Here is a 62,042-nt window from a genome sequence, read left to right as displayed (position 1 = left end):
GTCACAAACTACAGAGAGAGAAAAAATGCATGCAAGGTTTTTCCGGGCCAACGTTTTGACAAAATTCAAGAAAATAAAAACACAAAACATCGCGAAAAAATGCACTAATCATTGTCTTTCAGACCCCCCCCCCCATATTTTTTAAATGTTTGACCCCTAAACAGTGAATACTCGATTTCCCGTAATGTTTATAATAAACGGCCAATGTGCTTTAAATTTTTTTATGAATTTGTATTATATTTTTATTATTTTGTAATGTTTGTCTTGTCTGCATTTACACTTCTCACAGTCTCTTCATGGGAGTATATAACTAGTGAGGGCTGGAATATCGCAAAATTCCGGTTACGACGGTAACCCGGCCTTCGCCATTTATACACACTCCCATATTTTATTTTATTGAAAAAAAAACTCAAAAAAAATAAATAAATAAACAAGAGATTGTATGCAAGTCTAGTCTAATTATTAAGAGGTTGACGGCAATATTTACATACAATTTTCTCAGAAAGATATACTATATTGAGCATATCTTTAAATTCAAACAGAAATCACCTCTCCCTTTTAAATTTTCTGGTACTTTTTACGAAATTGTATATTATGTGGTGTAAATGGAAACAGGTTCAGCCAAGTATACAGGCATGGAAAAATACTCAGTAGTCGAAAATTATGGAAAGAAACGATCACTGTAAAAAATGCACGATTTTGGGAACTCGATGTAAACATAAAACCAATTTACGCGTGATTCAATCGAAAGGTCACGTATTTGACCGATTTTATTTTTAGAGTTTTATTTATGTGAATATGATCTAACCGCAAGGAACTCTGGGAATGAGAGTGGTATTTGACCTCAGTAAAATACATGGTGCTGATTGGACGCGCCTTTAGAGCGGCATGTCAAACTGCCAGAGAGGGCGCTTTAAAAACACCATTATAAACAAAATCCGGCCATTAACTTGGTTTCATGTGAGGGGATGACCGAATAAACTGACTTTGGATGGCGAAGATATAAATAATATAACAGAATTATACTTTGTCAATAAAAATAACTAACAGAGTTAGAAAAATCAATAGAATAATTGAACCTTATTTCGCGCGAATTATAATGTACGCTAATTTATTCATAGTAAAATAAATTTACATATTTTTCTAAATATGCAATAAAATGTTTCTGTTACTGTATAGATGTGCTAAGTGAAAATATACGGAGCCTTGAAGAGAAAACTGTCTCTCTAGTGTCTGTCAGGTTAACGGGTGAAAAAGAATCAATATCATTATGAATATAATAAACTGTATTTCATAGGCCGGTATGTATTATGTTCACGTGAGTGATTAATGTGCCGTGAAGAGATCGACCACTTTACATCGTGGTGACTGGAATATTTGTTTTCAAAAAATACAAGCAGACAGAGAGAGAGAAAAAAAATCAATCACGGTGTTGCGGGGAATCAGATTGAATTGTATTCATTGTAATACCGGAACTATCGATAATGAAATACTAGTACATGCATTACTAGAAATTAACATCAAGTAATATCAGATACACGTTCTCAGTTCTAAGATATAATCTCACTATATGATGAGAGCATTCTGAGATTACAAAAAACAAGACAAATTTGAAAAAAAATTATTAGGTTCAAATGATATCTACATTATGAATATTTTGTGAATTACATTTTTATGTTTTGTAAAACTTACGTTTTATCTGGCAATGTCCATTTTATGTTGTTTATGTATATTTTTATTTTATGTCAAATAAAATATTCTTTTCTGGTCTATTCTATTCTACGCTCACCCATTATTGCTCACCCTATGTCGTGTCTTACGCCCACTCGCGGATATTGAAATAAACGCCCTCAAGTGGTGATGTGCAAATGTTTTTATTATTCAAAATGGCGGCGCACATCGAGCGAGCATGTTCATTTTGATATTTTCACATTTTCGAAGTTTTTACCACTTTAAGACAGTAACCACTGAACTATTTTTTAACACATCGTGTTTAATGTAGTATGATCATGTCTACTGACGATGTTGACGATTGTCAGCAAATTTCCATTGAAATACGACGATGTAAACAACAAACGGATGCTGTTTCTCGAGTGACAGCGACATTTACAAGACTGCAAGTGATCACGTGTGTCATCTCGGAAATCAGTTCAGAAACATGCACGGAGAAGTTGGTAAGCTATTCTTTTATTAAACAGCGTTCTTCGATTGTTTTAGTTTCGACTTTTTAGGCTGAAGTTTAGTTGTAAAACGGTATTTATTAAATGTTCATGGGTCAAAGGTTACACAGCCAGGATCTCAAGGATTAATAAATCTCCCCGTTTTAGTTTAAGTAAATAAAGATCACCGATACCGAGGAAGGGTGTTCTTGCTTAGAATCGCCAGCAACTTTAAGGGTGAAGTGTTCTGTATCATAAAACACAATATTACTTGAATTATTCTCACAGTTTTCAACAACTGCACTAATGTATAAAAACAGCACAAAACATTGAACATGAACAAGAATTATGGACGATGAGTTATTATTTCATGTGTGAATTGAACAGAATTCAAGATGTAGTGACGTTAAAACGTTGCGTGGGATTCAACAAATGCAAAATTATTTTTGAGTTTTTTCCACGTTTTAAAAATAATATGCTAAACTCATTTGATGATGTTCATTTTGATTAAGTAATAATATCTCATCATGGTATTTCCACCTGATCGACATTGAACTGTTGGAAAAAGAAATTCAAGTTGAAAATCAAATCATTTGATTTTTGAAACAGAGGTTCTGTCCACGGATTACGCGAGATCTCACATTGAATGGAAAATCACCTGATGTTTGCATCATTTTAATTTTATGCGTGAGTTGAGTGAGATTCAAAATTGTGTCATGTATGACTTAAATTAATATTGGATTGCGGCATTAAATGAATCAGCTAATTCAATTTTTGATATTTTCAAATTATCATCACAAATTCTAGAAAGCAATTAACTTTTCTATTTACTATTGACACAGTCCTTCAATTATATAAATATTTATAAATTTGAAATTGAAGTTGATGTGGACTGACATTGGAATATTTACATATGAAATCATTCACACTCCACTCATTCACTAGAAATATTACTCAATTCATGGCCTGAATTGCACAGATTCGTGTTTGCTACAAAAACGCCATTTTCCTCAGATACAGCACTAAGCGCTTTCCTTTGATGATAAGTAAGCTCGTTCAGAGAAAAAGCTAGCAACACGTTTATTTGATTCCGCCATTTTAATTTTACCAACTAATGTGTAGTTTCTGTTGTGAGTTCTGATTGGGTGATGCAAAAGACCCGAAGTGAATCTTTATAACCGTTTAAGGGCATGCGACATACAGTAAATCGTGGTGAAATCTGCCAAGGGTTAATGTTGAGGCTTCAACCGAATAAATGCTCCTTTGCTGGCAAAGATGTACTCCATTATGCTCATTATATTTTCATATTCATCTGGAATGGACGTGAGAAACATTCAAACTGTTGTAACTTCTCTACATATTGGCAAGTTTTAGACTTAACATTTTTCTATTTTTTAGGTGGCTTTAAATCTAGCTTACCTTGCTTTCAAAATTACAATATATGTAAATTTTGCAGACCAATCTGTCTAAACATTACTCATATTAAAACATACATAAATAGTAAAAATATAAATTGAAATTATTTATAAAATTTGATACTCACTTTAAAAATTGAAAGTTTTCATAAAAAGTTAAAGCAAGGTGAGTTGAGTTAAGCTCCGATTGTATTGTATATGACAACTAGTAACATTTAAATTCACAATAACAATATGTGTAACGCTCATATTAATAAATAATGCTTTTTATGACATGGAAACTTGAAAAATTACAAAACCTAAAATGTTTTATAAATGCTTTCATTTAGAAAAAAATATGTGCTTCAATTTTCAGAAATCTGCTCCTAAACTCTTTTTTTTACTACAGGAATCTACTTTGGAAGGTTTTTGTTCTATTCTGGCAACCAGCCAACAATGTTGGTTACAGTGTACGGAGGAATCTGACAGGTTGCTGGAGGCCTACAATGACCTGGTGATCACACTCATTAATTATGCTAATTTACCAACTGAAAAGACCAATGAAGATGAAGGTATGTAATAATTACCTTATATGGTTGTAGTTTATGCTAATTTACCAACTGAAAAGACCAATGAAGATGAAGGTATGTAATAATTACCTTATATGGTAGTAGTGTATGCTAATTTACCAACAGAAAAGACCAATGAAGATGAAGGTATGTAATAATTACCTTATATGGCAGTAGTGTATGCTAATTTACCAACAGAAAAGACCAATGAAGATGAAGGTATGTAATAATTACCTTATATGGCAATAGTGTATAGATACACAAATGATTACTTTGTATGATAATGATGTGTAAATATTCAAATGATCACCTCATATCGTAGTGCTGTATAGATATGCAAATTATTACCTTATATGGTATTGCAGTGAAATGGTTAACACATGTATTATTCTTGATTTACGCAAACTATGACCTCATATGGCAGTGGTGCATATATATAAGCAAATGATTACCTTATAAGGTAGTGGTATGTAGATATGCAAATGATTACCTTATATGGTAGTGGTATGTAGATATGCAAATGATTACCTTATAAGGTATTGGCATGTAGATATGCAAATGATTACCTTATAAGGTAGTGGTATGTAAATATGCAAATGATTACCTGATAAGGTAGTGGTGTGTAGATGTGCAAATGATCACCTTATACGGTAGTGGTATGTAAATATGCAAATGATTACCTTATAAGGTATTGGCATGTATATATGCAAATGATTACCTTATAAGGTATTGGCATGTATATATGCAAATGATTACCTTATAAGGTAGTGGTATGTAAATATGCAAATGATTACCTTATAAGGTAGTGGTATGTAGATATGCAAATGATTACCTGATAAGGTAGTAGTATGTAGATATGCAAATGATTACCTTATAAGGTAGTGGTATGTAAATATGCAGATGATTACCTTATAAAGTAGTGGTATGTAGATATGCAAATGATTACCTTATACAGTAGTGGTATGTAGATATGCAAATGATTACCTTATAAGGTAGTGGTATGTAAATATGCAAATGATTACCTTATAAGGTAGTGGTGTGTAAATATGTTACTCTTAATTTATGTTAATATTTTTTTCCTTCCCAGTTGATACAGAGAATCTCATTAAATACATTCCAAATAAAGCATCCTTTGTTTTCAAGACGTTTACTGCCGTACTGAATCACCTTTGTGCGCTTTCTGATGATGATGAACAGTTACATTTTAATAAGAGTTTTATTCGTACAAATGCTGCTGACTTTATGATACTGAGTGCCAGACATGCTGAAATCCATCACTGGAGTAATGAAACCACAAGACAACAATCATTAGGTAAAGACTGCACCAAAAGAATGAGAATAAAATGAGCCTCTCTTTCAAACTTTGATTTGAGTTTATTTTAGACTTAGATGGAATTATATATTCATCACTGGAGTAATGAAGTCACAAGACAACAATCATTAGGTAAAGACTGCACCAAAAGAATGAGAATAAAATGAGCCTCTCTTTCAAACTTTGATTTGGGTTTATTTTAGACTTAGGTGGGATTATATATTCATCACTGGAGTAATGAAACCACAAGACAACAATCATTAGGTAAAGACTACACCAAAAGAATGAGAATAAAATGATCCTCTCTTTCAAATTTTGATTTAGGTTTATTTTAGACTTAGATGGGATTATATATTCATTACTGGAGTAATGAAACCACAAGACAACAATCATTAGGTAAAGACTGCACCAAAAGAATGAGAATAAAATGAGCCTCTCTTTCAAACTTTGATTTGAGTTTATTTTAGACTCAGATGGGATTATATATTCATCACTGGAGTAATGAAATCACAAGACAACAATCATTAGGTAAAGACTACACCAAAAGAATGAGAATAAAATGAGCCTCTCTTTCAAACTTTGATTTGGGTTTAATTTAAACTTAGGTGGGATTATATATTCATCACTAGAGTAATGAAACCACAAGACAACAATCATTAGGTAAAGACTACACCAAAAGAATGAGAATAAAATGAGCCTCTTTAAAATTTTGATTTAGGTTTATTTTAGACTTAGATGGGATTATATATTCATTACTGGAGTAATGAAATCACAAGACAATGATCATTAGGTAAAAACTGCACCAAAAGAATGAGGATAAAATGAGCCTCTCTTTCAAACTTTGATTTGGGTTTATTTTAGACTTAGATGGGATTATATGTTCATTAAATGTTTATTTTCAAAGTCAGAAAATGTTAAAAAGTTGAGTGTTGAATGTAGAATTATTGCTGCTGTACAGAATGCAATAGTTTGTACAATTCAAAACATTTTTTGTTGACATTTTGAAATGACAACTATTACTTCAAACAGGACATAGATAAATCATAATAAGATTGTAACAAGACGACTGCCTTCATACGTACTTTGTGATATTCTCGTCATATTTTTTGGGGGCAGGGGGAATTTTTTCAGATTTGAATTATATTTTCATACTGGTATATTTTTTTAGATTTAAATTCAAATTATTTTTATTAGAATTACATTATTATTTTAGATTTAATTTTTTTATAGATTCAAATTATTTTATTAAAATTCAACTATCATTTTAGATTTTTTTTATTAATTTTTCTTCTAGATAATCTTTCTTTATACTATTCATATAGGCTCTACAGGTAGACCTTTTTCAGATTTGCTTATTTTGTGATGATATCTTCAATTTTCGAGTTTTGATGAATAATTTTAGTTATTTTTGGTAAAAAGGGATATTTTTGTCTTGTTGAAAACCGCAAGTCTGATTGCTTTGATATTGTACATTTGGATATTGTACATTCTTTAATTGAAATGTGCATTGCTAACAGCAGAGCTATCTCAGCTGAGACGCTGCTTGTTCGATATTTAATCTCTTTTTTTAGATTTAATTTTTTTTTATAGATTCGATTTAATTTTTATTAGATCTAAATTATTATTTTAAATCTAACTTTTTTGTAGATTAAATTATTTCTTTTTAAATTAAATAATATTTCTAGATTTTTTTTTTTACATTTTTAGATTTAGCTTATTTTTTCTTGTAGATTTTCAGGATCTGCTATGTCAATACTGCCATAGTTCTTCTATACAGCAACTGTTACGAGGAACCCCAGAAGATGAAGATTCCAAGGCTATTTTTAGAAAAGGCATTTTTGGTAGAATTCTTATCAAATTACGACAACATCTAACAAGAGACACCTGGAAAGCAGAACCGTCAAGTCGTCACATCTTTAAATGGTGTCTTTTCCATGTTAAGGTAATTTCCAACTTTATCACATATCACCACCGGAGGGGGCTTTTTTCTACAACTGTTTTGTGATCACTTAATCTTGTCAGTCAGTTAGTAATTATGTCCATTTTAACTAAAATTAACAAAAATTGTAGAAAAATGCAAAAAGTTGTAAAATTTTGTGCCACAAATATTGGGAGGATGATCCCCAAAAGGTCGCACATCCTGGTATGTCTGGGGGTATAGATTCACTATCAAAGTGAGTTTCTCAACTATTTCTTTCTATAATGCAAGTAGCTGTGATTGTTTGAAAATTCAAAAACAGTTGAAAATATTGGACAACAATACCCCAGAAAATGCCAGGATGTGTAACATTTAGGGGTCATGCATAAGTTTTTAGACCTATTTAGTTTGACCATCTTGTCAATCATCCAAAATTTCAACCACATTGAAGTGTTTTAGAATACAAAATAACATTAAATTTTTGAATTTTCAGTGTAGAAATTCATTATTATAAAAATGCTTTGTCAGAAAATCAACATTTCCATAGAAACACAATTACTTGTGATGTTTCTTGGCCGAACTCACTGACAATTCTTCTTCCTATTGAGCATCCCTATCTTAGTGACTTTCAGATCGAATATTTCCAACAGAATTGTTGTTCCCAGATGACCCTCTATCTTACTGACAATTCTTGATGTCTTTTTAGCATCCCTATCTTGGTGATCATTTAGATGGAATATTTCCACCAGCATTGCTGTTTCTTGATGGCTATCAGGTAAATTGTAGAAACCATTTCTGTCCAAAATAATTTTGGGCTTTGCCCTCATTTGGGGTGCATTGCTAATAGAGCAAATATGGTACTTTTGCCTCTCATGTTTTTTTATTCACCAGGGGGCTTTTTGTACACACATCAGGCAGCATGAGGGGTGGGATCTCAAGGTACAGGTGACATAGTTGAAAAATGACAAGCTTAATTTATTGATTGTTTAAATAATTTCATTTTCTTTATTTCATTACATGTGTTAATTAATGATTTTCTGATTTTGCATTTTTTTAGATTGAAAATAAAATTCTTGGGATACAGTGTTTACATCATATCATTAATAATGTGGTAAGTATAATTAAACAGCACCTGATTAATTCATATACACTGTATTAATCTAACAGGTCCTAATTCATGGTCTATACAATTTTATGCATTTCCCTTGGCAACCAACGATGTGGTTTCATTAGCCCTATATTGATTGGTTCCTTACTGCTTCTGCTAATGACTGGTGTGAAATGTGACAAACTATTACATCATATGAATTCATGTGGTGTTTCAAATACAGAGAAACACTCCTTACTGCGTATTACTTCATATTACAAGATTTTTCAGAATGTTATCCACCCTTACTTTTATCTGCCCTTGACATGTTAGTACATCTAGTGTGAAGCTTATTTGTTGGCAGTGGATTCCAATTTACTCCAACTTTAAAAATTAGCTTCACTCTACAAACACTTTGATGCATTTATTGTTGTAATCCACTACAGCTATTCTACCATCATTACACACTGCTACACCATGGGGCCAACTCAGTCCATCCTTGTCACTATCAATCCTGCAAATAAACTGACCATTGCTGTCATGCTTAGTGACTTTATGATTACTGCTTACATATACATAATCATTCTTATCTACAGCCACTCCCCTGGGAAAACTCATTGTACTGTCACCAGTGGAAGAGAATTCAAACATAAACTGGTCATCAGAATTGAATACCTGAATACGGTGGTTTAAATAATCTGGCACATATACCATCCCTTTACTGTTAATAGCTAACAAGTAAGGTGAATTGAACTCTCCTTGCATATTTCCACTTTTCCCAAATGACTTAATATACACACGACTCTGGGTATACTTTCTAATACAATCCTTACTCCACTCACTCACATACACATTCTTAGTAACAGGATTAATTGCAATTCCACTTGGTTCATCAATTTGAGAGCTTCTAAACTTTCTAATCAACTTTCCGTATTCATCACTCACAACTACTTGTTTGTTATTTACATCTGTCATAAAGTATTCATTATCATCTGATATTGCTACATCCAGTGGTCTGAATGTCTTTGCAAACTGACCAGTGAATGTAAATGATTGTTTGTAATTTCCGTCTCTGTCATGCATAGTCACTCTGTTGTTATCAGCTGTGACAAAGTCACCATGTTTATTTATGGTTATTCCCACAGGATCGCTGAGCTGTCCTGCACTTCCTGCTTTTCCCACTGTCTGTACTAATCCTCTGATAAGAGGAATATGGAATGGTGATCCTGGTATATGTTCGTTACCAATCGTCATGGCAACTTGCTGTTTTCGTTCCGTTTTTCCTGTTATCATCACATGATATGTCCCATTGTTATTGTCTGTAATGTCAATGTTTTCCCATGATGCACCAGGGGTCTTTGTTTTCACTTGGATATTTTGACGGGGAATGATTTGTTTTCCTCTGGAATCTCTGGTTGTGATGAGCAGTTTGACAGGTACACCTTTCACAAGTTGTTTTGGAATGTTTTCAACTGTACTTTTGGATGGACAGACATCACATTTGATCACTCCTATCAATGCATGTGCAGCAAAGTCACTACTGGGCTGGAACTCAATGATATCATGACTGATTGGTGGTATTGTTTCCATAGCAACCATCTCTTTTATGCGCTTTGTAGTTTCCGGCTTGGTCGATAGTAAGTGTACAGCATTCCCATGATGCACCAGTGTTTGTAGATAATGATGTGTGCTGACTATGTTGCCATGGTGAAATTCCCAATCATTGATATTCATTGCTGCATCTTTCAGTCCCATCCTAGCACTTTCATCCAAGGCATCTATCAGCATCTTTTCTTCTCTCTTTACTCTCTCCATCACTTCCTTTGTCCTTCTCTTAACTTTCTCTTTCTCTGCCTCACACTGCTTTCTGATTTCTTCTCTTGTAGATTCAGCTGCTACTTTTTCTTCTTTCACTTGCTTCTCTTTCACTTTTAACTGTCCTAACATTTCCTTCAGTTGTGTTTTATACTCATCTGCTACCTCCTGTAAATCTCTATGTACGTGTTCAGGAACTCTATGTTTAACTATGGTACAGTCACTGCATACAGGTATTTGACAAGTGTCACAGTAAAATTTCAGCTGGCTGTCTTTATGGACACTGCAGAAAACTTTGGACTGTACCTTTAGATGACCCCTAGATTGTATCTCTCTGTACTTGTCAATTGTAAGCACTTCATGAGAACGGAGTGCTGGAATGCGTTCATGGACAGTAACACATACATCACAGCAAAACTGAGGACAATCTACACACCTGTGAGTTGCTGTCTTCACTTGACATGTTTCGCACACTGGTGGATGGTCAGTACTCAGCTGCCTCTGTTTCTGGAATGTGTCAAGTAGGCTTGTTAAAAAGAAATTGGACTTCAGTTCCTGGATGGGTGTGTCACACTGAATTCTACATGTTGCACACTTCAAAACACCCCCAGATTTATCCTTAAAAGTTACCAAACATTGCTGACAGAATGTATGAAGACATGGTAGAACTTTAGGATTCTTGTAGATCTCCAAACAGATGGAACAGCTGAGGAAATCCTCAGTAACTTCGTCTAGGAGAGACTTGTTGGATGCAGCCATAGCCATTGTGGTAACATTAGTTGTATTGATTTTACTCCCTAGCATAGTGAAAATTCACAATATGTATTTTCTTCATTATTGGTATTCACAATACAATGGCTGCATGGGTTCAATGCTTTTCAAATCACTGTCAACTTAAGGGGTCTTCTGTATACTCTTGGATTTATATCAAACCCTCGGTGTCATGTGACTTTGTTTACACTGACTTTTAATTCTTGTAGATCTCCAAATAGAACAGCCAAGGAAATCGTCATTAATTTCATCTGGGAGGGAAATGTTGAATGCAGCCATATTAAATGGCTGGAGTAATTGTAGTACTCTCTAGGGAAGCGAAAATCAACAATATAATATATGCATTTCCTTATTGCTGTTTACAATGGCTGCATGACAAGCTGGTTTTACTGCTTTTCAAATCATTGTCAGCCTAAGGGATCTTTTGTATACATACAAGTGTATTCAACCCTTGGATTTATGCCAAACAAAAGATACCGTATCACATAACTTTGTTAAACCTGACCTTTGACCCTGTTTGACCCACATTTAAGTCGTTTACAGGTATTTCAACTTATTGGATATGATGGACATTTTATCACAATATTTTGTTTTAAAAGTGCTGTTTAATTATAGATTTGGATGTATGTCATTTTGGTTTTTACCCGGTATTAATCATGGTTTTTGAGAGAATAGTGTAAAAACATTCTTCTATGAAAAATAAATAGTATTCCCCAGAATATCCTAAAAACTCATTACAATCATAATTATTATTTTGATAACAACATATATTTTTCACTATATGTCTCCAAATGATATTTTCTGATAGTTGACAAGATATTTTCCCCCATAGTAACCAATGTTAAATGGCTCAAATATATGTTTTTAGCATTTTTTTTATACACAAAGTAGTTCCATGTTCATATGTTTTAATGTGACTTTTGAAAAAAAAACATAAAATTTTTTATAGTGTAAAAATCATGGAAATCAGAGTATCCGTTAAATATCCACAAATGACCTTGAAAGTGGACATGGTTAACACACTTTTGAATTTTCTAAGTGTTGCTAAGTTACCTCTGATTGGTAGTCCAATTGAATCAGAAATCTCAGTTGTATGCATTTGAAAAGAAATTCAATTCAAAATGGCTGCCAGAGTAAATTGGGTTGAACACTGCTGCCAAACAACAGTCATTGTTTCCATGGAAACAAATTTCAGGTGCCTAAATTTGTTGTTTGTTTTTTGTTGTTTATTTGATGGAACCTTCCACTTAACAAAATATAAAATATTTGTTGTTCTTTTAAAGTTTCTGCATTGTTAGCTCAATGGATCCATACATGTAGGTCTATATACAAATACTGTAAATGTATTAATTATTCACTGGATTTTAATTTATAAATGTCATGGGGTTTTCTTTGATCACTTCATTCTTCAATGCCCTTTGCTTGGACTAAGGATTTCATTCTGCCTTTCATTCCAGGGCACGACAGCCATTATCCATGACCACCCCCTTTCATTTTTACTCTTCCAGGAAGTCCTTGACCTTGTGTGACCTTAGTTTTGTGGTACCCGCTTATGGAGAGGCAGTACCCAGCCTTTTTATAGTTATTGTATTTTTTTTTATTGTATTTTAAATTGAGATTATATGGTATTTTAGTTTAGCTATTAAATATGTAAGATGTAGCTAATTTAAAATAAATTATATTCCCACACTGAGAGTGTTGGCATTTTAGCTAAATTGAGATTATATGGTATTTTAGTTAATTTAGCTAATGTGTAATTTTGCTAATTCAAAATGTCGCTAATTTAAAATAAATTATATTCCCACACTGAGAGTGTTGGCACTTTAGCTAAATTGAGATTATATGGTATTTTAGCTAATTTAGCTAATCTGTAATTTCACTAATTCAAGATGTCGCTAATTTAAAATAAATTATATTCCCACACTGAGAGTGTTGGCACTTTAGCTAAATTGAGATTATATGGTATTTTAGTTAATTTAGCTAATCTGTAATTTCGCTAATTCAAGATGTTGCTAATTTAAAATGAATTATAAATAAAGTTTGAATTTTATTTTATTAATATTTATTCCTGACAGAATGCTACAGAACTGAAATGGTATGGCAGAGCTATGGTGATATATGAAGCACTGTACAAACAACTTTATTCACAGGAAGTAGTGATGTTGGAAGTACTACTGCCATGTCTAGTAGACTTGCTGGGTGTAATAGAGAGGTCACCACGAAAGACTGATGAACCACGCAAGGTAACGTTAATATCAGTCAGCTCTAGGTAATATTAGTCAGATGAGTTAATATATTGGTACTGTTGGGTTAGTATCAGTCAGAGGAGGTTAATATTAGTCAGCTCTGGGTAATATTAGTCAGAGGAGTTATTATATTGGTACTGTTAGGTTAGTATCAGTCAGGGAAGGTTACTAGTGGTGACCTCAGGTTAATATCAGTCAGGTCAGCTCAATATTAGTCACATGGGTTAATATATTGGTACTGTCAGGTTGGTATCAGTCAAATGAAATTAATATTGGTGAGGCCCGGTTAATATCAGCCAGGTCAAGTTAATATTAGTTAAGTCAGTTTAATATCAATGTGATCAAGTTAAGATCGGTCAGATCAATTTATAATCATTCCAGTCAAGTCAAATTGATTAATCAGGTCAATAAATGTCAAGTCAGGTTAATATCTCTCAGATTAGGTTTTTATCAGCCAGCTCAGGTCAGGTCAATATCAGTCATGTCAATGTTAAGTTAATATGAATGAGGTCAAGTCAATACCAGTCAAATCAGGTAAATATTAGTCTGGTGAGGTAATTAACTGTTAATACAAGGTCAGATTATTGAATACCGGCCAGAATGCTAATCACTGACAAATATTTTCTTTTCACTTTTCAGGTCAATAAATATGATGATGTGCTTCAGATCTTACTGTCCAATATGGAGTTTGAACAGAAGATAATGCTCAGAAGGGTGTATACAAAATATTTACATTTATTTGTACAGAGAATGGGCATTACTGTGGTTAAACACTTCAAGGTATTAAAACATTCTTGTCCTATAATACATACTGATATAAATAATGATCTATTGATAGGTCATTAATACACACTATAAACACCTCTACATATAACCTATACATAATTTATTGTTTAATCCATTAGAAATAAAGTCTTGCATGGGTGTATTATTGATTTGCATTGTACAATATTTTAAATGTATAGTTAATACACTTCCAAATGTTATGGCAACAAGATACAAAAGTTCTAAATAGTTATCTCCATGGAGGTTATTATTGCATTTACTGACCCTGACAACAAGATACAAAAGTTCTAAATAGTCATCTCCATGGAGGTTATTATTGCATTTACTGACCCTGACAACAAGATACAAAAGATTTAAATAGTCATCTCCATGGAGGTTATTATTGCATTTACTGACCCTGGCAACAAGATACAAAAGTTTTAAATAGTCATCTCCATGGAAGTTATTATTGCATTTACTGACCCTGGCAACAAGATACAAAAGTTTTAAATAGTCATCTCCATGGAAGTTATTATTGCATTTACTGACCTTGGCAACAAGATACAAAAGTTTTAAATAGTCATCTCTATGGAGGTTATTATTGCATTTACTGACCCTGGCAACAAGATACAAAAGTTTTAAATAGTCATCTCCATGGAAGTTATTATTGCATTTACTGACCTTGGCAACAAGATACAAAAGTTCTAAATAGTCATCTCTATGGAGGTTATTATTGCATTTACTAACCCTGACAACAAGATACAAAAGTTTTAAATAGTCATCTCCATGGAAGTTATTATTGCATTTACTGACCCTGGCAACAAGATACAAAAGTTTTAAATAGTCATCTCCATGGAAGTTATTATTGCATTTACTGACCCTGGCAACAAGATACAAAAGTTTTAAATAGTCATCTCCATGGAAGTTATTATTGCATTTACTGACCCTGGCAACAAGATACAAAAGTTTTAAATAGTCATCTCCATGGAGGTTATTATTGCATTTACTGACCCTGGCAACAAGATACAAAAGTTTTAAATAGTCATCTCCATGGAAGTTATTATTGCATTTACTGACCCTGGCAACAAGATAGAAAAGTTCTAAATAGTCATCTCCATGGAGGTTATTATTGCATTTACTGACCCTGGCAACAAGATACAAAAGTTTTAATAGTCATCTCCATGGAAGTTATTATTGCATTTACTGACCCTGGCAACAAGATACAAAAGTTTTAAATAGTCATCTCCATGGAAGTTATTATTGCATTTACTGACCCTGGCAACAAGATACAAAAGTTTTAAATAGTCATCTCCATGGAAGTTATTATTGCATTTACTGACCCTGGCAACAAGATACAAAAGTTTTAAATAGTCATCTCCATGGAGGTTATTATTGCATTTACTGACCCTGGCAACAAGATACAAAAGTTTTAAATAGTCATCTCCATGGAAGTTATTATTGCATTTACTGACCCTGGCAACAAGATACAAAAGTTTTAAATAGTCATCTCCATGGAGGTTATTATTGCATTTACTGACCCTGGCAACAAGATACAAAAGTTTTAAATAGTCATCTCCATGGAGGTTATTATTGCATTTACTGACCCTGGCAACAAGATACAAAAGTTTTAAATAGTCATCTCCATGGAGGTTATTATTGCATTTACTGACCCTGGCAACAAGATACAAAAGTTTTAAATAGTCATCTCCATGGAAGTTATTATTGCATTTACTGACCCTGGCAACAAGATACAAAAGTTTTAAATAGTCATCTCCATGGAGGTTATTATTGCATTTACTGACCCTGACAATAAGATACAAAAGTTTTAAATAGTCATCTCTATGGAGGTTATTATTGCATTTACTGACCCTGGCAACAAGATACAAAAGTTTTAAATAGTCATCTCCATGGAGGTTATTATTGCATTTACTGACCCTGGCAACAAGATACAAAAGTTTTAAATAGTCATCTCTATGGAGGTTATTATTGCATTTACTGACCCTGGCAACAAGATACAAAAGTTTTAAATAGTCATCTCCATGGAAGTTATTATTGCATTTACTGACCCTGGCAACAAGATACAAAAGTTTTAAATAGTCATCTCCATGGAAGTTATTATTGCATTTACTGACCCTGGCAACAAGATACAAAAGTTTTAAATAGTCATCTCCATGGAGGTTATTATTGCATTTACTGACCCTGGCAACAAGATACAAAAGTTTTAAATAGTCATCTCCATGGAGGTTATTATTGCATTTACTGACCCTGACAACAAGATACAAAAGTTTTAAATAGTCATCTCCATGGAGGTTATTATTGCATTTACTGACCCTGACAACAAGATACAAAAGTTCTAAATAGTCATCTCCATGGAGGTTATTATTGCATTTACTGGCCCTGGCAACAAGATACAAAAGTTTTAAATAGTCATCTCCATGGAGGTTATTATTGCATTTACTGACCCTGGCAACAAGATACAAAAGTTTTAAATGGTCATCTCCATGGAGGTTATTATTGCATTTACTGACCTTGGCAACAAGATAGAAAAGTTCTAAATAGTCATCTCCATGGAGGTTATTATTGCATTTAGTTACCCTGGCAACAAGATACAAAACTTTTAAATAGTCATCTCCATGGAGGTTATTATTGCATTTACTGACCCTGGCAACAAGATACAAAAGTTCTAAATAGTCATCTCCATGGAGGTTATTATTGCATTTACTGACCCTGGCAACAAGATACAAAAGTTTTAAATAGTCATCTCCATGGAGGTTATTATTGCATTTACTGACCCTGACAACAAGATACAAAAGTTCTAAATAGTCATCTCCATGGAGGTTATTATTGCATTTACTGGCCCTGGCAACAAGATACAAAAGTTTTAAATAGTCATCTCCATGGAGGTTATTATTGCATTTACTGACCCTGGCAACAAGATACAAAAGTTCTAAATAGTCATCTCCATGGAGGTTATTATTGCATTTACTGACCCTGGCAACAAGATACAAAAGTTTTAAATAGTCATCTCCATGGAGGTTATTATTGCATTTACTGACCCTGACAACAAGATACAAAAGTTCTAAATAGTCATCTCCATGGAGGTTATTATTGCATTTACTGGCCCTGGCAACAAGATACAAAAGTTTTAAATAGTCATCTCCATGGAGGTTATTATTGCATTTACTGACCCTGACAACAAGATACAAAAGTTCTAAATAGTCATCTCCATGGAGGTTATTATTGCATTTACTGGCCCTGGCAACAAGATACAAAAGTTTTAAATAGTCATCTCCATGGAGGTTATTATTGCATTTACTGACCCTGGCAACAAGATACAAAAGTTCTAAATAGTCATCTCCATGGAGGTTATTATTGCATTTACTGACCTTGGCAACAAGATACAAAAGTTTTAAATAGTCATCTCCATGGAGGTTATTATTGCATTTACTGACCCTGGCAACAAGACACAAAAATTTTACATGTAGCTGTTCACTGTGAGAAATTTATGAAATTTATTTTCAATATTTTTTTTTTTATTTCAGAGATTATTTTGGATTATAGCACAATACTTAGAAGTCTATGACGGCCCTGATGAGGTTGCTAGGTTACACATATTAAAATTATTGAATATGCTAATCAGAGAAACATGGCCAAGGTATAGTGATAATGGTTCAAACTGGTCTGACCAGGTTTAAACAGGAAACCTGTATAAACCGGGCTGACCCAGTATAAACTGGAAACCAGTAGAATTAAACCAGTCTGTTTTTTAAGAATATATTTTTCTCTCAACTATGCTGGAACAATGTGAGCGAAAAATATTAAATTGTTTTACCTCAAAATGCATTTTATCACATTTTAGATCACAGCTAACCCAATTTCTATGTCACCTTTTTAGAAATTCAACACACACAGAAACCTATGATGATGGTGAAATCACCCCCAACTTTTTATAATGGGTGTTTGCACTTTTATTTGAAATATTAATATGCATGACTTGTAGGAAATATGTAACTCTTCATCATACTGACTCCTAAATCTGGTCAATAAAACATTAATCTTATTAACTGTACAGAGCCTGTTTAATCTCTAAGTACTTGTTATGGCCATAATTCACAGCACTGGTTGAATTAAATTTTTGTGAATCAACAGAAATTATTGAAAAGTGCAAATAAATTCACAATTCTTGAAAATACCTAGACAAATTTTGTGTTCTGCTGTTACCATAGAAACTAGTGTAAAAACATTCCAATTTAGTCTGTGTGGTGGTGGTGGGGGGGGGGGTGTTGATTTACCGCATAAACAGTTGATAGCTCATTAGAATGCTGGCAACCATGGAAACCAGTGAATTAATTACAGAAACTAGAAATCACCCCCCCCCCCAATCCTTGCACAACTGATGATGCAGCAACTCAAAACCTTTTTTTACAAAGTCAAACATATTCAGATCATCATATTTAACATATTTAGTCACATGACCTTATAATTATGAATGATCTCAGAGTGCAACGTTAAAGTCTGAATCATCAACAAAAAAAAGAAAATTCAAATCGTGACACGTTTCTCTTTGAATCTTACCAGAATATCCTGTCGCATTGATGAATTATTGAAATTATTATTAAAATTGATATATGACATCACTGTGGATGAGACTACAACACCAGACACAGGTGAGTTATTCAGTATTATCAAGGGTAGATAAATGTATGGGCAGGTATGTAGGGTGATATGTGATGAATTCTTGAAATCATTATTAAAATTGATATATAACATCACTGTGGATGAGACTACAACACCAGACACAGGCGAGTTATTCAGTAATATCAAGGGTGGATAAATGTAAGGGCAGGTATCTGAGATTAAAAGTTAATTTTGCATGCACATCCTAAAACTCTACTCCATTATTGTTTTTATTTGGTACCACAAAAGTCATTTGAGGTCATTATGAATGAAAAATAATTGACAATGAGTTTGAGTCTGTCATCAGAACTTTTTAACATGTGTTACGTCATCTAGTGCGTGACAATGTTAGTTTTATTCTGTTTACAGTTTTTATTTTATGATCAATTTTCAATTTAATTTCAGTGAATCAAGCAATTCTGGATAGCTGCACTGAATGTTTAGTGTTGCTATGGCGATGTTGCCTTGAGGTTGAACAGAAATTAAGAGAAGTTATGAAAGTCACAGATAATGAAACTGTGTTAAGACTCATTGGTTTTGTGTTATCGGATTGTAACCATGGAAACCAACAAATAGATGCTTTTGTGATTTCTTTATGAATGAGTAATAGAAATATATTAGTGAATGTGTGATGACTGCATCAACAGTTGTGAATTTATGTAAATAAGCTCAATGACATCACAAATAGTTGTGTAGTTATGCAAATGAAGATGCCATCCTCAATCACATTGAAGATACAATGTACATGTATAATGGCCTTGAAGTTATGCATTAATGAAAGATGACATCTCCAACTACGTTTACATCAAGTGAATATTTCAAAATTATTCCACAATTTTGTGTGCTCACCTCGTAACTGACTTTGTCTGTGTGTCTCAAAATCATGTACATTTCAAATCCAGTGTTTTGTATGTAAATAGTTTAGCTACTAAAATTTAATAAAATGGTTAAAATAATGTAATTTGTGTGTAATTTCAAATTCTAATTATCTTTGTGTCTGTTTAAATATTTTTGACTCCCATGTGCGAAGCACAAAATGGGAGTCTTTGCAGTTAGTGTGTCTGTATGTGTGTATGTGTGTGTGTATGTGTGTATGTGTGTGTGTGTGTGTATGTGTGTCCGACTGTTCCACTGCTATCTCAAGAACCATACATCGGTTTTTGATGAAACTTGGTGCATAGATGCTCTGGGCCAATGCGCAGATTTGATTAGGTTTTGGTAAAAATCCATGCTCGTTAATTACCTAATTTGCATGATAATTAGCTAATTTTTAGCTGTTCTATGACTGTTCCACTGATATCTAAAGAACCACTCATTGGATTTTGATGAAACTTGGTACATAGATGCTCTGAACACATGCGCAGATTTGATTAATTTTTGGTAAAAATCCGTGCATATTAATTACCTAATTTGCATGATAATTAGCTATTTTTTAGTGGTTCCATGACTGTTCCACTGATATCTAAACAACCACTCATTGGATTTTGATGAAACTTGGTACATAGATGCTCCGAACTAATGCTAGGTTTTGATTAGTTTTTGGTAATAATCCGTGGATACTAATTACCTAATTTGCATAATGATTAGTCAATTTTGGGTTTTTCCACTGATATCTCAAGTACTAATCATCACATTTCAATGAAACTTGGTACATAGATGTCATACGACACTGCACAGACCTGATAGTTTTATGGTAATATCAGTACATATTAATTACCTAATTTGCATAATTAATTAATTTTCAGCATTTGATATAAGTAGTTAGCATTACATTTCAATGAAACTTGGTACTTACATACTCAAGGACTATGCAGAGATTGATTGTTTTCGATAAATATTTGTGCATATTAATCACCTAATTTGCATAATTAGTTAATTTTCAGCTTTTCCACGGGTATCTCAAGTACTAATCATTGCATTTCAATGAAACTTGGTACATAGATCCTTTAGGACTATGCAGAGACCTGATTAGTTTTAGGGTAAATAATTGTGCATATTAATTACCTAATTTGCATAATTAATTTTCAGCTTTTCTACTGATATCTAAAGTACTAATCATCACATTTCAATGAATCTAGAATTATGCAGACCCAATTAGTTTCCGGTAAATATTTGTGCATATTAATCACCTAATTTGCATAATTAACCAACTTTCACACTGATATCTCAGGTACTATACATCACATATCAATGAATGTACATGGATGCTGTAGGACAGTAGACAGACCTGAATAATTGTGGGTTAAAATCTGTACATATTAATTACCTAATTTGCATAATTAACCAATTTTAAGCTTTCACACTGATATCTAAAATACCGTAAAAACTCCAAAATTTCGACCGGTTTTAAATAATTGGTGTTAGAAATGTGACGTGTTTTTAGAGTCAAAATTTAGGTGCTTTTTCGGACGGTCGAATTTTTCAGAATAGAAATCAGCAAAAAAAAATGGGGATGATAGACAGTGTGCTTCATTAGTTTTTAAAAAATGCAATGTCCATCAATTGACGTAAACTTCCTCATGTTTCACGGTAAAAGCAAAGGTCGTGGCCGAGTTGTAAATCAAAATCTAAACAAAGTCATCAATCAGTGAGTATTATGACAAGCAAAACAAAACATCAAGACGCGGAGAAGAGGTCAGCACAAAACTAATAGGTCAAAAGACAAAGCTGTCTCGCACTACCTAGGAAAACTTGCGAATGTTCGAAGTACGGGCACAGGGGCTTGTCGACTGACTGCGAACTTCGAACTTCGAAGTTCTCGAACTTCGTTCTCGCCAAGGGGCTTTCGCGGTCAGTCGACAAGCCCCTGTGAGTACAGGTACCCATTGGACAAAAGATACATGGAAGTTTAGCAAACGATCTCCCCGACCCAGTGCAATGTATCCGGTTAGAATCAAAGCTCACGTGTCCCTTATTTGAGGGACCAAATTCTGCCGTAAATTCGCCCTTGGATTAAAAAATGAAATGGGATTTAAGAAAATAAAATGGGACTTTTAAGGTGTATTTTGGCGTCATTTTTCGGACATTTCAATCAATCCTGCCGGCTAAAATAGAGTCTAAGTTTTACCGTAGTCATTGACGTCTGTCTATTCAAGAGTACACGTGTATGATTTTTATCATGACTAGCGTGAGCGGGTAAGCTTCCTTTCGAGAATGAGCTGTTATCACTGTGAACAATGTTAAATTATTCTTCAGATGACCAGTTTATTTTTTAAAAACAACTAATTTTTTTATTTAAAAAAAATCATGCCGTTTTCGCATCAAAATCCAAGCCAAAATATCGTACTACAACATCAATCTCTTCCGCATTGCGTTCAATAACATTAACATATTTAAATAAGCTATGGTAATTTGAACACGTTGGCATCATCCAGCTTTTTGATTGGTTAATTAGCGATTTGACCTATTTGACCTAAGAGAACATGGCGGATATCCTACAGCATCAAACGTTTATACGAGACCGGAATCATTCGCTTACGATGAAACTAAGTTGACTTTTATTTGTATTTCATAACCATTCAACAAATTTATTTTGTGTACATTATTATAATCACTACTGAGTACAGTAATAATCAACAATTCAGAAACGCAGCATGCCGAGATTTTTGTGTTCGTTTTTATTTGAAACTTCGTTTATTTAGAATATATTTTCGTTACCAATAAAATAAAAATCTCTCAGTCAATCAGAAACCCGGATTCATGCCTTTGAGGAAGGTCCCGTTTGAACGCTCACATCGGTTTTTTTTTCGTTTGGGGGAAAACTGAAACTGGTCGCAATTTTCGAATAAGAATGAGTCGGCAATTTTTAGTGGAGTCGAAAATTTGGAGGTAAATAAAACACCGAAACCCGGCAAATAAATAGGCGGCCGAATTTTTAGAGGGGTCGAAATTTTGGAGTTTTCACGGTACTAATTATTCCATTTCAATGAAACTTAGTACAAAGATGCTCTAGGACAACGTACAAACCTAATTAGTTTGGGGTAAAAATCTGTTCATATTAATTCCCTAATAAGCATAATAATTCATAATTTTTTGGTTCTAATCACATTTCAATTAAACTTGGAGACATAGATTTTCTGTTACATTGCGCAGACCTCATTAGTTTTACACTCAAATCTGGTCATATTAATTTTCTGATTTGCATAATTAGTTTTCAGCTAAGTAATTTCGAATTATATTTAATGTGTCTCCAATACTCTCAGCACATGGGAGTTCTTTCTAAGCTTTCTTTGATTCTGATTATTTTGGGTTGTGAAATATCTGATTACTTGAGCAAATGATTGTATAATATTGTCAGAAACTATATAAATATATCACTATAGACAGGTATTTTTATACACAGGTTTACCCATATGTTATGCCTTGGGACTGTGTGAAAGTGGTCACTATAGGCAGGTGGTCTTTATACACAGGTTTGCCCATATGTTATGCCTTGGAACTCAGTGAAAGTGGTCACTATAGACAGGTGTTCTTTATACACAGGTTTGCCCATATGTTATGCCTTGGGACTCAGTGAAAGTGGTCACTATAGGCAGGTGGTCTTTATACACAGGTTTGCCCATATGTTATGCCTTGGAACTCAGTGAAAGTGGTCACTATAGACAGGTGTTCTTTATACACAGGTTTGCCTATATGTTATGCCTTGGGACTCGGTGAAAGTGGTCACTATAGGCAGATAGTCTTTATACACAGATTTCTTGCATGTTATGCCTTAGACTTTGTGAAAGTGGTCACTGTAGGCAGGTGGTCTTTATACACAGGTGGACCATATGTTATGCCTTGGGACTGTGTGAAAGTGGTCACTATAGGCAGGTGGTCTTTATACACAGGTGTGCCAATAACTGTTCGAGTTACAAAATTTTAAAGTTAAACAAAACAAAAAGTGTTGCCCGTAACCTGAAGTTTGGTTAACTGTTATTTAAAGCGGGAATTGAGTCATTAGCGGCAATAACAACACACGCTAAAACGCAAAGGCTCATGGGTAGAGGCTTGTTTGTAAACAATGACACGCTATGCCCATCTGACGCATGCGCAAGTGACTACTCCCCCGCTTTAAAGTTCAAGTTACTGAATGTAGACGTTCAATAAAAAACAAAATGTATGTTGCCCGTAACTCGAAGTTCTGTTATCTGTTAATTGAACATTGACTTACAATTTGGGCGTGGTTTCAAAAATATGAGCGTAACTCGATGTTCGTGATCTTATGTCCACCATGTTTTCAAATGTTTTACACGTAAACAATGAATACTCTGATATCCGTAGTGTTTATAATAAACGGCCAATTCAATGTGATTTAAAATGCTGTATATTTTATTAGTCCCCGTTCGGACGCAGTCCGAAAACGGGGACTTATGTTTTGCCCTGTGTGCGTCCGTCCGTCCGTGCGTCCATGCGTCCGTGCGTCCGTGATCACCTGTATCTCGAACATGCATGGACCCATTAAGTTCAAACTTCACTCATACATCACACATTATATGGGACATATGCACATGCATTTTTTTCATGATCCGATTAACGATAGCCGAATAGCGGCCATTTTAAGGCCGAAAATGCATCAAAATCGCACATTTTCACCATTCCGGACCCGGATCTCAGTTATGCATGGACGGATTTTGTTCAAATTTGGTACATACATTAAACATAATAGGTACTTGATGCACGTCATTTTTTTTTTGGATCGGGTTCGAAATGGCCGACTGGCGGCCATTTTGTTTTAAAGAATTCAGTTCTGGATCCGTATCTGAGACATGCTTGGATTGATCGAGTTCAAACTTCACACACACAAGGTACATCATGTCACAAATATGTATGTGCATTTGTTTCATGATCTCATTAACGATAGCCAAATGGCGGCCACTTTAAGGCCGAAAATGCATTGAAATCGCACATTTTCACCATTCCGGACCCGGATCTCAGTTATGCATGGACGGATTTCATTCAAATTTGGTACATACATTAAACATAATAGGACCTTGATGCACGTCATTTTTTTTTTCCGATCAAGTTCGAAATAGCCGACTGGCGTCCATTTTGTTTTAAAGAATTCAGTTCTGGGTCCGTATCCGAGACATGTCTGGATTGATCAAGTTCAAACTTCACACACACAAGGTACATCATGTCACAAATATGTATGTGCATTTGTTTCATGATCTCATTAACGATAGCCAAATGGGGGCCGCTTTAAGGCCGAAAATGCATTGAAATCGCACATTTTCACCATTCCGGACCCGTATCTCAGTTATGCATGGATGGATTTTGTTCAAATTTGGTACATACATTAAACATAATAGGACCTTGATGCACGTCTTTTTTTTTCGGATCAAGTTCGAAATGGCCGACTGGCGGCCATTTTGTTAAAGAATTCAGTTCTGGATCCGTATCCAAGACATGTCTGGATTGATCAAGTTCAAACTTCACACACACATGGTACATCATGTCACAAATAGATATGTGCATTTGTTTCATGATCTGCTTAACAATAGTGGAATGATGGCCATTTTAAGGCCGAAAATGCATCAAAATCACGTATTTTCACAATTCCAGAACCGGATCTCAGTCATGCATGGATGGATTTTGTTCAGATTTAGCACAATGTGTTGTACATATGCAGGTGCATTTCGGTCATGATCTGCTTTGAATGTATATGTCACTCAAATATGAACGGAACGGGGACGTGTCATTGACAATGACTTGTTTTATTTGTATTATATTTCAACTATTTTGTAATTTTTGTAACGTCTTGTCTGCATTGCAAATTGAAAAACTTTCTGTTCCTCCCTCAACGGCATTGGTTGACACCCCCGCCACCCGAGTCTGAGATTGGGTTACATCAGCACTTTAGAAATGGACTGGAACGGAGTCTACAGTTTCTGACAATAGATGCATTGTTCTTGTTAAAACAATCAGAGAAAGAACTTACTTGCTGAAAGAATCAAGCATTTCAAATAAGTTTTGAATTATTATTGAGCAGTACAATGATGTCAGATTATCCGTGGGTGTGGTTTCAGTTACACATCTTGCTAAAAATGAAAGTTTTAAACCATGTTACCAATCACAACGACTTTATCATCGAAACTAGTCCAGGGTACATGGAGTGGGTATTGAAACGCGCTCCTAAATCGGCCGTCATCAGAAACAAATCTCTACGCCTAGAATTTGAATCTAAAACATTGATAACAATTTACTGTAAACTAAATTCATTGTGGTAATCTGAAACTATTGTAGTAGTTTTTTAGTATTTCAGTTCTGTTGTGTTGTGTTACTGTACTTTTTAAAGTATTGAAAATTCTGTAACTTTTCTCCACCGGCATGAACAAGAGATATAAAAACTAGTATTACTCCCTCAAGTTATCAGGTCATTCAAATAGAGTGAGTGTGCTCGATATATGACGTCATTGTCTCTATGTCGGTTGCTGGCAGTGATAGTGCGTTGCAATTAATGACGTAGTTTTTCAGGTACCTTTTACTTCAGATAAACAAACGCGAACAATGTCTGTATTTTGTAAATCGAATTCTATCTTAGCAAATACCCAGGAGAAATAAACTATATTTTGTTGTCAGTTTTGTTTTGTATCTCAGACAACTATATTATTTTAGTTACTTGAGTTTATATAGACGGAGAGACAAGACATCTGCTTCTACAGCATTTCTTTCGGAGATTGCACGGATTCAGTTAAACATGTCTGTATTTACATGGTCGATTAACTGCCTGTATGACAGATTGATTGATCGATCAATGTTTGGTTGATTTTCTTATCAGTAGTCGAAAATTATGAAATGATATGGTCACTGTAAAAAAATCACGATTTTGGGAACTCGATGAAAACATAAAACCAATTTACGCGTGATTCAATCGAAAGATCACGTATTTGACCAATTTTATGTGAATATGATCTAACCGCAAGGAACTCTGGGAATGAGAGTGGTATTTGACCTCAGTAAAATACATGGTGCTGATTGGACACGCTTTTAGAGCGGCATGTCAAATTGCCAGAGAGGGCGCTTTAAAAACACCATTGTAAACAAAATCCGGCCATTAACTTGGTTTCATGTGAGGGGATGACCGAATAAACTGACTTTGGATGGCGAAGATATAAATAATATAACAGAATTATACTTTGTCAATTAAAATAACTAACAGAGTTAGAAAAATCAATAGAATAATTGAACCTTATTTCGCGCGAATTATAATGTACGCTAATTTATTCATAGTCAAATAAAATTTACATATTTTTCTAAATATACAATAAAATGTTTCTGTTACTGTATAGATGTGCTCAGTGAAAATATGCAGAGCCTTGAAGAGAAAACTGTCTCTCTAGTGTCTGTCAGGTTAACGGGTGAAAAAGAACGAATATTATGAATATAATAAACTGTTTTTAATATGCCGGTATGTATTATGATCACGTGAGTGATTCATGCGCCGTGAAGGGATCGACCATTTTACTGGAATATTTGTTTTCAAAAAATGCAAGCAGACAGAGAGAGAGAGAAAAAATCAGTCACGGTGTTTTAACATCAAGTAATATCAGAAGCACGTTTTCAGTTCTAAAATATAATCTCACTATATGATGAGAGCATTCTGAGATTACAAAAAAACAAGACAAATTTGTAAAAAATTATTAGGTTCAAATGATATCTTCATTATGAATATATCCTTGCTAATTTTGTGAATTACATTTTTTATGTTTTGTAAAACTTACGTTTTATCTGTCAGTGTCCATTGTATGTTGTTTGTGTACTTGACCTTAGATGTTATATTGCGTATATTTTTATTTTATGTCAAATAAGATATTCTTTTCTGGTCTATTCTATTCTACGCTCACCCATAAATGCTCACCTTATGTCGTGTCTCACGCCCACTCGCGGATATTGAACTAAACGCCCTCAAGTGGTGATGTGCAAATGTTTTTATTATTCAAAATGGCGGCGCACATCGAGCGAGCATGTTTATTTTGATATTTTCACATTTCCGAAGTTTTTACCACTTTAAGACAGTATCCACTGAACTATTTTTTAACACATCGTGTTTAATGTAGTATGATCATGTCTACTGACGATGTTGACGATTGTCAGCAAATTTCCATTGAAATACGACGATGTAAACAACAAACAGATGCTGTTTCTCGAGTGACAGCGAAATTTACAAGACTGCAAGTAATCACATGTGTCATCTCGGAAATAAGTTCAGAAACATGCACGGAGAAGTTGGTAAGCTATTTTTTTAATAAACAGCATTCTTCGATTTTTTTTTTGGTTTCGACTTTTTAGGCTGAAGTTTAGTTGTAAAACGGTATTTATTAAATGTTCATGGGTCAAAGGTTACACAGCCAGGATCTCAAGGATTAATAAATCTCCCCGTTTTAGTTTAAGTAAATAGAGATCACCTATACTGAGGAAATGTGTACTTGCTTAGAATCGCCAGCAACTTTAAGGGTGAAGTGGTTCTGTATCATAACCACAATATTACTTGAATTATTCTCACAGTTTTCAACAACTGCACTAATGTACAGCACAAAACATTGAACATGAACAAAAACTATGGACGATGAGTTATTATTTCATGTGTGAACTGAACAGAATTCAAGATGTAGTGACGACAAAATGTTGCGTGGGATTTAACAAATGCAAAATTATTTTTTGTGTTTTTCCTCGTTTTAATAATAATATGCTAGACTCATTCGATGATGTTCATTTTGATAAAGTAAGAATATCTCATCACCTTATTTCCACCCGATTGACATTGAACTGTTGGAAAAAGAAATTCAAGTTGAAAATCAAATCATTTGATTTTTGAAACAGACGTTCTGTCCACATATTACGCGAGATCTCGCATTGAATGGAAAATCACCTGATGTTTGCATCATTTTAATTTTATGCGTGAGTTGAGTGAGATTCAAAATGGCGTCATGTATGACTTAAATTAATATTGGATTGCTGCATTAAATGAATCAGCTAATTCAATTTTTGATATTTTCAAATTATCATCACAAATTCTAGAAAGCAATTAACTTTTCTATTTACTATTGACACAGTCCTTCAATCATATCAATATTTATAAATTTGAAATTGAACCAGAGTTGATGTGGACTGACATTGGAATATTTACATATGAAATCATTCACACTGCACTCATTCACTAGAAATATTACTCCATTCATGGTCTGAATTGCACAGATTCGTGTTTGCTACAAAAACGCCATTTTCCTCAGATACAGCACTAAGCGCTTTCCTTTGATGATAAGTAAGCTCGTTCAGAGAAAAAGCTAGCAACACGTTTATTTGATTCCGCCATTTTAATTTTACCAACTAATGTGTAGTTTCTGTTGTGAGTTCTGATTGGGTGATGCAAAAGACCCGAAGTGAATCTTTATAACCGTTTAAGGGCATGCGACATACAGTAAATCGTGGTGAAATCTGCCAAGGGTTAATGTTGAGGCTTCAACCGAATAAATGCTCCTTTGCTGGCAAAGATGTACTCCATTATGCTCATTATATTTTCATATTCATCTGGAATGGACGTGAGAAACATTCAAACTGTTGTAACTTTCTATTTTTTAGGTGGCTTTAAATCTAGCTTACCTTGCTTTCAAAATTACAATATATGTAAATTTTGCAGACCAATCTGTCTAAACATCACTCATATTAAAACATACATAAATAGTAAAAATATAAATTGAAATTATTTATAAAATTTGATACTCACTTTAAAAATTGAAAGTTTTCATAAAAAGTTAAAGCAAGGTGAGTTGAGTTAAGCTCCGATTGTATTGTATATGACAACTAGTAACATTTAAATTCACAATAACAATATGTGTAACGCTCATATTAATAAATAATGCTTTTTATGACATGGAAACTTGAAAAATTACAAAACCTAAAATGTTTTATAAATGCGTTCATTTAGAAAAAAATATGTGCTTCAATTTTCAGAAATCTGCTCCTAAACTCTTTTTTTTACTACAGGAATCTACTTTGGAAGGTTTTTGTTCTATTCTGGCAACCAGCCAACAATGTTGGTTACAGTGTACGGAGGAATCTGACAGGTTGCTGGAGGCCTACAATGACCTGGTGATCACACTCATTAATTATGCTAATTTACCAACTGAAAAGACCAATGAAGATGAAGGTATGTAATCATTACCTTATATGGTAGTAGTGTATGCTAATTTACCAACAGAGAAGACCAATGAAGATGAAGGTATGTAATAATTACCTTATATGGTTGTAGTTTATGCTAATTTACCAACTGAAAAGACCAATGAAGATGAAGGTATGTAATAATTACCTTATATGGTAGTAGTGTATGCTAATTTACCAACAGAAAAGACCAATGAAGATGAAGGTATGTAATAATTACCTTATATGGCAGTAGTGTATGCTAATTTACCAACAGAAAAGACCAATGAAGATGAAGGTATGTAATAATTACCTTATATGGCAATAGTGTATAGATACACAAATGATTACTTTGTATGATAATGATGTGTAAATATTCAAATGATCACCTCATATCGTAGTGCTGTATAGATATGCAAATTATTACCTTATATGGTATTGCAGTGAAATGGTTAACACATGTATTATTCTTGATTTACGCAAACTATGACCTCATATGGCAGTGGTGCATATATATAAGCAAATGATTACCTTATAAGGTAGTGGTATGTAGATATGCAAATGATTACCTTATATGGTAGTGGTATGTAGATATGCAAATGATTACCTTATAAGGTATTGGCATGTAGATATGCAAATGATTACCTTATAAGGTAGTGGTATGTAAATATGCAAATGATTACCTGATAAAGTAGTGGTATGTAGATGTGCAAATGATCACCTTATACGGTAGTGGTATGTAAATATGCAAATGATTACCTTATAAGGTATTGGCATGTATATATGCAAATGATTACCTTATAAGGTATTGGCATGTATATATGCAAATGATTACCTTATAAGGTAGTGGTATGTAAATATGCAAATGATTACCTTATAAGGTAGTGGTATGTAGATATGCAAATGATTACCTTATAAGGTAGTGGCATGTAGATATGCAAATGATTACCTTATAAGGTATTGGCATGTATATATGCAAATGATTACCTTATAAGGTAGTGGTATGTAAATATGCAAATGATTACTTTATAAGGTAGTGGTATGTAAATATGCAAATGATTACCTTATAAGGTAGTGGTATGTAGATATGCAAATGATTACCTGATAAGGTAGTAGTATGTAGATATGCAAATGATTACCTTATAAAGTAGTGGTATGTAGATATGCAAATGATTACCTGATAAGGTAGTAGTATGTAGATATGCAAATGATTACCTTATAAAGTAGTGGTATGTAGATATGCAAATGATTACCTTATACGGTAGTGGTATGTAGATATGCAAATGATTACCTTATAAGGTAGTGGTATGTAAATATGCAAATGATTACCTTATAAGGTAGTGGTGTGTAAATATGTTACTCTTAATTTATGTTAATATTTTTTTTCCTTCCCAGTTGATACAGAGAATCTCATTAAATACATTCCAAATAAAGCATCCTTTGTTTTCAAGACGTTTACTGCCGTACTCAATCACCTTTGTGCGCTTTCTGATGATGATGAACAGTTACATTTTAATAAGAATTTTATTCGTACAAATGCTGCTGACTTTATGATACTGAGTGCCAGACATGTTGAAATCCATCACTGGAGTAATGAAACCACAAGACAACAATCATTAGGTAAAGACTGCACCAAAAGAATGAGAATAAAATGAGCCTCTCTTTCAAACTTTGATTTGAGTTTATTTTAGACTGAGATGGAATTATATATTCATCACTGGAGTAATGAAATCACAAGACAACAATCATTAGGTAAAGACTGCACCAAAAGAATGAGAATAAAATGAGCCTCTCTTTCAAACTTTGATTTGGGTTTATTTTAGACTTAGGTGGGATTATATATTCATCACTGGAGTAATGAAACCACAAGACAACAATCATTAGGTAAAGACTACACCAAAAGAATGAGAATAAAATGAGCCTCTCTTTCAAATTTTGATTTAGGTTTATTTTAGACTTAGATGGGATTATATATTCATTACTGGAGTGATGAAATCACAAGACAACGATCATTAGGTAAAGACTGCACCAAAAGAATGAGAATAAAATGAGCCTCTCTTTCAAACTTTGATTTGAGTTTATTTTACACTCAGATGGGATTATATATTCATCACTGGAGTAATGAAATCACAAGACAACAATCATTAGGTAAAGACTACACCAAAAGAATGAGAATAAAATGAGCCTCTCTTTCAAACTTTGGTTTGGGTTTAATTTAAACTTAGGTGGGATTATATATTCATCACTGGAGTAATGAAACCACAAGACAACAATCATTAGGTAAAGACTACACCAAAAGAATGAGAATAAAATGAGCCTCTCTTTAAAATTTTGATTTAGGTTTATTTTAGACTTAGATGGGATTATATATTCATTACTGGAGTAATGAAATCACAAGACAACAATCATTAGGTAAAGACTGCACCAAAAGAATGAGGATACAATGAGCCTCTCTTTCAAACTTTGATTTGGGTTTATTTTAGACTTAGATGGGATTATATATTCATTACATGTTTATTTCCAAAGTCAGAAAATGTTAAAAAGTTGAGTGTTGAATGTAGAACTATTGCCGCTGTACGGAGTGCAATAGTTTGTACAGTTCAAAACATTTTTTGTTGACATTTTGAAATGACAACTATTACTTCAAACAGAACATAGATAAATCATAATAAGATTGTAACAAGACGACTGCCTTCATACGTACTTTGTGATATTCTCGGAATTTTTTTTTTAGATTTGAATTATATTTTTATACTGGTATATTTAAACTATTTTTTTAGATTTAAATTCAAATTTTTATTAGAATTACATTATTATTTTAGATTTAATTTTTTTATAGATTCAAATTATTTTATTAAAATTCAACTATCATTTTAGATTTTTTTTTTAATTTTTCTTTTAGATAATCTTTCTTGATACTATTCATATAGGCTTTACAGGTAGACCTTTTGGATATTGTACATTCTTTAATTGAAATGTGCATTGCTAACAGCAGAGCTATCTCAGCTGAGACGCTGCTTGTTCGATATTTAATCTCTTTTTTTAGATTTAATTTTTTTTATAGATTCGATTTAATTTTTATTAGATCTAAATTATTATTTTAAATCTAACTTTTTTGTAGATTAAATTATTTCTTTTTAAATTAAATAATATTTCTAGATTTTTTTTTTTTTACATTTTTAGATTTAACTTATTTTTTTTTTCTAGTTTTTCAGGATCTGCTATGTCAATACTGCCATAGTTCTTCTATACAGCAACTGTTACGAGGAACCCCAGAAGATGAAGATTCCAAGGCTATTTTTAGAAAAGGCATTTTTGGTAGAATTCTTATCAAATTACGACAACATCTAGCAAGAGACACCTGGAAAGTTGATCTTTCAAGTCGTCACATCTTTAAATGGTGTCTTTTCCATGTTAAGGTAATTTTCAACTTTATCACATATCACCACCGGAGGGGGCTTTTTTCTACAACTGTTTTGTAATCACTTAATCTTGTCAGTCAGTTAGTAATTATGTCCATTTTGACTAAAATTAACAAAAATTGTAGAAAAATGCAAAAAGTTGTAAAATTTTGTGCCACAAAAATTGGGAGGATGATCCCCAAAAGGTCGCACATCCTGGTATGTCTGGGGGTATAGATTCACTATCAAAGTGAGTTTCTCAACTATTTCTTTCTATAATGCAAGTAGCTGTCATTGTTCGAAAGTTCAAAAACAGTTGAAAATATTGGTCAACAATACCCCAGAAAATGCCAGGATGTGCGACATTTAGGGGTCATGCATAAGTTTTTAGACCTATTTAGTTCGACCATCTTGGCAATCATCCAAAATTTCAACCACATTGAAGTGTTTTAGAATACAAAATAACATTAAATTTTTAAATTTTCAGTGTAGAAATTCATTATTATAAAAATGCTTTGTCAGAAAATCAACATTTCCATAGAAACACAATTATTCGTGATGTTTCTTGGCCTAACCCACTGACAATTCTTCTTCCCATTGAGCATCCCTATCTTAGTGACTTTCAGATCGAATATTTCCAACGGAATTGCTGTTCCTGGATGACCCTCTATCTTACTGACAATTCTTGATGTCTTTTTAGCATCCCTATCTTGGTGATCATTTAGATGGAATATTTCCACCAGCATTGCTGTTTCTTGATGACTATCAGGTAAATTGTAGAAACCATATTCCTGTTCAAAATGTGTTTAAAATATTCCTGAACTACCATATTTGTTGTATTAGAAGTGCATGCAATAAATGACCTGTTATGAACAAGTGTGATGACTATGAGTTGCAACCAAAACAAGCATTTTGGGCTTTGCCCTCGTTTGGGGTGCATTGCTAATAGAGCAAATATGGTACTTTTGCCTCTGATGTTTTTTTTAATCACCAGGGGGCTTTTTGTACACACATCAGGCAGCATGAGGGGGTGGGATCTCAAGGTACAGGTGACATAGATGAAAAATGACAAGCTTAATTTATTGATTGTTTAAATTAATTTCTTTTCTTTATTTCATTACATGTGTAATTAATATTTTTCTGATTTTGCATTTTTTTAGATTGAAAATAAAATTCTTGGGATACAGTGTTTACATCATATCATTAATAATGTGGTAAGTATAATTAAACAGCACCTGATTAATTCATATACACTGTATTAATCCAACAGGTCCTAATTCATGGTCTATACAATTTTATGCATTTCCCTTGGCAACCAACGATGTGGTTTCATTAGCTCTATATTGATTGGTTCCTTACTGCTTCTGCTAATGACTGGTGTGAAATGTGACAAACTATTACATCATATGAATTCAAGTGGTGTTTCATATACAGAGAAACACTCCTTACTGCGTATTACTTCATATTACAAGATTTTTCAGAATGTTATCCACCCTTACTTTTATCTGCCCTTGACATGTGAGTTCATCTAGTGTGAATCTTCTTTGTTGGCAGTAGATTCCAATTTACTCCAACTTTAAAATTAGCTTCACTCTACAAACACTTTGATGCAATTATTGTTGATATCCGCTACAGCTATTCTACCATCATTACACACTGCTACACCACGGGGATAACTCAGTCCATCCTTGTCACTATCAATCCTGCAAATAAACTGACCATTGCTGTCATGCTTAGTGACTTTATGTTCACTGCTTACATATACATAATCATTCTTATCTACAGCCACTCCCTTGGGATAACTCATTCTACTGTCACCAGTGGAAGAGAATTCAAACATAAACTGGTCATCAGAATTGAATACCTGAATACGGTGGTTCCCCCAATCTGGCACATATACAATCCCTTTACTGTTAATAGCTAACAAGTAAGGTCCATTGAACTCTTCTTGCTTATCTCCACTTTTCCCAAATGACTTAATATACACACCACCCTGGGCATACTTTCTAATACAATGCTTACTAAACTCACTCACATACACATTCTTAGTAACAGGATTAATTGCAATTCCACATGGATGATCAATTTCAGAGCTTCCAAACTTTCTAATCAACTTTCCATATTCATCACTCACAACTACTTGTTTGTTATTTTCATCTGTCATAAAGTATTCATTATCATCTGATATTGCTACATCCCGTGGATTGAATGTCTTTGCAAACTGACCAGTGAATGTAAGTGATTGTTTGTAATTTCCATCGCTGTCATGCATAGTCACTCTATTGTTTCCACTAACAGCTGTGACAAAGTCACCATGTTTATTTATGGTTATTCCCCAAGGATAGCTGAGCTGTCCTTCACTTCCTGCGTTTCCCACTGTCTGTACTAATCCTCTGATAACAGGAATATGGAATGGTGATCCTGGTATATGTTGGTTACCAATCGTCATGGCAACTTGCTGTTTTCGTTCCGTTTTTCCTGTTATCATCACATGATATGTCCCATTGTTATTGTCTGTAATGTCAATGTTTTCCCATGATGCATCAGGGGTCTTTGTTTTCACTTGGATATTTTGACGGGGAATGATTTGTTTTCCTCTGGAATCTCTGGTTGTGATGAGCAGTTTGACAGGTACACCTTTCACAAGTTGTTTTGGAATGTTTTCAACTGTACTTTTGGATGGACAGACATCACATTTGATCACTCCTATCAATGCATGTGCAGCAAAGTCACTACTGGGCTGGAACTCAATGATATCATGACTGATTGGTGGTATTGTTTCCATAGCAACCATCTCTTTTATGCGCTTTGTAGTTTCCGGCTTGGTCGATAGTAAGTGTACAGCATTCCCATGATGCACCAGTGTTTCTAGATAATGATGTGTGCTGACTATGTTGCCATGGTGAAATTCCCAATCATTGATATTCATTGCTGCATCTTTCAGGTCCATCCTAGCACTTTTATCCAAGGCATCTATCAGCATCTTTTCTTCTCTCTTTACTCTCTCCATCACTTCCTTTGTCCTTCTCTTAACTTTCTCTTTCTCTGCCTCACACTGCTTTCTGATTTCTTCTCTTGTAGATTCAGCTGCTACTTTTTCTTCTTTCACTTGCTTCTCTTTGACTTTTAACTGTCCTAACATTTCCTTCAGTTGTGTTTTATACTCATCTGCTACCTCCTGTAAATCTCTATGTACGTGTTCAGGAACTCTGTGTTTAACTATGGTGCAGTCACTGCATACAGGTACTTGACAAGTGTCACAGTAAAATTTCAGCTGGCTGTCTTTATGGACACTGCAGAAAACTTTGGACTGTACCTTGAGATGACCCCTAGATTGTATCTCTCTGTACTTGTCAATTGTAAGCACTTCATGAGAACGCAGTGCTGGAATGCGTTCATGGATAGTAACACATACATCACAGCAAAACAGAGGACAATCTACACACCTGTGAGTTGCTGTCTTCTCTTGACATGTTTCACACACTGGTGGATGGTCAGTACTCGGCTGCCTCTGTCTCTGGAATGTGTCAAGTAGGCTTGTTAAAAAAAAATTGGACTTCAGTTCCTGGATGGGTGTGTCACACTGAATTCTACATGTTGCACACTTCAAAACACCCCCAGATTTAGCCTTAAAAGTTACCAAACATTGCTGACAGAATGTATGAAGACATGGTAGAACCTTAGGATTCTTGTAGATCTCCAAACAGATGGAACAGCTGAGGAAATCCTCAGTAACTTCGTCTAGGAGAGACTTGTTGGATGCAGCCATAGCCATTGTAGTAACGTTAGTTGTATTGATTTCACTCCTTAGCATAGTGAAAATTCACAATATGTATTTTCTTCATTATTGGTATTCACAATGGCTGCATGGGTTCAATGCTTTTCAAATCACTGTCAACTTAAGGGGTCTTCTGTATACTCTTGGATTTATGTCAAACCCTCGGTATCATGTGACTTTGTTTACACTGACTTTTAATTCTTGTAGATCTCCAAATAGATAGAACAGCCAAAGAAATCGTCATTAAATACAATTGGGAGGGAAATGTTGAATGCAGCCATATTGAATGTGGGGGGGGGGTGTAAATTGTAGTGCTCTCTAGGGAAGCGAAAATCAACAATATAAAATATACCGGGGGTATGCATTTCCTTATTGCTGTTTACAATGGCTGCATGACAAGCTGATTTTACTGCTTTTCAAATCATTGTCAGCCTAAGGGGTCTTTTGTATACATACAAGTGTATTCAACCCTTGGATTTATGCCAAACACGAGATAGCACGTAACTTTGTTAAAGTTGACCTTTGACCCTGTTTGACCTACATTTAAGTTGTTTACAGGTATTTCAACCTATTGGAAAGAATAGAAATCACAATATTTTGTTATAAAAGTGCTGTTTAATTATAGCTTTGGTTGTATGTCATTTTGGTGTTTTTATCCAGTACTAATCTTGGTTTTTGAGAGAATTGTGTAAAATCATTCTTTTATGAAAAATAAATAGTATTCCCCATAATATCCTAAAAACTTATTACAATCATAATTATTTATTTATTTATAACAAAATATATTTTTCACTATATGTGTCCAAATAATATTTTCTGATATATAACAAGATATTTGTCCCCATAGTAACCAATGTTAAAGTGCTCAAACATCGTCGTTTTCATGTTTTTTAGCATTTTTTTTATACACAAAGTAGTTCCATGTTCATATGTTTTAATGTGACTATATGGTAGTGCAGTTGAATTAGAAATTTCAGTTGTATGCATTTGAAAAGAAATTTAATTGAAAATGGCTGCCAGAGTAAATTGGGTTGAACACTGTGGCCAAAGAACAGTCATTGTTTCCATGGAAACAAATTTCACGTGCCTAAATATTTTGTTTGATGGAACCTTCCACTTAACAAAATATAAAATGCTTGTTGTTCTTTTAAAGTTTCTGCATTGTTAGCTCAATGGATCCATACATGTAGGTCTATATACAAATACTGTAAATGTATTAATTATTCACTGGATTTTAATTTATAAATGTCATATTATTTTTTTCTCGTGTCCTCAAATGAATTTTGAGATATGACATAGGAAATAATTCAAGATGTTGCTAATTTAAAATAAATTATATTCTCACACTGAGAGTGTTGGCATTTTAGCTAAATTGAGATTATAAATATTCAAAACAAACAGGGACTATGTCATCAATTGATAATTATTTAGGTTTTCACATTAGTTTGAATTTTATTTTATTAATATTTATTCCTGACAGAATGCTACAGAACTGAAATGGTATGGCAGAGCTATGGTGATATATGAAGCACTGTACAAACAACTTTATTCACAGGAAGTAGTGATGTTGGAAGTACTACTGCCATGTCTAGTAGACTTGCTGGGTGTAATAGAGAGGTCACCACGAAAGGCTGATGAACCACACATGGTAAGGTTTATATCAGTCAGTTCTAGGTAATATTAGTCAGATGAGTTAATCTATCAGTACTGTTGGGTTGGTATCAGTCAGGAGAGGTTAACATCAGTCAGCTCTGGGTAATATTAGTCAGAGGAGGTTAATATTGGTGAGGTCAGGTCAATATCAGTCAGGTCAGCTCAATATCAGTCAGATGGGTCAATATATTAGTACTGTTAGGTTGGTATCAGTCATTGAAGGTTAATATTGGTGAGGTCAGGTTAAAGCAAACCTAAATGCGGCCTTAATTTATAGTTGTGTATATTCTAAACTGTATTCGAAATAATATTGCAGTGGTTTAATTTTGTTTTAATTATAACTGTAGCTTAGATAGGCATTTGAAGTGCTTGCAATTAAACACCATGGAGGCCATTCATGGAGGGAATAAACAACGAACGAGCATATTTAACATCCGGGTACTTTTCAAAGCTATGACGTTTTAGTATCTGATCACATTCGTATACACCATTGTACATAGCCGTTCATGCTGCCAAGCATTGTGTACTACTAGTATAAACTCAACTTTTATATGCACAATGTGCTTTTTAAAACTTGGGTTAGAGTCTTATGCGTTTGAACCACAGTATTCTGAGAGTGGAAGCCCAATTGCGTTAAAGTACCGTACTTCCCCGATCGTAAGCCCCTCCCGAGTATGAAGCCCATTCCTATATTTTTACTAGGTATTTATCGAGTTGAGAGCATTCACGATTATAAGCCCAGAGTGTTTTTACTGGGCGTCGACGATATTCTTTAAAATATGCGTGTAAAAGGTGTGTTTCATTTCATAATAATCGTGATTGGCATGGTAGTTTGGTTCGTGTTTTTTTTATGAGAAAACTCGCATTAATTTCAGAGTACATAGCGAACGTACACAACGTGGTTCGCATCCTTTCTATTCTGTCATTTACTCAGGATGAACCCCGATGTTGCAATACTGGAGTAATCCATATTTCTTTGAGTAGTAGCTTTCGAAAAGCCAAAAATGTGATCGTTAAGTCGTGTACCAGGTTATTGGGCATGGTTTACTTTGAGACTATCATGAAAGGCCTAGGGTTTGAACGATGTGACATGATGTTGGCGACCATGACATTCATCCTCCACGCTAAGTTTACCCACGGTTACTATTAACTGTCGTTTATATTTCGGAAATTGCGAATCACCAGTTTTTAATGAAAAAATCATTGTTTTTTCGTTGCAGTCAGTGCTACAGATCGCATTTTAACATTGCGGTAATTCACTTCCGCATTGCGTTAAAAAATCATCGTCAATAATCGGAAAATTTCATCGTTACGACACATCATTTTGATTGGTTAATGTAAGACATGACCTGTTATGTCAAAGGAAGTTGTTCCAGGTCAAATCGTGCTGAAAAACCTCATGGTGGAAAATTGCTTTGCGTCGAGTTTGCGTACGATCGAAAACATACCAAAATGACTCAAGATAATGATAAATGCCTTCGTCCACTGTTTCCTCACAGATCCTACCCATTATTTCACCGTAAATTCTGACGCTATGTAAATCATATTGTAATAAAATGTGTGTGTTTTTTTATGAGCATGTTTGTTTCTTCATTGTAAGTGTCGTGGAAATCAATGACGCATTTTTTTTTTGAAAATAATATTATTTTCCCGAGCCCGGCGTGGTGAACGAATAATTGTTTTGGATAATTTTTCGTTGTTAGCAAGATGGTTACAGTGTTTAACCCCAAAACAAAATAATCTTTTCTGAGCTGGTCCTCGAGTATAAGCTCATCCCTTACTTTTCCCTTACGTGTTCATGCCTCCGGGCTTATGATCACGGAAGTACGGAAGATTCAATTCAGTCCAGTGTGAGTGATGAGAGTATATCGTCGACGATGTCCCTTGTTTGGATAATAGTTTTATTTCAAATTACACGGGAGGTCTGTGAACAATCTGCTTGGTGTTCCTGTGACAATTGTCCCATGATTTGCCAGTGCAGCCCCGTGAATACATGAACGAAGATGTTTCCATCACCACCCTACAGACTCAAGATTGCATACTCCAGCATCCATACTTTGAATAATTTGCACGCCGCACAGTGCAATACTGGAAACAGCATTTATTAGACAGTTAGACAAAAAACAAAACAAAATGCCTGTCTCGATCAATTGCACATCCATAATGTTTGTATGTTGATACGCTTGTAAATAACATTAACGTAAAAGTCGAAACAACATAGACTAGAAATCAATTCACTAGTCCAGCCAACTATGGCTCCCTAAGTTGCTTATATTTAATCAGATACTATTTCGTCATCATGCTTTGTTACCTTACCCGTTTATACCTCATGAGGGCGTTTTTTATGGCAAGATGGCGCAAACGGAAGTCCTTCGCAGGTTTATGGTTTCTCATATTTAAATCATCATAACTCTGAAGATAATCATTTTTTTTTATTTTTTTTTTCAAATTTATAATCACTATACATAACTTGATGAATACAAACACCAAAATAGGCTCTATTTAGTTCCCCTTTAATATCAGTCAGGTCAGCTCAATATCAGTCAGATGGGTTAATATATTAGTACTGTTAGGTTGGTATCAGTCATTGAAGGTTAATATTGGTGAGATCAGGTTAATATCAGTCAGGTCAGCTCAATATCAGTCAGATGGGTTAATATATTAGTACTGTTAGGTTGGTATCAGTTAGGGGAGGTTAATATTGGTGAAGTCAGGTTAATATCAGTCAGATGGGTTAATATATTAGTACTGTTAGGTTGGTATCAGTCATTGAAGGTTAATATTGAGGAGGTCAGGTTAATATCAGTCAGGTCAGCTCAATATCAGTCAGATGGGTTAATATATTGGTACCACAGGTTGGTATCAGTCAGGGGAGGTTAATATTGGTGAGTTCAGGTTAATATCAGTCAGATCAGGTTAATATCAATTAGCTGGGTTAATATATTGGTACCGCAGGTTGGTGTCAGTCAGGGGAGGTTAATTTTGGTGAGGTCAGGTTAATATCAGTCAGGTCAGCTCAATATCAGTCAGATGGGTTAATATATTAGTACTGTTAGGTTGGTATCAGTCATTGAAGATTAATATTGAGGAGGTCAGATTAATATCAGTCAGGTCAGCTCAATATCAGTCAGATGGGTTAATATATTGGTACCACAGGTTGGTATCAGTCAGGGGAGGTTAATATTGGTGAGTTCAGGTTAATATCAGTCAGATCAGGTTAATATCAGTTAGCTGGGTTAATATATTGGTACCGCAGGTTGATGTCAGTCAGGGGAGGTTAATTTTGGTGAGGTCAGGTTAATATCAGTCAGGTCAGCTCAATATCAGTCAGATGGGTTAATATATTAGTACTGTTAGGTTGGTATCAGTTAGGGGAGGTTAATATTGGTGAGGTCAGGTTAATATCAGTCAGGTCAGCTCAATATTAGTCAGATGGGTTAATATATTAGTACTGTTAGGTTTGTATCAGTTAGGGGAGGTTAATATTGGTGAAGTCAGGTTAATATCAGTCAGGTCAGCTCAATATCAGTCAGATGGATTAATATATTAGTACTGTTAGGTTGGTATCAGCTAGGGGAGGTTAATATTGGTGAGGTCTGGTTATGTCAGTCAGATGGGTTGATATATTAGTACCGCAGGTTGGTGTCAGTCAAGGGAGGTTAATTTTGGTGAGGTCAGGTTAATATCAGTCAGGTCAGCTCAATATCAGTCAGATGGGTTAATATATTAGTACTGTTAGGTTGGTATCAGTTAGGGGAGGTTAATATTGGTGAGGTCAGGTTAATATCAGTCAGGTCAGCTCAATATTAGTCAGATGGGTTAATATATTAGTACTGTTAGGTTTGTATCAGTTAGGGGAGGTTAATATTGGTGAAGTCAGGTTAATATCAGTCAGGTCAGCTCAATATCAGTCAGATGGGTTAATATATTAGTACTGTTAGGTTGGTATCAGCTAGGGGAGGTTAATATTGGTGAGGTCTGGTTATGTCAGTCAGATGGGTTGATATATTAGTACCGCAGGTTGGTATCAGTCAGGGGAGGTTAATATGGTGAGGTCAGGTGAATATCAGCCAGGTCAAGTTAATATCAGTTAAGTCAGTTTAATATCAATGTGATCAAGTTAATATCGGTCAGATCAATTTATAATCAATCCAGTCAAGTCAAATTAATTTATCAGGTCAATATATGTCAAGTCAGGTTAATATGTCAGGTTAGGTTTTTATCAGCCAGTTCAGGTCAAGTCAATATCAGTCATGTCAATGTTAGATATGAGTGAGGTCAAGTCAATACCAGTCAAATCAGGTTAATATTACTCTGGTGAGGTAATTAACCATTAATAAAAGGTCAGATTATTGAATACCAAATATTGCTAATCACTGACACATATTTATTTTTTCACATTGTAGGTCAATAAATATGATGATGTGTTTCAGATCTTACTGTCCAATATGGAGTTTGAACAGAAGATAATGCTCAGAAGGGTGTATACAAAATATTTACATTTATTTGTACAGAGAATGGGCATTACTGTGGTTAAACACTTCAAGGTATTAAAACATGCTTGTCCTATAATACATACTTATATACATAATGATCTATTGATAGGTCATTAATACTCTTCATTACACTCTATAAACACCTCTACATATAACCTATACTTAATTTATTGTTTAATGCATCAGAAATAAAGTCTTGCATGGGTGTATTATTGATTTGCATTGTACAATATTTTAAATGTATAGTTAATACACTTCCAAATGTTATGGCAACAAGATACAAAAGTTCTAAATAGTCATCTCCATGGAGGTTATTATTGCATTTACTGACCTTGGCAACAAGATAGAAAAGTTCTAAATAGTCATCTCCATGGAGGTTATTATTGCATTTACTGACCCTGACAACAAGATACAAAAGTTCTGAATAGTCATCTCCATGAAGGTTAATATTGCATTTACTGACCTTGGCAACAAGATACAAAAGTTCTAAATAGTCATCTCCATGGAGGTTATTATTGCATTTACTGACCCTGACAACAAGATACAAAAGTTCTGAATAGTCATCTCCATGAAGGTTAATATTGCATTTACTGACCTTGGCAACAAGATACAAAAGTTCTAAATAGTCATCTCCATGGGGGTTATTATTGCATTTACTGACCCTGGCAACAAGATACAAAAGTTTTAAATAGTCATCTCCATGGAGGTTATTATTGCATTTACTGACCCTGACAACAAGATGCAAAAGTTTTAAATAGTCATCTCCATGGAGGTTATTATTGCATTTACTGACCCTGGCAACAAGATACAAAACTTTTAAATAGTCATCTCCATGGAGATTATTATTGCATTTACTGACCCTGTCAGTAAGATAGAGAAGTTCTAAATAGTCATCTCTATGGAGGTTATTATTGCATTTAGTTACCCTGGCAACAAGATACAAAACTTTTAAATAGTCATCTCCATGGAGGTTATTATTGCATTTACTGACCCTGACAACAAGATACAAAAGTTCTAAATAGTCATCTCCATGGAGGTTATTATTGCATTTACTGACCCTGGCAACAAGATACAACAGTTCTAAATAGTCATCTCCATGGAGGTTATTATTGCATTTACTGACCCTGACAACAAGATACAACAGTTCTAAATAGTCATCTCCATGGAGGTTATTATTGCATTTACTGACCCTGACAACAAGATACAAAAGTTCTAAATAGTCATCTCCATGGAGGTTATTATTGCATTTACTGACCCTGACAACAAGATACAACAGTTCTAAATAGTCATCTCCATGGAGGTTATTATTGCATTTACTGACCTTGGCAACAAGATACAAAAGTTCTAAATAGTCATCTCCATGGAGGTTATTATTGCATTTACTGACCTTGGCAACAAGATACAACAGTTCTAAATAGTCATCTCCATGGAGGTTATTATTGCATTTACTGACCCTGACAACAAGATACAAAAGTTCTAAATAGTCATCTCCATGGAGGTTATTATTGCATTTACTGACCCTGACAACAAGATACAAAAGTTCTGAATAGTCATCTCCATGAAGGTTATTATTGCATTTACTGACCCTGACAACAAGATACAAAAGTTCTAAATAGTCATCTCCATGGGGGTTATTATTGCATTTACTGACCCTGGCAACAAGATACAAAACTTTTAAATAGTCATCTCCATGGAGATTATTATTGCATTTACTGACCCTGTCAGTAAGATAGAAAAGTTCTAAATAGTCATCTCCATGAAGGTTATTATTGCATTTACTGACCCTGACAACAAGATACAAAAGTTCTAAATAGTCATCTCTATGGAGGTTATTATTGCATTTAGTTACCCTGGCAACAAGATACAAAACTTTTAAATAGTCATCTCCATGGAGGTTATTATTGCATTTACTGACCCTGACAACAAGATACAAAAGTTCTAAATAGTCATCTCCATGGAGGTTATTATTGCATTTACTGACCTTGGCAACAAGATACAACAGTTCTAAATAGTCATCTCCATGGAGGTTATTATTGCATTTACTGACCCTGACAAGATACAAAAGTTCTAAATAGTCATCTCCATTGAGGTTATTATTGCATTTACTGACCCTGACAACAAGATACAAAAGTTCTAAATAGTCATCTCCATGGAGGTTATTATTGCATTTAGTTACCCTGGCAACAAGATACAAAAGTTCTAAATAGTCATCTCCATGGAGGTTATTATTGCATTTAGTTACCTTGGCAACAAGATACAAAAGTTTTAAAAAATAACATGTAGCTTTTCACTGTGAGATATTTTGGAAATTTATTTTTCAATAATTTTTTTTTTATTTCAGAGATTATTTCGGATTATAGCACAATACTTAGAAGTCTATGACAGCCCTGATGAGGTTGCTAGGTTACACATATTAAAATTATTGAATATGCTAATTAAAGAAACATGGCCAAGGTATAGTTATAATGGTTCAAACTGGTCTGACCAGGTTTAAACAGGAAACCTGTATAAACCGGGCTGACCCAGTATAAACTGGAAACCAGTAGAATTAAACCAGTCTGTTTTTTAAGAATATATTTTTCTCTCAACCATGCTGGAACAATGTGAGCAAATAATATTAAATTGCTTTACCTCAAAATGCATTTTATCACATTTTAGATCACAGCTAACCCAATTTCTATGTCACCTTTTTAGAAATTCAACACACACAGAAACCTATGATGATGGTGAAATCACCCCCAACTTTTTATAATGGGTGTTTGCACTTTTATTTGAAATATTAATATGCATGACTTGTAGGAAATATGTAACTCTTCATCATACTGACTCAATTTATCTTTAATCTTATTAACCGTCCAGGTCCTGTTTTCAGAGCTTCATACTAAATCTGGTCAATAAAACATTAATCTTATTAACTGTACAGAGCCTGTTTAATCTCTAAGTACTTGTTATGGCCATAATTCACAGCACTGGTTGAATTAAATTTTTGTGAATCAACAGAAATTATTGAAAAGTGCAAATAAATTCAAAATTCTTGAAAATACCTAGACAAATTTTGTGTTCTGCTGTTACCATAGAAACTAGTGTAAAAACATTCCAATTTAGTCTGTGTGGTGGTGGTGGTGGGGGGGGGGTTGATTTACTGCATAAACAGTTGATAGCTCATTAGAATGCTGGCAACCATGGAACCAGTGAATTAATTACAGAAACTAGAAATCACCCCCCCCCCCAATCCTTGCACAACTGATGATGCAGCAACTCAAAACCTTTTTTTACAAAGTCAAACATATTCAGATCATCATATTTAACATATTTAGTCACATGACCTTATAATTATGAATGATCTCAGAGTGCAACGTTAAAGTCTGAATCATCAACAAAAAAAAGAAAATTCAAATCGTGACACGTTTCTCTTTGAATCTTACCAGAATATCCTGTCGCATTGATGAATTATTGAAATTATTATTAAAATTGATATATGACATCACTGTGGATGAGACTACAACACCAGACACAGGTGAGTTATTCAGTATTATCAAGGGTAGATAAATGTAAGGGCAGGCATGTAGGGTGATATGTGATGAATTCTTGAAATCATTATTAAAATTGATATATAACATCACTGTGGATGAGACTACAACACCAGACACAGGTGAGTTATTCAGTAATATCAAGGGTGGATGAATGTAAGGGCAGGCATGTAGGGCGACATGTGATGAATTATTGAAATTATTATTAAAATTGATATATGACATCACTGTGGATGAGACTACAACACCAGACACAGGCGAGTTATTCAGTAATATCAAGGGTGGATAAATGTAAGGGCAGGTATTTAGGGTGATGGGATAAATTTCCGTTGAGGTCAACATATCTGAGATTAAAAGTTAATTTTGCATGCACATCCTAAAACTCTACTCCACTATTGTTTTTATTTGGTACCACAAAAGTCATTTGAGGTCATTATGAATGAAAAATAATTGACAATGAGTTTGAGTCTGTCATCAGAACTTTTCAACATGTGTTACGTCATCTAGTGCGTGACAATGTTAGTTTTATTTTGTTTACAGTTTTTATTTTATGATCAATTTTCAATTTAATTTCAGTGAATCAAGCAATTCTGGATAGTTGCAGTGAATGTTTAGTGTTGCTATGGCGATGTTGCCCTGAGGTTGAACAGAAATTAATAGAAGTTATGAAAGTCACTGATAATAAAACTGTGTTAAGACTCATTGGTTTTGTGTTATCGGATTGTAACCATGGAAACCAACAAATAGATGCTTCTGTGATTTCTTTATGAATGAGTAAAAGGAATATATTAGTGAATGTGTGATGACTGCATCAACAGTTGTGAATTTATGTAAATAAGCTCAATGACATCACAAATAGTTGTGTAGTTATGCAAATGAAGATGCCATCCTCAATCACATTGAAGATATAATGGCCTTGAAGTTATGCATTAATGAAAGATGACATCTCCAACTACGTTTACATCAAGTGAATATTTCAAAATTATCCCACAATTTTGTGTGCTCGTCCCGTAACTGACTGTGTCTGTGCGTCTCAAAATCATGTACATTTCAAATCCAGTGTTTTGTATTTAAATAGTTTAGCTACTAAAATTTAATAAAATGGTTAAAATCATGTAATTTGTGTGTAATTTCAAATTTTAATTATCTCTGTGTCTGTTTAAATATTATTCTGATTATTTTGGGTTGTGAAATATCTGATTACTTGAGCAAATGATTGTATAATATTGTCAGAAACTTTATAAATATATCACTATAGACAGGTGTTCTTTATACACAGGTTTGCCCTGGGACTGTGTGAAAGTGGTCACTATAGGCAGGTGTTCTTTATACACAGGTTGCCCATATGTTTTGCCTTGGGACTGTCTCAAAGTGGTCACTATAGACAGGTTTTCTTTATACACAGGTTGCCCATATGTTGTGCCTTGGGACTGTCTAAAAGTGGTCACTATAGACAGGTTGTCTTTATACACAGGTTGCTCCTATGTTATGCCTTGGGACTGTCTAAAAGTGGTCACTATAGACAGGTTGTCTTTACACACAGATTGCTCCTATGTTATGCCTTGGTACTGTCTAAACGTGGTCACTATAGACAGGTTGTCTTTATACACAGGTTGCCCATATGTTATGCCTTGGGACTGTCTAAAAGTGGTCACTATAGACAGGTTGTCTTTATACACAGGTTGTCCATATGTTATGTCTTGGGACTGTCTAAAAAGTGGTCACTATAGACAGGTTGTCTATACACAGGTTGCTCATATGTTATGTCTTGGGACTGTAATCGTGGTCACTATAGGCAGGTGGTCTTTATACACAGGTTGCTCGTATGTTATGCTTTGGGACTGTGTGAAAGTGGTCACTATGGACAGGTGGTCTTTATACACAAGTTGCTCATATGTTATCTCATATGTTATCTCTCTTGGGACTGTGTGAAACTGGTCACTATAGACAGGTGTTCTTTATACACAGGTTGCCCATATGTTATGCCTTGGGACTGTGTGAAAGTGGTCACTGTAGGCAGGTGGTCTTTATACACAGGTTTGCGCATATGTTATGCCATGGGACTGTGTAAAAGTGGTCACTATAGGCAGGTGGTCTTTATATACAGGTTGCTCATATGTTATGCCTTGGGACTGTGTGAAAGTGGTCACTATAGGCATGTGGTCATTATACACAGGTTTGCTCATATGTTATGCCTTGGGACTGTGTGAAAATGGTCACTATAGGCATGTGGTCTTTATACACAAGTTGCTCATATGTTATGCCCTGGGACTGTGTAAAACTGGTCACAATAGACAGATGGTCTTTATACACAGGTTTGCCCATATATTATGCCTTGGGACTTCGTAAAAGTGGTCACTATAGGCAGGTGGTCTTTATACACAGGTTTGCTCTGGGACTGTGTGAAAGTGGTCACTATAGACAGGTGTTCTTTATACACAGGTTGCCCATATGTTATGCCTTGGGACTGTCTAAAAAGTGGTCACTATAGACAGGTTGTCTTTATACACAGGTTGCTCATATGTTATGCCTTGGGACTGTAATCATGGTCACTATAGGCAGGTGGTCTTTATACACAGGTTGCTCATATGTGATGCCCTGGGACTGTGTGAAAGTGGTCACTATAGACAGGTGTTCTTTATACACAGGTTGCCCATATGTTATGCCTTGGGACTGTCTAAAAAGTGGTCACTATAGACAGGTGGTCTTTATACACAGGTTGCTCATATGTTATGCTTTGGGACTGTGTGAAAGTGTTCACTATGGACAAGTGTTCTTTATACACAGGTTGCCCATATGTAATGCCTTTGGACTGTGTGAAAATAGTCACTATAGGCAGGTGGTCTTTATACACAGGTTGCCCATATGTTATGCCTTGGGACTGTGTGAAAGTGATCACTGTAGGCAGGTGGTCTTTATACACACGTTGCTCATATGTTATGCCCTGGGACTGTGTAAAACTGGTCACAATAGACAGATGGTCTTTATACACAAGTTTGCCCATATATTATGCCTTGGGACTTCGTAAAAGTGGTCACTATAAGCAGGTGGTCTTTATACACAGGTTTGCCCTGGGACTGTGTGAAAGTGGCCACTATAGACAGGTGTTCTTTATACACAGGTTGCCCATATGTTATGCCTTGGGACTGTCTAAAAAGTGGTCACTATAGACAGGTTGTCTTTATACACAGGTTGCTCATATGTTATGCCTTGGGACTGTAATCATGGTCACTATAGGCAGGTGGTCTTTATACACAGGTTGCTCATATGTAATGCCCTGGGACTGTGTGAAAGTGGTCACTATAGACAGGTGTTCTATATACACAGGTTGCCCATATGTTATGCCTTGGGACTGTCTATAAAGTGGTCACTATAGACAGGTGGTCTTTATACACAGGTTGCTCATATGTTATGCTTTGGGACTGTGTGAAAGTGTTCACTATGGACAGGTGTTCTTTATACACACGTTGCCCATATGTAATGCCTTTGGACTGTGTGAAAATAGTCACTATAGGCAGGTGGTCTTTATACACAGGTTGCCCATATGTTATGCCTTGGGACTGTGTGAAAGTGATCACTGTAGGCAGGTGGTCTTTATACACACGTTGCTCATATGTTATGCCCTGGGACTGTGTAAAACTGGTCACAATAGACAGATGGTCTTTATACACAAGTTTGCCCATATATTATGCCTTGGGACTTCGTAAAAGTGGTCACTATAAGCAGGTGGTCTTTATACACAGGTTTGCCCTGGGACTGTGTGAAAGTGGCCACTATAGACAGGTGTTCTTTATACACAGGTTGCCCATATGTTATGCCTTGGGACTGTCTAAAAAGTGGTCACTATAGGCAGGTGGTCTTTATACACAGGTTGCTCATATGTAATGCCCTGGGACTGTGTGAAAGTGGTCACTATAGACAGGTGTTCTATATACACAGGTTGCCCATATGTTATGCCTTGGGACTGTCTATAAAGTGGTCACTATAGACAGGTGGTCTTTATACACAGGTTGCTCATATGTTATGCTTTGGGACTGTGTGAAAGTGTTCACTATGGACAGGTGTTCTTTATACACACGTTGCCCATATGTAATGCCTTTGGACTGTGTGAAAATAGTCACTATAGGCAGGTGGTCTTTATACACAAGTTGCTCATATGTTATCTCTTGCAACTGTGTGAAACTGATCATTATAGACAGGTGTTCTTTATACACAGGTTGCCCATATGTTATGCCTTGGGACTGTGTGAAAGTGATCACTGTAGGCAGGTGGTCTTTATACACAGGTTTGCTCATATGTTATGCCATGGGACTGTGTAAAAGTGTTCACTATAGGCAGGTGGACTTTATATACAGGTTGCTCATATGTTATGCCTTGGGACTGTGTGAAAGTGGTCACTATAGGCATGTGGTCTTTATACACAGGTTTGCTCATATGGTATGCCTTGGGACTGTGAAAATGGTCACTATAGGCATGTGGTCTTTATACACAAGTTGCTCATGTTATGCCTTGGGACTGTGTGAAAGTGGTCACTACAGACAGGTGTTCTTTATAAACAGGTTGCTCGTATTTTATGCCTTGGGACTGTGAAAATGGTCACTATAGGCAGGTGGTATTTATACACAGGTTTGCTCATGTGTTATGCCTTGGGACTGAAAATGATCACTGTAGGCAGGTGGTCTTTTTACACAGGTTTGCTCATATGTTATGCCTTGGGACTGTGTAAAAGTGTTACTATAGATAGGTGGTCTTTATACACAGGTTGCCCGTATGTTATACCTTGGGACTGTGTAAAATGGGTCACTACAGACAGGTGGTCTTTATACACAGGTTTGCTCATATGTTATGCCATGGGACTGTGTAAAAGTGGTCACTATAGACAGGTGGTCTTTATATACAGGTTGCTCATATGTTATGCCTTGGGACTGTGTAAAAGTGGTCACTATAGACAGGTGTTCTTTACACACAGGTTTGCTCTGGGACTGTAAAACTGGTCACAATAGACAGATGGTCTTTATACACAGGTTTGCCCATATATTATACCTTGGGACTACGTAAAAGTGGTCACTATAGGCAGGTGGTCTTTATACACAGATTTGCCCTGGGACTGTGTGAAAGTGGTCACTATAGACAGGTGTTCTTTATACACAGGTTTGCCCTGGGACTGTGTGAAAGTGGTCACTATAGGCAGGTGTTCTTTATACACAGGTTGCCCATATGTTATGCCTTGGGACTGTCTCAAAGTGGTCACTATAGACAGGTTTTCTTTATACACAGGTTGCCCATATGTTGTGCCTTGGGACTGTCTAAAAGTGGTCACTATAGACAGGTTGTCTTTATACACAGGTTGCTCCTATGTTATGCCTTGGGACTGTCTAAAAGTGGTCACTATAGACAGGTTGTCTTTATACGCAGATTGCTCCTATGTTATGCCTTGGTACTGTCTAAACGTGGTCACTATAGACAGGTTGTCTTTATACACAGGTTGCCCATATGTTATGCCTTGGGACTGTCTAAAAGTGGTCACTATAGACAGGTTGTCTTTATACACAGGTTGTCCATATGTTATGCCTTGGGACTGTCTAAAAAGTGGTCACTATATACAGGTTGTCTTTATACACAGGTTGCTCATATGTTATGTCTTGGGACTGTAATCGTGGTCACTATAGGCAGGTGGTCTTTATACACAGGTTGCTCATATGTTATGCTTTGGGACTGTGAAAGTGGTCACTATGGACAGGTGGTCTTTATACACAGGTTGCCCATATGTAATGCCTTTGGACTGTGTGAAAATAAGTCACTATAGGCAGGTGGTCTTTATACACAAGTTGCTCATATGTTATCTCATATGTTATCTCTCTTGGGTCTGTGTGAAACTGGTCACTATAGACAGGTGTTCTTTATACACAGGTTGCCCATATGTTATGCCTTGGGACTGTGTGAAAGTGGTCACTATAGACAGGTGTTCTTTATACACAGGTTGCCCATATGTTATGCCTTGGGACTGTGTGAAAGTGATCACTGTAGGCAGGTGGTCTTTATACACAGGTTTGCTCATATGTTATGCCATGGGACTGTGTAAAAGTGGTCACTATAGGCAGGTGGTCTTTATATACAGGTTGCTCATATGTTATGCCTTGGGACTGTGTGAAAGTGGTCACTATAGGCATGTGGTCTTTATACACAGGTTTGCTCATATGTTATGCCTTGGGACTGTGTGAAAATGGTCACTATAGGCATGTGGTCTTTATACACAAGTTGCTCATATGTTATGCCCTGGGACTGTGTAAAACTGGTCACAAAATAGACAGATGGTCTTTATACACAGGTTTGCCCATATATTATGCCTTGGGACTGCGTAAAAGTGGTCACTATAGGCAGGTGGTCTTTATACACAGGTTTGCCCTGGGACTGTGTGAAAGTGGTCACTATAGACAGGTGTTCTTTATACACACGTTGCCCATATGTTATGCCTTGGGACTGTCTAAAAAGTGGTCACTATAGACAGGTTGTCTTTATACACAGGTTGCTCATATGTTATGCCTTGGGACTGTAATCATGGTCACTATAGGCAGGTGGTCTTTATACACAGGTTGCTCATATGTAATGCCCTGGGACTGTGTGAAAGTGGTCACTATAGACAGGTGTTCTTTATACACAGATTGCCCATATGTTATGCCTTGGGACTGTCTAAAAAGTGGTCACTATAGACAGGTTGTCTTTATACACAGGTTGCTCATATGTTATGCCTTGGGACTGTAATCGTGGTCACTATAGGCAGGTGGTCTTTATACACAGGTTGCTCATATGTTATGCTTTGGGACTGTGTGAAAGTGGTCACTATAGACAGGTGTTCTTTATACACAGGTTGCCCATATGTTATGCCTTGGGACTGTCTAAAAAGTGGTCACTATAGACAGGTTGTCTTTATACACAGGTTGCTCATATGTTATGCCTTGGGACTGTAATCGTGGTCACTATAGGCAGGTGGTCTTTATACACAAGTTGCTCATATGTTATCTCTTGCAACTGTGTGAAACTGATCACTATAGACAGGTGTTCTTTATACACAGGTTGCCCATATGTTATGCCTTGGGACTGTGTGAAAGTGGTCACTATAGACAGGTGTTCTTTATACACAGGTTACCCATATGTTATGCCTTGGGACTGTGTGAAAGTGATCACTGTAGGCAGGTGGTCTTTATACACAGGTTTGCCCATATGTTATGCCTTGGGACTGTGTAAAAGTGTTTACTATAGATAGGTGGTCTTTATACACAGGTTGCCCGTATGTTATACCTTGGGACTGTGTAAAATGGGTCACGACAGACAGGTGGTCTTTATACACAGGTTGCTCATATGTTATGCCTTGGGACTGAGTAAAAGTGGTCACTATAGACAGGTGTTCTTTATACACAGGTTTGCCCTGGGACTGTGTGAAACTGGTCACAATAGACAGATGGTCTTTATACACAGGTTTGCCCATATGTTATGTCTTGGGACTGTCTCAAAGTGGTCACTATAGACAGGTTGTCTTTATGCACAGGTTGCCCATATGTTATGCCTTGGGACTGAGTGAAAGTGGTCACTATAGGCAGGTGGTCTTTATACACAGGTTGCCCATATGTTATGCCTTGGGACTGTGTGAAAGAGATCACTGTAGGCAGGTGGTCTTTATACACAGGTTTGCTCATATGTTATGCCATGGGACTGTGTAAAAGTGGTCACTATAGGCAGGAGGTCTTTATACACAGGTTGCTCATATGTTATGCCTTGGGACTGTGTAAAAGTGGTCACTATAGACAGGTGTTCTTTACACACAGGTTTGCCCTGGGACTGTAAAACTGGTCACAATAGACAGATGGTCTTTATACACAGGTTTGCCCATATATTATGCCTTGGGACTACGTAAAAGTGGTCACTATAGGCAGGTGGTCTTTATACACAGATTTGCCCTGGGACTGTGTGAAAGTGGTCACTATAGACAGGTGTTCTTTATACACAGGTTTGCCCTGGGACTGTGTGAAAGTGGTCACTATAGACAGGTGGTCTTTATACACAGGTTTGCCATTATGTTATGCCTTGGGACTGAGTGGAAGTGGTCACTATGGACAGGTGTTCTTTATACACAGGTTTGCCCTGGGACTGTGTAAAAGTGGTCACTATAGACAGGTGTTCTTTATACACAGGTTTGCCCTGGGACTGTGTAAAACTGGTCATAATAGACAGGTTGTCTTTATACACAGGTTGCCCATATGTTATGCCTTGGGACTGTCTAAAAGTGGTCACTATAGACAGGTTGTCTTTATACACAGGTTGCCTATATGTTATGCCTCGGGACTGTCTAAAAGTGGTCACTATAGACAGGTTGTCTTTATACACAGCTTGCCCATATGTTATGCCTTGGGACTGTCTAAAAGTGGTCACTATAGACAGGTTGGCTTTTTACACAGGTTGCCCATATGTTATGCCTTGGGACTGTCTAAAAGTGGTCACTATAGACAGGTTGTCTTTATACACAGGTTGCCCATATGTTATGCCTTGGGACTGTCTAAAAGTGGTCACTATAGACAGGTTGTCTTTTTACACAGGTTGCTCATATGTTATGCCTTGGGACTGTAATCGTGGTCACTATGGACAGGTGTTCTTTATACACAGGTTGCCCATATGTAATGCCTTTGGACTGTGTGAAAATGATCACTATAGGCAGGTGGTCTTTATACACAAGTTGCTCATATGTTATGCGTTGGGACTGTGTGAAAGTGGTCACTATAGACAGGTGTTCTTTATACACAGGTTGCCCATATGTTATGCCTTGGGACTGTGTGAAAGTGGTCACTATAGACAGGTGTTCTTTATACACAGGTTACCCATATGTTATGCTTTGGGACTGTGTGAAAGTGGTCACTATAGACAGGTGGTCTTTATACACAGGTTGCTCATATGTTATACCTGACTGTTTGAAAGTGGTCACTATAGACAGGTGTTCTTTATACACAGGTTACCCATATGTTATGCTTTGGGACTGTGTGAAAGTGGTCACTATAGACAGGTGGTCTTTATACACAGGTTGCTCATATGTTATACCTGACTGTTTGAAAGTGGTCACTATAGGCAGGTGTTCTTTATACACAGGTTGCCCATATGTTATACCTGACTGTGTAAAAGTGGTCACTATAGGCAGGTGGTCTTTATACACAGATTTGCCCATATGTTATGCCTTGGGATTGTGTAAAAGTGGTCACTATAGGCAGGTGTTCTTTATACACAGGTCGCCCATATGTTATGCCTTGGAACCGTGTAAAAGTGGTCACTACGGACAGGTGGTCTTTATACACAGGTTTGCTCATAACTGTTAATTCAAGTTCGAGTTACAAAATTTGAAAGTTAAACAAAACAAAAAATATATGTTGCTCGTAACTCGAAGTTTGGTTAACTGTTATTTAAAGTTCGAGTTACTGAATGTGGACGTTCAACAAAAAACAAAATGTATATTGCCCGTTACTCGAAGTTCTGTTGACTGTTAATTGAACATTGCAATTTGGGCGTGGTTTTACAAAAGTGGCCGTGGTTTCAAAAATATGGGCGTGGTCATTTCTGTAATTTGATGTTTTGTAACTCGATGCTCGTAACTCGAACAGTTCAGCATCTCATTCCAGAGTTGAGTTGAGTTCGTTACAACGTCACGTTAAACTAGATCGCGTAAGATTTGGGTCAGTAGTTCGACTTACATAATTTATATTTTATATTTTTACATAATTTAACATATTTTGTTGTTGAAGAGCAATGAGAACTTGTAAGGGGTCGGCCATTTAAAATGCATGCAAGGTTTTTCCGGGCCAACGTTTTGATAAAATTCAAGAAAATAAAGACACAAAACATCGCGAAAAAAATGCACTGGAAATAGAAACCGTAAAAGTAGAATTACAACAGGAATATGATCACAGGGTAGAAGGAATGATGATACGGGCAAGATGCAATTGGATGGAATATGGGGAGAAAAATACAAAATATTTCTTTCCAATTGGGAAGCAAAATAATAATAAGAGTCAGATAAATAGAGTGCTCAGAGAAGATGGCACAGAGATAAATGGCCAAGAAAATATCAGAAAAGAAATAAAAGAGTTTTATAAAGGTTTGTACACATCTAAACTAAATAAAAATACAGTATTTGTTGATAATGAAGAATTATTCTTAAATAATCCTTATGTTCCAAAACTTGAAAATCATCAGGCTGAAAAATTTGAAGGACTAATAACTGAAAAGGAAGCTCTTGATGCTTTAAAATCAATGCCCCCAAACAAAACACCAGGAAATGATGGCCTAACAAGTGAATTTTATAAACATTTTTGGGATCTATTGAAAATATATATGCTAGACTCATTTAGTACTTCCTTTGAAAAGGGGGAATTCTCTCAGTCTCAGCGACAGGGTGTGATCTCCTTACTTGAAAAAAGAGGGAAAGATAAAAGATATATACGTAACTGGAGACCAGTGACGCTCCTAAACGTTGACTACAAGATTGTTACAAAATGTTTAGCAAATAGAGTGAAAGAAGTTCTCCCTAGCTTGATACATGTTACACAGAGTGCATTTGTCAAAAATCGCTTTATTGGTGATGTAATAAAGTTGATTGAAGGAGTAATGGACTACACGGAGGAGATGGAATTGCCTGGTCTGTTGGTAACGGTAGACTTGGAAAAAGCCTTTGATTGTATTGAGTGGCAGTACCTGTTTAAGACATTGAGAGCTTTTAATTTTGGCCAGGGATTTATAAAATGGGTGAAAATTATTTATAACAATATTTACAGCTGTGTTATGAATAAGGGAACATCTACAGGCTACTTCCAACTTCATCGTGGTGTCAGACAGGGTGATTGTATCTCGCCAATACTTTTCATATTGGCATTAGAAATATTTCTGGTGAAATTGAGAACACAACAAAACATTAATGGAATTTTGGTGGGGGGAAATGAGATAAAAAATGCATCTTTTGCTGATGACTTGACGTGTTTTTTCAGAGATATTGAATCAGCACAAAACATGTTTGAATTACTGGAAAAATTCAAAGAAATTTCAGGTCTATCAATAAATAAGAGTAAAAGTGAAGCCCTGTGGATAGGAAAAAATAAAATGTGCAAAGAAAGACCACTCAACTTAAAGTGGCCAACTGATCCAATAAAAATTGTTGGAATTTTTGTATCCTATGATAAAAACAAAGCAAGAGAACTAAATCTGGCCGAACCACTAGAAAAAATAAGAAAAACATTGCAATTTTGGAAATCCAGAGATTTAACACTTATGGGGAAGGTACAGATCATCAAAACATTGGCCATATCTAGAATACAATATGTAATGAATTTGGTAAACCTCCCTGCTAATAAAATTAAAGAAATAAACAAAATGATTTATAAATTTATATGGAAGGGTCCAGAAAAAATAGCTAGACAAACAATGATTGGTAGAACTGAAAAAGGGGGAATTTCAATGCCAGATGTTAACGCCATTTATACAGCTCAGCGTATTAATTGGTTAAAGAGGATGTGTGATAAAAATATAGGTCATCCTTGGAAAACAATTTTCAACAAGCAGCTTGAAAAAGTTGGAGGCTTTCACTTTCTTTTGAGATGTAATTTCAACCTGAAAAAATTGAATATAAGGGTGTCGAGAAGCCTTGAATCAATGCTAAATGAATGGACTAAAATTAAAACAAAAATGTCAATTGAACGAGAACCAAATGAATTACAGCAGATAATATGGAATAATGAAAAAATCCTATTTGCAGGAAAATCAATATTTTTCAAAGAATTTGTAGAAAGGGAAATTATATATGTGGGACAACTTTTTAAAACTCCTGTAGAATTAAGGACATGGAAGGACTTATTACAGAATGGAATCCCACAGAATTCAATGTTACGATGGTTTGGCATTATCAATGCCATTCCACATGAATGGAAAACTAATGTAAACAGAAAGAAACTACAAAATTTTGAAATAACTGAAGAAATTATACAGGTGCAAATAGGTAATATAAATGTTCATTTAAATGATTGTAACACTAGAAATATCACGAAAAAACTTGTAGAATTTTATTTTATACCACCAAGATCTGAACTGTATTTCACCTTGACATTGAATGCACAAATAGATTGCTGGTTAGCATTATATTCACTACCATTTATAACAACAATTGACACAAAATTGAGAACTTTTCAGTTTAAGATTTTACACAATATACTGCCAACAAATGTATTATTGGCGAAATTCAAACCATGTCTTGTTGAATCTTCAAAGTGTTCCTTTTGCGGAGAACAGGATGAAACTTTGTTACATCTATTTTACGATTGTATTTTTATTAGGGAATTCTGGGATGGTTTTTACATGCTGTGGGGAAGGAAAATGGGATTGGTAAATACACTTAATCCCATACAGGTTATCCTTGGAGATGAAGATTTTTCCATTCTCTTAAATTTTACATTATTGGCAGCCAGATATTACATATACAGTGCAAGGTGTAAAAAACAGAAGCCGGATTTAATGGCTTATAGAAAATACATGCAAAATGTTCAAAGTATAGAATTTCATATTGCAATCAGAAAAAATAAATTAAAAGGACACCTTAAAAAATGGGGAAATTATCTGAAAGTTATGGGTTAGACTGATGTAATAAATGTACCTGAGGTCATTGAAGCTAGTTAAAAACCAAGTATTGGAACTTATAAATGAGCAAGAAAATACAAGAAATGTAATCCTATTTTATTGTGTATTTCAAGTATTGTAATTCATATGAGATACCCCAATAAAATATTACTAAAAACAAAAACAAAAAAAAAACAAAAAATGCACTGATCATTGTCTTTCAGCCCCCCCCCCTCATATTATTAAATGTTTGACCCCTAAACAGTGAATACTCGATTTCCCGTAATGTTTATAATAAACGGCCAATGTGCTTTAAAAATTTGGATGAATTTGTATTATATTTTTATTATTTTGTAATGTTTGTCTTGTCTGCATTTACACTTCTCACAGTTTCTTCATGCGAGTATACACCTAGTGAGGGCTGGAATATCGCAAAATTCCGGTTACGACGGTAACCCGGCCTTCGCCATTTATACACACTCCCATATTTTATTTTATTGAAAAAAAACTCAAAATAAATAAATAAACAAGAGATTGTATGCAAGTCTAGTCTAGTCTAATTATTAAGAGGTTGACGGCAATATTAACATACATGAGAGTGGTATTTGACCTCAGTAAAATACATGGTGCTGATTGGACGCGCCTTTAGAGCGGCATGTCAAACTGCCAGAGAGGGCGCTTTAAAAACACCATTATAAACAAAATCCGGCCATTAACTTGGTTTCCTGTGAGGGGATGACCGAATAAACTGACTTTGGATGGCGAAGATATAAATAATATAACAGAATTATACTTTGTCAATAAAAATAACTAACAGAGTTAGAAAAATCAATAGAATAATTGAACCTTATTTCGCGCGAATTATAATGTACGCTAATTTATTCATAGTAAAATAAATTTACATATTTTTCTAAATATGCAATAAAATGTTTCTGTTACTGTATAGATGTGCTAAGTGAAAATATACAGAGCCTTGAAGAGAAAACTGTCTCTCTAGTGTCTGTCAGGTTAACGGGTGAAAAAGAATCAATATCATTATGAATATAATAAACTGTATTTCATAGGCCGGTATGTATTATGTTCACGTGAGTGATTAATGTGCCGTGAAGAGATCGACCACTTTACATCGTGGTGACTGGAATATTTGTTTTCAAAAAATACAAGCAGACAGAGAGAGAGAGAAAAAAAATCAATCACGGTGTTGCGGGGAATCAGATTGAATTGTATTCATTGTAATACCGGAACTATCGATAATGAAATACTAGTACATGCATTACTAGAAATTAACATCAAGTAATATCAGATACACGTTCTCAGTTCTAAGATATAATCTCACTATATGATGAGAGCATTCTGAGATTACAAAAAACAAGACAAATTTGAAAAAAAATTATTAGGTTCAAATGATATCTACATTATGAATATCTTTGCTGATTTTGTGAATTACATTTTTATGTTTTGTAAAACTTACGTTTTATCTGCCAATGTCTATTTTATGTTGTTTATGTATATTTTTATTTTATGTCAAATAAAATATTCTTTTCTGGTCTATTCTATTCTACGCTCACCCATTATTGCTCACCCTATGTCGTGTCTTACGCCCACTCGCGGATATTGAAATAAACGCCCTCAAGTGGTGATGTGCAAATGTTTTTATTATTCAAAATGGCGGCGCACATCGAGCGAGCATGTTCATTTTGATATTTTCACATTTTCGAAATTTTTACCACTTTAAGACAGTAACCACTGAACAATTTTTTAACACATCGTGTTTAATGTAGTATGATCATGTCTACTGACGATGTTGACGATTGTCAGCAAATTTCCATTGAAATACGACGATGTAAACAACAAACGAATGTTGTTTCTCGAGTGACAGCGGAATTTACAAGACTGCAAGTGATAAGATGTGTCATCTCGGAAATCAGTTCAGAAACATGCACGGAGAAGTTGGTAAGCTATTCTTTTATTAAACAGCATTCTTCGATTTTTTTAGTTTCGACTTTTTAGGCTGAAGTTTAGTTGTAAAACGGTATTTATTAAATGTTCATGGGTCAAATGTTACACAGCCAGGATCCTAAGGATTAATAAATCTCCCCGTTTTAGTTTAAGTAAATAGAGATCACCGATTCCGAGGAAGAGTGTTCTCGCTTAGAATCGCCAGCAACTTTAAGGGTGAAGTGGTTCTGTATCATAAACCACAATATTACTTGAATTATTTTCAACAACTGCACTAATGTATAAAAACAGCACAAAACATTGAACCTGAACAAGAACTATGGGCGATGAGTTATTATTTCATGTGTGAACTGAACAGAATTCAAGATGTAGTGACGTCAAAACGTTGCGTGGGATTCAACAAATGCAAAATAATTTTTTGAGTTTTTCCACGTTTTAATAATAATATGCTAGACTCATTCGATGATGTTCATTTTGATAAAGTAAGAATATCTCATCACGGTATTTCCACCCGATTGACATTGAACTATGGGAAAAAGAAATTCAGGTTTAAAATTAAATCATTTGTTTTTTTGGGACAGACGTTCTGTCCATGGATTATGTGAGATTTTTCATTGAATGGAAAATCACCTGATGTTTGCATCATTTTAATTTTATGCGTGAGTTGAGTGAGATTCAAAATGATGTCGTGTATGACTTAAATTAATATTGGATTGCTGCATTAACTGAATCAGCTAATTCAATTTTTGATATTT

The 62,042-nt window shown here is 35.0% G+C and overlaps 5 protein-coding genes, 1 long non-coding RNA gene and 1 pseudogene across 6 annotated transcripts; 5 read left to right on the top strand and 2 right to left on the bottom strand.

Annotated features, from left to right (window-relative positions):
• Positions 1 to 1,901: 1,901 nt before the first annotated feature.
• Positions 1,902 to 19,674, top strand: LOC144347844 (TELO2-interacting protein 2-like). Its single transcript, XM_085494243.1, has 11 exons — positions 1,902 to 2,174; positions 3,963 to 4,125; positions 5,210 to 5,434; positions 7,165 to 7,376; positions 8,059 to 8,127; positions 8,410 to 8,463; positions 13,101 to 13,268; positions 13,911 to 14,051; positions 17,579 to 17,691; positions 18,615 to 18,703; positions 19,119 to 19,674. Exons 1-11 carry the CDS (start codon positions 2,004 to 2,006, stop codon positions 19,310 to 19,312), a joined length of 1,599 nt encoding a protein of 532 aa, XP_085350369.1. The 5' UTR covers positions 1,902 to 2,003; the 3' UTR covers positions 19,313 to 19,674.
• On the bottom strand, positions 8,327 to 11,047 carry LOC144353417 (E3 ubiquitin-protein ligase TRIM71-like). Its single transcript, XM_078010010.2, has one exon. The coding sequence runs from the start codon at positions 11,017 to 11,019 to the stop codon at positions 8,839 to 8,841; it is 2,181 nt and encodes a 726-aa protein (XP_077866136.2). The 5' UTR covers positions 11,020 to 11,047; the 3' UTR covers positions 8,327 to 8,838.
• A 7,974-nt stretch (positions 19,675 to 27,648) lies between the features above and the next one.
• Positions 27,649 to 33,486, top strand: LOC102806442 (uncharacterized). The gene is made up of 5 exons (XM_085494382.1): positions 27,649 to 27,923; positions 29,679 to 29,841; positions 31,227 to 31,451; positions 33,039 to 33,250; positions 33,379 to 33,486. The coding sequence occupies exons 1-5, from the start codon at positions 27,753 to 27,755 to the stop codon at positions 33,484 to 33,486; spliced, it is 879 nt and encodes a 292-aa protein (XP_085350508.1). The 5' UTR covers positions 27,649 to 27,752.
• Positions 33,487 to 33,955: 469 nt separating this feature from the next.
• Positions 33,956 to 37,249, top strand: LOC146730022 (uncharacterized). The gene is made up of 3 exons (XR_014927804.1): positions 33,956 to 34,001; positions 34,393 to 34,446; positions 37,218 to 37,249. It is a non-coding gene; the product is annotated as an uncharacterized LOC146730022 (long non-coding RNA).
• On the bottom strand, positions 34,311 to 37,033 carry LOC146730023 (E3 ubiquitin-protein ligase TRIM71-like). The gene has a single exon (XM_085494251.1). The coding sequence runs from the start codon at positions 37,005 to 37,007 to the stop codon at positions 34,821 to 34,823; it is 2,187 nt and encodes a 728-aa protein (XP_085350377.1). The 5' UTR covers positions 37,008 to 37,033; the 3' UTR covers positions 34,311 to 34,820.
• Positions 37,250 to 38,019: 770 nt separating the features above from the next.
• LOC146730021 (TELO2-interacting protein 2-like) lies at positions 38,020 to 47,808 on the top strand. The gene is made up of 6 exons (XM_085494381.1): positions 38,020 to 38,031; positions 38,491 to 38,658; positions 43,070 to 43,210; positions 45,501 to 45,613; positions 46,588 to 46,676; positions 47,266 to 47,808. The coding sequence occupies exons 1-6, from the start codon at positions 38,020 to 38,022 to the stop codon at positions 47,457 to 47,459; spliced, it is 717 nt and encodes a 238-aa protein (XP_085350507.1). The 3' UTR covers positions 47,460 to 47,808.
• Positions 47,809 to 61,116: 13,308 nt separating this feature from the next.
• The window catches only part of LOC146730019 (TELO2-interacting protein 2-like), a 19,110-nt pseudogene continuing 18,184 nt past the window's right edge, over positions 61,117 to 62,042 (top strand).

Source organism: Saccoglossus kowalevskii, chromosome 20 (assembly GCF_978046115.1).
Source record: "Saccoglossus kowalevskii chromosome 20, keSacKowa6.1, whole genome shotgun sequence".
NCBI lineage: Eukaryota > Metazoa > Hemichordata > Enteropneusta > Harrimaniidae > Saccoglossus > Saccoglossus kowalevskii.
The sequence above is the reverse complement of the archived record's forward strand: the minus strand, read 5'-3'. Positions and strand labels throughout refer to the sequence as shown.

What these genes read in the sequence shown, in the direction of transcription:
- LOC144347844 (XM_085494243.1), top strand. Translation starts at nt 2,004, where the DNA reads ATGATCATGTCTACTGACGATGTTGACGATTGTCAGCAAATTTCCATT. An exon ending in AAACATGCACGGAGAAGTTG is followed by an intron (nt 2,175 to 3,962) that starts GTAAGCTATTCT and finishes TTTTTACTACAG; the next exon opens with GAATCTACTTTGGAAGGTTT. An exon ending in ATCAGAGAAACATGGCCAAG is followed by an intron (nt 17,692 to 18,614) that starts GTATAGTGATAA and finishes GAATCTTACCAG; the next exon opens with AATATCCTGTCGCATTGATG.
- LOC144353417 (XM_078010010.2), bottom strand. Translation starts at nt 11,019, where the DNA reads ATGGCTATGGCTGCATCCAACAAGTCTCTCCTAGACGAAGTTACTGAG.
- LOC102806442 (XM_085494382.1), top strand. Translation starts at nt 27,753, where the DNA reads ATGATCATGTCTACTGACGATGTTGACGATTGTCAGCAAATTTCCATT. An exon ending in AAAGACCAATGAAGATGAAG is followed by an intron (nt 29,842 to 31,226) that starts GTATGTAATCAT and finishes TTTCCTTCCCAG; the next exon opens with TTGATACAGAGAATCTCATT. An exon ending in CACAAGACAACAATCATTAG is followed by an intron (nt 31,452 to 33,038) that starts GTAAAGACTGCA and finishes TTTTTTTTCTAG; the next exon opens with TTTTTCAGGATCTGCTATGT.
- LOC146730023 (XM_085494251.1), bottom strand. Translation starts at nt 37,007, where the DNA reads ATGGCTATGGCTGCATCCAACAAGTCTCTCCTAGACGAAGTTACTGAG.
- LOC146730021 (XM_085494381.1), top strand. An exon ending in AGGCTGATGAACCACACATG is followed by an intron (nt 38,659 to 43,069) that starts GTAAGGTTTATA and finishes TTCACATTGTAG; the next exon opens with GTCAATAAATATGATGATGT. An exon ending in GACTACAACACCAGACACAG is followed by an intron (nt 46,677 to 47,265) that starts GTGAGTTATTCA and finishes ATTTAATTTCAG; the next exon opens with TGAATCAAGCAATTCTGGAT.